Source organism: Rhinolophus hipposideros (genome assembly GCF_964194185.1).
Source record: "Rhinolophus hipposideros genome assembly, chromosome: 19".
In the NCBI taxonomy this organism is placed as follows: Eukaryota; Metazoa; Chordata; class Mammalia; order Chiroptera; family Rhinolophidae; genus Rhinolophus; species Rhinolophus hipposideros.
In genome coordinates, this window is record NC_138065.1 from 22948312 (window position 1) to 23020400 (window position 72089).

A 72089-nucleotide genomic window follows, 5' to 3' on the forward strand; every position below is an offset into this window, starting at 1 on the left:
GGCCAGGTCTTACCTGAGTGAAGAAAAGAGGAGTAACAATTGCTGAGTACTAGTATGTGCCAGCCACTATGATTACCTCATTTGCTTTCACAACTGTTGCCACGGAGCAGCCTACACGTCTGTCCCCTCGTACCTACCACTAAAGAAAGGAGAGTCTGTGAGACTAATCCTTTCAGGGACTTTGCTTCACCTTTGTGCTTACACCTTATGTCTCCCTGTTTGGCTCCGGAGGATGGCTGGTTAGCCAATGACGAGTAAGATTCCCCAAGGAGGGGTGGGGGAGGGCGGGGGGACAACTCAAGCCAGGCACAGCTGAGCAGGACCAACAGGAGAACCCATGGGGTTGATAGAGGTGGGCATAGACCCCCACCTTCCCCCGGCTAAGGAGAGCTTCTGCCTTTGTGGCTGCATTCCTTCCCAAAACCTTCTTGGGAAGAGATTCAATGGTGTAATAACATCAGTTCTCCATATATCCATTTCAGTAAGTTTCAGCATAAAGGTTTTGTCCCTTTGGGAGGTACATCCTGAAACTGACGGTTCAGCTGCTTGCAGGCAAGGGTAATTAGTTCCAATCAGTGTCTTAGTATAATGTGTGAAATTTGCAGACCGTAGAGGAAACAATGTTGCTTTCTTGTGTGTGCATCAATAAAAGCCACAAGGCAGCCCGATTTGGGGCTCTCAGTCCTTTGAGGCTGTGAGACCCTTGGCCCCTGTTTCATAACTTTCTTGATTTCTGTTTCTTACTTTCTTAACCCTTCGCTGCCCCTTCTCGTTCGCTCACTGCCTGTGTCGCGCTGGATGCGACACACAACTCCATGAATTAGGCATTGTCTCTGATTTACAGATTAGGAATTTAGAGAAACTAAGATACCTGGCCAAATCCATACATTTAGTAATCACTAAAGTTGAGATGTAAAACAAGGTTTATCTGAGGGAGTAAACCCATGCTCTTCCCCTCAGTAGGTTACCTCCTAAGAAAGGAAGTAGGTTTACTTGGGATTCACCTGACTTGCTTAATACTTAGAGAGACTTCAGACTTATTTAATCCATTTGACAGTTCTTCACAGAATGATGGAAACAGCCTATGCTCAGACCATTTGTTTGTATAACCTGGATGTGAAACTGGTATTTATTTCATCAATGTTAGACATGTTTTAGACTTCAAATCTGATGGTGCTTGTTTAGGCCTTGTTTGTTAGTGTTCTGTGACAAGAGTTAAGAGTGTAGGACCTGGAACCAGATAAACCTGGATTTGTATCTATTCTCCATTCACAGGGCTCTATTACTCTAAATCAGGGGTGTCCAAACTGTGGCCCGCAATCCATTTTTAATTGGCCCGCAGCAAATTCCAAAAATATATTTAGTTTACTTAAATAAACCAGGTGAGGCAATACGTACTTCACCTTGAGTGAGTGGCCCGGCTCTTTGTGTATTTTACCGCATATGGCCCTTGGTGAAAAACGTTGAAAAAAGTTTGGACTCTCCTGCTCTAAATATATCTGAGTTCCGTAACCTGTAAAATGAAATAAAATAATGAATGCATAGTACACATAGCAGATGCTTAATAAAACGTGGAAATGAAAAATAGGAGAAAATGCCTCTATAACGCTACCCAAACAAAAAAGAGAAAATATGAGCCTTTTAAACCTCACAATTAGGTTTTTCTTACCTGTATTTATAGACTAGAAACAACTTTAGCAGGTTACCTGCAGTGATCTGGGAACCACAAAAGGATAGCTGAGAAACTCAAATCTATCCATCAGCAAAACAGAATAAACTGTTGCTTAAGGACGCCATCATCTCCTCTTGCTAATCATTTCCTTAATTTAAACTCTCAAATTCAACTACACTTCACATTTTCCAGTTGCACTTTGAGGTGCATAGTTATAACATGGCTTTTTAATTGGTAAAACAAAAGAATATGAGTTTTCGTATTTTTATGCCTATCAACAAATCTTACTACCGTTCACATATTATTGCATGATCTAACTTGACCTGTCAACATATGAGCAACCCCTACACAGATAGGGAAGAGAGTGAGAAATAATAACTTTGTTAATTCATCTGAGAGGGATGGGAACACTTGTCCTCTGTTTGGACCTCTGTTTCCGATGATGACTGTCAACCTGCACAAGGGACTCTTTATTTCCCTCAGCCTTGACAACTGAGAGTGTCCATCATATGGAAATCCCTGGGAAGTTACAGGCAAGAAAAGGATGCGAAAGGACTTATGGGACTCCTTTCCACTTTTTGCTCACCAGTTTTCACCCTGCTGCAGCAAGCTGTCTATCAGAAGCAAATGACCTTTCATTTTCTCCACACAGCCCTTGTTTAAGAGGCCCATGTTTCTCACTCACTCTCTGGCCTTTTGGCCTAATAACAAAGATACTCTTCTGGGTGAATGACTCTGAGGCTTGAACAAACACACAACCATAGTTAAAGAGATCGTGCGTGCGTGTGTGCATGCATGTGTGTGTGTGAACACAGCAGGGCTGGTACTGAATGGTGAAGGGGTCTCCTTCAACCCACATTAGAATACTCTCTTTGTCATGAAACAAAGAAAAATAAATCTTTTTTTTTTAAAATTCCAGGAAAATCTATTAGTTATTCCTTCCCAGTTTCTTTAACTTTGAAACAAGTAACTGCAGAGAAAGAAGATCTGGAACTACGGGCTATGTGTGATCTGTTCGCTGAGCAGAGTGCAGGAAATAGGCCATGGGGGATCTGGGACTTAAGTGTAGGGAACTCCAGAGAGCCGTAGCAAAGAATCACAGTGCCCACGAGCCAGCTATGCAGAGAACCAAAAACAGGTCATTGGCTTCTGCCCTGCAATTCACAGTAACTGCCAGTGATATTTCTACATAGGTGAACACGCTTTACATGACAGCTCACTTTGCAGGAAATCTCCATCCTGGAGAGTTGAAATTGCACTAAGATTACTTCTCTGCAAGCACACTGACACCAGTATGCAATATGTGGTATGAGAAACCAAAAAGCCATTAATCTAAAGCAGGAATTTAAACAATTGTGTCTAACTCTGGGAGAATTGCATTGAATTAGAATGCCTTTCAACTGAAACTGTTTTAACTGAATGCAACGTTGCAAATAAAGATATAATTTAGCAAAACAATCAGGTTTAAATGTAAATGACCCACTTCCCCCTTTATTCCAACTTTTTAATTAAAATATTTGAAATTGAATAAATAACAGGGGTGTTATTTGTGTACAAAAAATGTACACAAGTGGACATTTTGGTCAACATTGCTCAAGCAGTAGTTCGCCGTAATCAAAAGTGTCTGAATGCTGATGGTAACCACTCTGAGCACCTCTTGTAATTGCAGAAGTCAAACATGGCTTGTATTCATCTTTTGCTATCGGTATATAATGCATATTACAATTTTAATAGTTTTTCTTAAAATGTATATACATTTTTTTTGCACCCTCTGTATATTCATGAAGTCATTCATCCATTCATTGAGTATTTATTGAGTACCATTCAGGGCCATGCATTGTGCTTGCGATTAGGGTTACAAATGTGAACAAATTACGATCCCAAAGTCTAAGGCATGTACAATCCAGTGGTACTAGATGCGGTATCAGATCACTGTAACACAGTTTAAGGCTTGAACAAAGGCATTGGAAGTGTCGGGGAGAAGGAAAGAATACCCCCACTCTACCCTTCTTTAGTTCTTCTGGCTGGGCTAGTGATAAAATAATAAAATTGACACAAGACTGGATTAACAGGAGGAAAAAAAAATTTAACACGTGTGCCTGGGAGGATCACAATATGATGCTCAGATCATAAAATAAGGCTCAAAGAAGTGATTGAACTAGGCACCTTTTTATACTTTTTAGACAAAGCAACCACAAATTTGTGAGAAATTGACAGGACAAAGAAAGTGCTCATTAGAAAGGAACCCAAGCAAGGCTTGGATATTTATTGGTCAGAAATCTAAACAAAGTTGGGCTTGGGTAGTAAATTAGTACAAGGGTTATAAGCTTATTGACTCTGGATTCTTTTAACTCTTGTGATAAGGTTGTCTCTCAGTCCTTCAGAATAATCAGCATGCCATTGTGGGATATCTTGGGGCAGCCTGCCCTGGGCCCCAACCATTGTAAAAAGACACTAGTTCACTTGGGTTCCTGGTTTATTGAATTTTGATTTTGTGCAGATAGTGTCTTTAAGTGAGAGTGCCTACCTCAAATTGATCGACAATCTAGATTCAGAAAGAACAGGAAAGTGTCAAACAAATATTGTGCCATCTTTCCTAGAAAGAGATGTGCTTTTAGGAATATTTCAACTGGACTTGACCTAGAATTTCTCATTACATTAATCACCAGCTCTGGGATAGATGTCACACTTCAGCTCCGTCCCACCTTCCATGAGAAAGCGACTTGCTCGTGACTTTACATTCATAAATACACTCACAATGCCAAGGGATGTTTTTTTTCTCCCATCAATTCATTAGATCTGCTCACATGAATTATTTATGTGCAGTGCTAAAAATGATTTTGAAACATTACAAGAATTCAATATCAGTTTTCACAGTGGGATTTCATCATCTTAGCGTTGCAGCACTGGTAACCTAATGCAATACTAATAGGATATGGTGCTAATAGGGTACAACAAGAATTCTCTCTAATGTGCAAACATTTCCATGTTGTCTTATTATTTCTTTTAAGTTAATATGCTATGGTGATAATATGATGAAATGAATTAGCTTCATATCATTGTCTGCATGAGTTGTGCATATTAACGGCATCTTTCTTCCCCCACCCCTTTGAATTCACTTGGAATGAGCTTGAAAACTTACCCTGTAGTTATGCTTATGTTAATGAGGCTGTTTAGTAGGAAACATCCCTGCCATTGCTTAGCCAGCTGGAGAAACAATAGATGCGTATCCTCTCTCTTTGGAAAGGAATGTTTTCTGGCCTCCCTTCAAAGGGTCTCTCTCCATCAGGCTGCTTTAGTATTCTCTACTTGTTCACAATATCAATCCACCCATGTGTTAGACATTTTACTAGCAACGTTTAACCAGATTGTATATTTCTATTAGATATGAAGCAAATCTTTTCCAAGAGAAATTGGATGCATGGCCAACTGGCCCAATGTTTTAGAATATTTAAACACACACACACACACACACACACACACACACACAAACCTACATGCGTATATACATAAAATGCATACAAATATATGCATATTTGTGCATGGAGGCTATGTATAGACATGTTTACATATGTATACAGACATATACAGATGTACTTCTTTGTTTTTGTGTGTAAATGATTTAAACGTTTATGGAATCCATGCCATAACCAGCATTTCTTTTCTGGCTGTTAAATCCTGGGTGGCCTAGGTCCAGTGAGTATGAATCCTCCAAATTTCAGTGTTTATTCATTTTCAGATATATAACCAAAAGCCAGATGCTTTTCCAAATCTTAGCTGACATTTGCAAATCATGAATTTCTCACCCAAACCTGTGTGACCTTTCCTTTTGAGTTGCTATCAGGTTCAACTAATTTAGCTTCAGAAATCCCAGATGTCAATGCTCTCAGGAGACTCCTAAAGGCCCCCTCTTATCCTTTCAGTCTAGATGCCCTCTGGTGCCTGGATGCAAGTTAGGAAAAGGTGCCTGTTTGGAGCATCACAGCCCCTCAGAAAACAGTGGGAGAGTGGCACCGAGCTAGTTTTCTGCTCTCTCTTGTTCACTGAGACACGTTCTCTTGTGCTGTAACTTGGATGATGTTTTGTTCTCTGTTAGGAATAGCTCCAAGTGGGAAAGCGTCCATTTTAATGGCAACTTTGGTTACACAATAGGCAATCCAAGTTCTGACATTGACTATTTGTGTGGCTTAAAACAAGACTCTGAACCTGTCAGTGGCTCAGTTTCTTCATTTGCAAAATGAGAGAATAGATGATCTCTGGTGACCTCCAACTTGGCATACTATGATTGGTGACTGAACAATGAGACATCTCCTCACCATTTTAATGGGAGAAATGACTAATGAGTTTCTGTATTTGTTTGGGGTGAGGACAGCATGAGAGAAATAAAGTTATAGACCCAAAAGGAAAGAAATGTGGTCGATTTAAATATTAGGGTTTGGATTCTAGGCATTCAATAGGATTATGTGTTTTTAACAAAGGAAGTTACTGAGAAGAATGCAGGTTTTATTCCAAGCTTGAAAGACGCAAATACTGGCAATATCAGTGGGTTTATTATTAAGTCTAATATGCAACATTTGAAAGATTTTAGTAAAATGTATATTTTAGGAACTTGTAATATAGTCCATGGTTATTGGAATTAGATATTGCGATTAGACTGATAAGAGGACTGAAATGAATCCTTTTAGTGAAAGCACTCTGATAATAAGAAATATAGTGCCACATCTCTCTTACTCAGATCAGATGTAAACATGTATTTGGGCCACTTTTATCTACATTCACCCAAGAAAGAAGGAGATTTATTCTGAGGTCCTATGAAAGAAAGACTTCCTATTTGTATATCACATTTGAAAATGGAGACTAAAGGAATAATATTTGGAGAAAGTACAACCACATTTAAATCAATTCAGTTTCTTTAGCAGACCATTATTTCCTTGAAAGTTGGAGTTACTTCCTTATAATTTTATACTTCTTTCTTTCCTTACTAAGAGCTGCTGAAAGCAGATGGCCTTTTTGCAGCTCTGTAGCCAGGGTTTTGGCTTGTCTGGTGTAATTGTGCAGCTTTGCCTTTTTTTCACAGTTCTCTCTTAAGTAGCTAGATTTAATTGGGGTTATGTGCAACAGTACTTAAAAATGGTATTTTACTGTAGCATTGATAAAAACTTTCTAAGCTTAAAAATGTCATCAACAAAGAGTCTGGTGCTTCTTTAATTATCTGATTTCCAAAGCTAGAGTACATAATTCCTTGTATACTCAGAGCTTAAATTCTGAAAAAAAATCATATGGGTGACATTTCCTTTCAATTTTGAATAGGGATTATTGTAAGAGGATACAGAATTTAGAAATATTTCAGTGAAGCTGATATTTAAAGCATATTTAGTGGCATTTATGTTTTAATCTGCTTATTGACTAGACATTAAAGAGAGCTGTTAGTATTTTTGCAGTGATTAAAAGGACCAGAAATTATTTGATAAAATAACCAAGGCAATATTTCCAGAATGTGGTGCTAATATATTTGTTTTTAAATAGAAAATGACGTAGCCTTTTCCCAGTGAAGCATTACGATCTGAAGGATTTTCTTTATTTGGATTTTTCTTTGCGACTGGGACAAGGGATTCCATTGAGAGACAAATTATCCCAAATTACGTAAACATATAAAGATTTGATGGATTCCATTGCCGTGCTACCTTCCTATTTCACATATCATCATCATCATCGTCATCATCATCATCATATCAGCAAGTGTGGGGACAGAACCAGGAGTGCAATTTCCAGGCTCTCGGCCTCACGTAGAAAGGTACTGGCTCAGGTAATAAATGGCCATCAACTGTGATTGGATGGTCATCGGCTGTGGCTAATTGGCCGTCAGCTGTAACCAGTGAGCCATTGGCCACTAATGTAACTGCTGTGGCTATCCTAGCAGAAAAATGGGGGCTAGCAAGAAGATGGTGGCTGAGCTAGCAAGAGCGGATTGCAGTAAGCACGGTGGATTGCAGCTAGCAAGTAAGGTTGGTTGGCAGAGAGAAGTGGTTGTAGATAGTGTGGCTCCTGCCTCCTGTGTCTCCAACCCAGCCGCCAGTGAAACTATAGTGGTATGCCTCTCCTACCTATGGCTCCGTGGGTGTTCCTTTTTTGGCCTCATCACATCCTGCGTTCTTATGTGGTGAGCGGGACCAGAGACCCCTCAGGCTGTCCTGCACGTAATTATGAAAATTATTCCCCAGCAAGTAATTATGAAAGCAATAATAACAAATCTTTATTTACTGCCAATATGAGCATAAGGTACCAGAGGTACTAAGGTGGAAAACACAGTTTCTTTTCTCAAGGAACTTGCATACCAAATTGTCACATTGCACACAATGCCTGGAGTACCTAGGCACTCAACAGTGTTTTAAATAAATGAATGAGTGAATGATTTGGCCCCAGTCATCAGGGCATTCTATTAAAAACTAGTCTACATCCCATAAGAATTTCTTGTTAAATGATTACGAACTTGACAATCAGCTATTACAAACTATTCCATTTGGTATGTTTGCATAATGAAAAAATGCCCATCAGATGAGTCATATTAAAGAAAAAAATAGTCAAACTGTTTTTTCATAATTTTTATATAAAATAATAGATCATTTAATGGGCTGGTTTATTTTTCAAATTGTTTTGTTGCAACATTTAAAAAATACAGACAAGAACAAACAGAAGTCATCAAAAGCAAAGAGCAGGGATTTATCATGAAAAACAATAGCTTTGATGTGTGGATACAGGTCAGTGCCAGCTTTGTTTATGCAAACAAAGCTCCTTTTCTTAATTTTTTGTCAATACTGTTGACGCTAGGCAGTAAGGTAAGTTTCTGAAAATTACATACATTTAAATTTGGCCAGTTTTTCACCTATGACCATTTGATTCAGTTTCACATCAAATCCTTAGTGTTACTAAAGTAGATTTCATTTAATTCTCTTAGATATTTTTTATTTTTTTTCAAATGTTTTCGTGGAGAAAATTTATTCCTTAGTATGTGAATCAATTTCTCTTAAATACAGAAAGCATCCCCTGGCTAGTTCTTTTCCAAAGAACATCAGCAAAATCTAAAATGAACACTTACAGGTAATTTGGATATGAATCTAAAGGAACAATAGCTGTAATATTCTTTCTGTGAATATCATTCTAAAGTAAAATTAAGTAAATTGATGTAAGATGTGAATGAGACAACATAGAATAAGTCAAATGGGCATGGTGTGCGAATCAACATCTCTACCAAGAGACTACTTCTTTCATCTGACTCAGTTCCTATCCTACATGTAGTGAGGAAATCCCCCTCCCCCCCACCCCCATGACCACAAACAAGGAAACTATCTAGGCACCAAGAGGTCTCTAGACCAGAAGGGGAACTGCAAGACTGAGGGGCTGGGACATAATGTTACATAGAGGCAGGTTGGGTTAAGCTTGAAAGCTCTTTTTCTTTGTTCTTCTATTTCTTCTTTCCGCCATGAAAAATTGTCAACAAATAATTAGAATTCATATGAGCTTTTAAAGTAATGGAAGGTATTAAAGATGGAAAACAACTGAGATATATCTGCATTTTTTTTCCCCATAAACTGTGAGCACTCTTGAGAAATCCTTTTTTGCTTGGTCTAGGGTTACTCATAGGTGTTGTCTAGGAAGTTGTACTTTAATATTTACCTTTTTCTTCTTTGGATATTTAATTTTTAAAAAAATCAGTTACTTGTGTCCATGGAAGAGAATTCTTGAGGTTGGACTTGACTCTTCATATAGAATAATTTATACCTGGCTCATCTCAGAAAAGAAGCACTTATTAACATTTCAAGTACCTGAAGATTTAAAAAAATCTCACAAATAGCTTCCATTTATTCAGTACTTACTAAATTCTGGACACTTTGTAAAAAGCTTTTTACACTTTAAAGTGTAAATTTCTTTTAACAACTTTTAAGGTAGTTTTTATTCCCATTTTCTATTTGAAAACAAATCAGAACTCTGAGATGCTAAGTAATATGTACAAGGTGATGGCACTGAGAATCCAATTCAGATCTGTGTGACCCCACAGCCAGTACTTTTAAAAATGGTGCTGTTAAATACACTAGTGAATGCAACTGTACCATAATACATAATTCATCATGGACCATCAGTTTTCTGTTCATGAGATTTAATTGTCTATATTTAAGGAGACGGTCTCTTTCAAAATAGAATTAAATCTATTTTTTACCTATTGCAGTGGTTTGGTTTCAAAGTGTTAACTGAGTACTTTTTGAATAATAGATATACATAAATCCTACGATAAGAATTCACTCCTCCTTCCTCCACTTTTGAAAATTATGTAGGTATTGAGAGAACAAAGTAGTTAACAGTATGAACTAATTTTTGCCTGAAATTTTCAGTACTTTTTCAAGAGTGTACTGAAGTTAGTAAATGTGTTTTAGATTTTTAGGGCACATGGTGGTCACTCCATATATATTGCAAAAACAAAGCTTTCAGACCTTTGGAGTTTTAGGGTTAATCCAAAAGATCTTTGTGGAACAAACAGAAACACTATCATCTTAACTCCATTAGTAATGGGCTTAGATTTGCTCAGCTGAATATAATGGTAGTTTATAATCTTACTTTTATGAAATAAGGAAACAGAGCAAACAAGTTGACTTGTTTGTGATGAATTGCAATGCAGCTGTCCCGTTCATTACTCCTAAACGCACATAAAATAAGAATAGAAATCTAAGATTGTTCCATTTACCAAAACTACAAAGCATATTAGATGCAATTTAATCCAGCCCTTTTAGGGACTGTGCCTATGTAAAGGAACAATTAACTATTGGATTAATTTTATTGGTCAATTCTATTTAAATAACCACAAACAAAAATATATACCAGACCGTGCCAAGTAAACTATCATAACCATTATCCCTTATTCAGAGCACTAAACTGTGGTATGAAAGCGAGACCATCCCATCCTAAATCTGGAATCCCTAGAAACTGATGCAATGTCCAGAGGGAGGCCATTTCCTCCTCATTATCAGAGCTAATACACTTTTTTAAAAATTCATTTCAGATATACAATAGAACATAGTGATTAGACTAAAGGGACAACCCCAATAAGTCTATTACCCATCTGACACTGTATATAGTCATTACAATATTATTGACTATATTCTATATGCTGTATTTTATATCCTTGACTATTTTTTTAATTATAGTTGACATTGAATGTTATTTTATATTAGTTTCAGATGTACAGTGTAGTGGTTAGACATTTATATAATTTATGAAGTGATTCCCCCCAATAAGTTTAGTCCCGTCCCATCTGACACTATACGTAGTTTTTGCAATATTATTGACTATAATCCCCATATGGTACTTGACAGCCCTGTACCTACAAATTTGTACTTAATCCCTACAGCTTTCTCACCCAGTACCCCAACCTCTTGTTTGTGCTAGTAACCATCAATTTGTTCTCGGTATCTATTTTTCTCTGTATGCTTTGTCTATTTCTGTTTTGTTTGTTGGTTTATTCTGTTCTTTAGATTCCACATGAAAGTGAGATCATATGGTATTTGTCTTTCTCTGACTTATTTCACTTAGCATAATGCCCTTTAGGTCCATCCGTGTTGTTGCAAATGAAAATATTTCATAATTTTTTATGGCAGAGTAATACTCCATTGTATAAATGTACCATAATTTCTTTATCCAATTATCTACAAGGTACGACAATTAAGCTTGCAAACTTGCCATTGTGTGCTTATGTTGGCAGCACTGTACAAACAGGTCGGTAAGATTTCATAACCTTAGTATATCAGTGTCTCACAGCTGTGTTCATGTTGATGTGTGGCGGTGTCTTGCTGAGTGGCGTTCATTATTGTTGTTGTGTGTTTTTATGTGCCGTCGCAAGAATGTCTGAGCTTGAATTAGAGCAATGAACAAACATTAAATTTCTTGTTAAACATGGCAGGCGTGGAAGTGAAATCAGGGACATGTTAGTCCAAGTTTATGGGGATAATGCCATGAAGAAAACGGCAGTTTACAAGTGAATTAAACATTTTCCTGAGGTGGAGAGACTCGTCACTGATGAAGAGAGGTCAGAGCGGCCAGTAAAGAGCAAAACTGATGAAACACTGCAAACATTTGTCAAATTGTGTGTCAAAATTGTCAACTGACTATAAGAAGCATATCAGACCAAGCAAACCTCAATAGAGAAACAGTTAGGAAAATCTTAACTGAATATCTTGGCATGAGAAAGGTGTGTGCAAAAATGGTCCTGAAGGAGCTCACCCATGAACAAAAGCAAAGAAGAGTTGAAGTTTGCAAAGACCTTTTGGAGAGGCGAGACAATGTTTTGGGTCATGTTGTCACTGGTGATAAAATGTGGGTGTACCAATACGACCCTGAAACAAAGCGTCAAAGAGCACAATGGAACTCAGCCAATTCTCCACAATCAAAAAAGCTCCGTCAGTCCAAATCAAGAGTCAAAATGATGTTGCTAAACTTTTTTGATATCAGAGGGTTATTCATTATGAATTTGTACCAACTGGACAAACAGTTAACCAAGTTTACTATTTGGAAGTGCTAAAAAGGCTGTGTGAAAAAGTGAGACGAAAACAACCAGAACTTTTCACCAACAATTCATGGCTCTCACATCAAGTCAATGCACCAGCTCACCTGGCACTGTCTGTGAGGGAGTTTTCAGCCAGTAAATAAATAACTGTATTGGAACACCCTCCCTACTCGCCTGATCAGGCCCCCAATGACTTCTTTCTTTACCTAAAAATAAAGGAAATATTAAAAGGAAGATATTTTGATGACATTCAGAACATCAAAAGTAATACGAGAACAACTCTGATGGCCATTCCAGAAAAAGAGTTACAAAATTGCTTTCAAGGGTGGACTAGGTGCTGGTATTGGTGCATAGCTTCCCAAGAGGAGAACTTCAAAGGTAATCATAGTGATATTCAGCAAATGAGGTATGTAGCACCTTTTCTAGGATGAGTTCGCAAATGTAATTGTCAAACCTTGTATTGATGGGCATTTTGGATGTTTCCATGTCTTGACTATTGTAAATAGTGCTGCAGTAAACATAGGGGTACATATATCTTTTCAAATTAGTGTTTTCAATTTCTTTGGATAAATAGGTGTGGAATTGCTGGGTAATAAGGTAGTTCTATTTTCAGTTTTTTGAGGAACCCCCATACTGTTTTCCATAGTGGCTGCACAAATTTGCAATGTCACAAACAGGGCACAAGTGTTCCCTTTTGTCCACATCCTCTCCAACACTTATTGTTTGTTTATTAATGATGGCCATTTTGACAAGTGTGAGGTGATATGTCATTGTGGTTTTAATTTACATTTACATTTACATTTCTCGGATGATTTGTGACATTGAGCATATTTTCATATATCTATTGGCCATCTGTATGTCCTCTTCGGAGAAATGTCCATTCAAGTCCTCTGTGCATTTTTAAATGAGAGTGTTTGTTTTTTTGTTGTTTAGTTGTATGAGTTTTTAAAATAGATTTTGGATATTAGCCCCTTATCAGATGTATCATTGGCAAATATCTTCTATCAGTAGGCTGTCTTTTTGTTTTGTTGGTAGTTTTATTTGCTGTGCAAAACCTTTTTAGTTTGAAGTAATTCCTTTTATTTATTTTTTCTTTTGTTTCCCTTTCCTGAGGAGATATATCATTAAAAATATTACTACGGGTAATTTCTGAGAGTTTACTTCCTATCTTTTCATCTAGGAGTTTTATGGTTTTGGGTCTTACATTTAAGTACTGAATCCATTTTGTACATTGAGAAAGAAGGTGTTCCAGTTTCATTTTTTTGTATGTATCTGCCCAGTTTCTCCAATGCCATTTATTGAATAGACTGTCTTTACCCCAGTGTAAATTCTTGCTTTCTTTTTCATGGATTAAATGACTTTATAAGCTTGGATTTATTTCTGGACTCTATTCAGTTACATTGATCTTTGTGTCTATTTTTATGCCAATACCATGCTGTTTTGATTCCTATGGCTTGGTTATATCATTTGATATCAGGTAGTATGATACTGCCAACTTTGTTCTTTCTCACAATTTCCATGGCTATTTGGGAGCTTTAGTATAAATTTTAGGATTATCTTTATGGGACTTCCATACAAATTTTAGGTTTATTTGTTGTAGTTCTGTGAAAATTGCCATTGGTATTTTACTAGGTATTGCATTGAATCTATAGATTGCTTTGGGTGTATGGACATTTTAATTATATTAATTCTTCCTATCCATGAGCATAGCATTGTATATGTTTTAATTGATTTGTATCTACTTTATTTTCTCTCTTTGATGTCTTATGATTTTCTGAGTACAGGTCTTTTACTTCCTGGGTTAAATTTCTTCCTAAGAATTTTTCTTTTTAATGCAATTGTAAATGGGACTGTTTTCTTAATTTTTTATCCTGGTAGTTCATTATTGGTCTATGAAAATATAACTGATTTTTAAATATTAATTTTGTATCCTGCTACTTTATTAAATTATCAGTTCAAATAGTTTTTTGGTGGAATCTTTAGGGTTCTTTTTATATAGTCTCATGTCATCTGCAAATAGTGACAGTTTTACTTCTTTCTTTCCCATTTGGATGCCTTCTACTTTTTATTTTCTCTCTCTTTCTCTCCCTTTCTCTCTCTCTCTCTCTCTCTCTCTCTCTCTCTCTCTCTCTCTCTCTCTCCTTCCCTCCCTTCCTCCCTCCCTCCTTCCCTCCCTCCCTCCCTCCTTCCCTCCCTCCCTCCCTCTTTTCCTTCTTTCCTTGTCTGATTGCTGTGGCTAGGACTTCCAGTACTATATTGAATAAAAGTGGTGAAAGTGGACATCCTTGTTTTATTCCTTATCTTAAGGAAAATGCTTTTATCTTTTTCCATTGAGTATAATATAATATTAGTTGTGGGTTTGTCATACATAGCCTTTATTATGTTGAGGTATATTCCCTCTTTAGTGAGAGTTTTTGTCATAAATGAAAGCTGGATTTTGTCAAATGCTTTGTTTTTTGTATCTATTGATATGATCATAAAATTTTTACTTTTCATTTTGTTTATGTGGTATATCACATTAATTGATTTGCAGATATTGAACCAACCTTGCATACCAGGATGAATCCCACTTGATTGTGAATGAATCCCACTTGATTGTGGTGTATGATCTTTCAAATGTATTGCTCAATTCAGTTTGTTAATATTTTGTTGAGGATTTTTGCATCAGTGTTAATTAGGGATATCAGCCTATAGTTGTCTTTTTTTGTAATGTCTTTGTCTGATTTTGGAATAGGGTAACAGTGGCCTTATAAAATGAGTTTGGGAGCCTTCTCTCTTCTTGAATTTTTGTAATAGTTTGAGAAGAATAGGTGTTAATTCCTTTTTGACTAGTTGGTAAAATTAACCTGTGAAGTCATCTGGTCCAGGATTTTTACTTGTTACGAGCTTGTTGATTGCTGATTCAATTTCATTAGTAGTAATTGGTCACTTCACACTTTCTGTTTCTTCTTGATTCAGCCATGGAATATTATATGCTTCTAGGAATTTATCCATTTCTTCTAGATTGTCTCATTTGTTAGCATGTAATTGCTTGTAGTATTTTCCTAAAGTTTTTTTGTATTTCTGTGGTGTCCATTGTCTCTCCTCTTCTTTCATTTCTAATTTATTTATTGGATCTTCTTGTTTTTTTTCCTTGAAGAATCTGGTTAATGGTTTGTCAATTTTGTTTATCTTTTCAAAGAAACAGGTTTCATTGATCGTTTATTTTTTTAGTCTCTATTTTATTTATTTCTGCTCTGATCTTTATAATTTCCTTCCTTGTACTCATTTTGGGCTTTGTTTGCTGTCCTTTTTCCAGTTCCCATAGGCATACAGTTAGACTGCTTATTTGAGATTTTTCTTGTCTTTTTAGATAGGCCTGTATTGCTATGAATTGCCTTCTTAGGACTGCTTTCACTGTGTCCAAAAGATTTTGCATCATTTTGTTTTCATTTTCGTTTCTCTCAAAGTATTTTTTTATGCTTTCCCCAGTCTCATTGTTGATCCATTCATTATTTAGTAGCATGTTATTTAACCTCCATGTGAGTGTTTGTTTTTCCTGTTTTTTCTTGTAATTGATTTCTAGTTTCATACCATTGTAATCAGGGAAGACGCTTGATATGATATCAGTTTTCTTAAATTTTTTGAGACTTGTTTTGTGGCCTAACATGTGGTCTATCTTGAAAAAAGTTCCATTTGCACTTGAAAAGAATGTATATTATGTTGCTTTGGGGTGAAATGCTCTAAAAATATCAATTAAGTCAATCTGGTTTAGTGTATCATTTAAAGCCGCTGTTTCTGTGTTGAATTTCTGTCTAGAAGATCTAGGTCTCGCCATTGGTGTCAGTGGGGATGTTAAAGTCCCCTACTCTTATTGTGTTACTGTTGATCTCTGCCTTTATGACTGTTAATATTTGCTTTATATATTTAGGGTCTACTATGTTGGTTCCATAGATGTTTACTAGGGTGATGTCCTCTTGTTGGATTAATCTCTTTATCGTTATATAATATCCTTTATCTCTTATTATAGCCTTCATTTTAAAATTTATTTTGTCTGGTATAAGTATTTCTACCTCAGATTTTTTCTCATTTCCATTTATGTGAAGTACTTTTTTCTATCCCTTTACTTTCAGTCTATGTGTGTCTTTCGATCAGAGGTGGGTCTCTTGTAGACACCACAGGCATGGGTCTTGTTTTCTTATCTATTCAGCTACCCTATGTCTTTTGATTGGAGCTGTTAACCTATTTACATTTAAAGTGATTATTGATAGGTACATAGTTATTGCCATTTTATCATTCATATTTTTGACCTGTGTTTGTTTCCCCCCTTTTTCTTCTTAAAGAAGTTCTTTTAACATTTCTTGTAACACTGGCTTGGTGGTAATGAATACCTTTAGCTTTTTCTTGTCTATGAAGCTCTTTATCTCCCTTAATTTTAAATGATAGCCTTGCTGGGTAGAGTAGTCTTGGTTATAGACCCTTGCTTTTCATCACTTTGAATATTTCCTGCCACTCCCTTCAGGACTGCAAAGTTTCTGTTGAGAAATCAGCTGACGGTGTTATGGGAGATCCCTTATAATACCTGGTTGGCTTTCTCTTGCTGACTTTAGGATTATCTCTTTGTCTTTAACCTTTGCCATTTTAATTATCTTGTGTCTTGGTGTGGGCCTGTTTGGGTTCATCTTGTTTGGGCCTCTCTGCACTTCTTGGGCTTTTACGTTTATTTCCTTTACCAAGTTAGGGAAATTTTCAGTCATTATTTCTTCAAATAGGTTCTCAGTTCCTTGCTCCCTCTCTTCTCCTTCTACTACTCCTATGATGTGAATGTTGTTACTCTTGATTTTGTCCCCAAATCCCCTAAACTATCTTCATTTTTAATTATTCTTTTTCTTTTTGTTGTTTCAATTGGGCATTTTCTGCTACCTTGTCTTCTAGATCACTGATTCAATCCTCTGCTTCATCTAGATTAGAAGTAATTATTCATCTAGATTCCTTCTAGTGTATTCTTCATTTCAGTTATTGTATTCTTTATTTCTGACTGGTTCTTTTTAATGGTTTCTATGTCCTTATTTATGGGTAGTAGGGGTGGATTTTATTATCTCTTTGTTGATGTTCTCACTCAGTTCTTCAAGCATTTTTATAACCAATGTTTTAAATTCTGTCTCTGGTAGATTGGTTCCTCCATTTCATTTAGTTCTTTTTCTAGAGGTTTCTCATATGTTTTTATTTGGAATATGTTTCTTTTTTTCCTCATCTGGCTGTCTCGTTGTGTTTGCTTTTATGTATTAGGTTGATATCCTATGTCACTCAGTCTTGCTGGATTGCCTTATTTAGTATGTGTTCTGTGTGGTTCAGTGGTGCAGTCTCCCTGATCACCTGTGTGTGTATTCCAGGAGTATCCCTTGTGTGTGTTGCATGTGTGTTCTCCTGTTGTAGTTGAGCCTGATTGCTTTTGGTGCATCAGTAGGTGGGGTTGACTCTTAAGCTGACTGGCTGTCCACCCACAGTGTATGAGCCACTGTGTGGAGACTGACCCCTCAGAGTAGTATTTGTCCCAGTGGGCTCTGGTGACTGTTGAGATGATCCTTGGGTTTGCTGCTTGTGGGGCTAGTTGGATAGTGCTCTGGTGTAGCCTGAAGCTGGTCTCTGGGTATGTTGTTCCTGGTGTCTCTTGGAAGGCGCTCCCATGCAGAACAATTTCAGCCTTGCCTGTGACTGACCCAGAGCTACCTGGTGGGAGCTACAACGCTATATGTGGCTGGTTGCTGCCTGTGCTTGCCCTAGAGGTGTGGGGGTATGGCCTTGTTGTAAGCTGAGGCCAGCTGCCACCAGTATTAGGCTTGGGTCAGCTTAGTAAATGGTCCAGGGCCCCCTAGGCCTGTTGCCACCTGTTGGCTGCCCATAAGGCTCACTTGTTGAAAGAGCCTCCTTAGGGTGTGGGTCAGTCTTGTTGGCCCGGTGTTGAAAGTACCGTTGGCAGTGCAACACTAGCTGGGTGGGGCAGATATTCAGGACATCACTGGGTGTGCCCAGTGATTTTTACAGGATTAATGTAGCTTCAGCTCTTGCACCAGTGCCAGACCTGCGACCACTTCGCAAAATGCCCTAAGAGCACTGTAGCCAACCACTGCTCACTTTAGGCCTACAGATCCCCTAGAGCTCCCCAAGAGAGGCTGCAGCATGAGCTTTGGCTGACAGCCCCTCACTGAATATTGCCCAGGCTGCCATGGGCCTTCTGCTGCTCTAAAAGTCTTCACAGCTTATGGGGCAGGGCTGGCTGCCCAGAAGCCAAGAGTGCCTCTGGGAATGCAATACTAGCTGCGCAGGGCAAGGTCCCAGGGAGTCAAGAGGTGTGGGTGGTGGTTTTTACAAAGTTAATGCAGATTCAGTTCTTGCGCTGGTGCCAAGCCTGTGATCATCCTGCAAAAAAGTCCTGAGAACATTGCAGCCAGCCAATGCTTGCCTCGGGTCTGCAGATATTCCAGGGCTGCCTAGCTGTGGCTTACTGTTCACCACAGAAAGTTTTCCAGGCTGTAAAAGCCTTTCACAGCTTGTCGTACAGAGTCTGCTGTCGAGTAGTTAGTTGAGAATATCTTGGGTGATGCAGCACTAGCTGGGCAGGGAAGGGTCCCTGGTGGTGTGCACAAGAAGATTTTACCAGACCTGTGTGGTCTCAGATTTGGCCCTTTGAGGGAGGGTTCAACACAGGAAAGATGGCACCCACCTGTAGGTTACACATGAGGCAGGCTCCACACAGGGACAATGGCAGCTATTCCTCCAGCCCTTGCCTCAAAACCATGAAACTCAGTCTTTCTCCGTATGTCTCTAGAGCCTCTCAATTGCTGCCCCTCCATTGGAGATGAGGAGAGTATTTCCAAATGAGTTTGTGTGTGAGCCCTTTAAGAGGACATCTGGGTTTCCAGCTGCCTTCCATCTCACCAGGACCGACAGACTGAGTCCTAGATGATTTTCACTGCCAGATGTTGTGGGAATTCCTTTTCCCAGCACAGGACCCACAGGCTGCGGGGATAGGACTCCTCTCTCTTCCAGGATTCCTTCTGGCACCTATGTGTCCCTCCCAGTGCTTAGCTATTACCTGTGGGTTTGAGGTCAGCCTGTTTTGCATCTCTACCCCTCCTACCTATCTCAATTGGCTTATTCTTTAAATCCTTGTAGGGGTTCTGTTTAGCTAGTCTTCAGATGATTTTTGAGGTTGATTGTTCTATAAGTTAGTTATAATTTTAATGTGATCCTGGGAGGCAGCAAGTAGAAGCATTCGTCACATCTTCTTTCAATCACTGCTCCAAAAGATACTACCATCCTGATTTCCATCACTGTGTATTAGATTAGTATTACCTACTTTTTGAACTTTATATGAGGAAATAATGCAATGTTCTCTTTTGTATCTGGCTTTTTTCCTGAGTATTATGTTTCTGAAATTTATTTATCTATTTTCATTGCTTTCTAGTATTCTATTTTATGAATATGACATGTTTTATCCATTCTACTGTCAATGGATATTTCAGTGTTTGTAGGTTCTGACTAGTATAAATTGTGCTGCTAGAGCTTGTATATGTCTTTTCATCTTCATGTCCATGTACGTTTTATGGGTAAATCTCTAAGAATAGAATCACTGAATTACAAGGTATATGTACGATCAACTTTAGTTCATGTTGTCAATTTCCAAAATGGTTGTGCAAATAAACACACCAACCAGCAATTTAGCAGAATTCCAGTCATCCAAATTCTTGACAAATCAGCCCTTCATATTTCAGCTATTCTAGCGAGGATAGATATATAGATATAGACATAGACATAGATATAGATACAGATAGATATAGATAGATAGATGATAGATAGATAGATTGATAGATAGATATCACTGTGGTTTTTATTTACATGTCCTTGATAACTATAAAAGCTGAACATCTTTTCACATATTTATTGCCACTTGCATATCCATTTTGTAATGTCTTGCCCATTTTTATATCATTTTGTCTATATTTTCTTAATTGATAAGTAGCAGTTCTTTATATATTCCAGGTATGAGTTTTTTGATGGATACATGTTTTGGAAGTATTTTCTCCTACTTGGTGACTTGAATTTTCATGCTATTAATGGTATATTTGATAAATGGAAGTTCTTAATTTAAATGTAGTTCAATATATTAATCTTTTCTTTTTTGGTTAGTACTTTTTATGTTCTGTTTAAGAAATCTGTGCCTATCCCAATGTCATAAAAATGTTATCTTATATTTTCTAAAAGTGTTTGTATTCTAACCTTCCATTTATGTCTACAATCACCTGCTATTGACCTTTATGTTTGGTATAAGGAAGAGATTAAGATGAATATTTTCCTGACATAAATATCCAATTGACCTAGCAAAATTTATTATGAAGACTATTCTTTATCCACTGGATTGTAGTATCACCTTCATCAAATTTCAAGGGACTGTATATGTGTAATCTGTTTCTGGGCTCAATTCTGTTTTATTAGACTAATTGATTGTATTTGTCTATATACTGCCTTATCTTAATTGTAACTTTATAATCTTTTTGCTTTAAGATTGTCTTGATTCTCTTTATCCTTTGAATTTCCATATAAATTTTTAGAATTTTTGTGCAATTTTCCCCACATTCAAACAAAAACATGCTGGATATTTGATAGGATTGCATTGAATCAATTTGGGGAGAATGGACATCTCTACAACATACAAACTTCTGATCCAGAAACATGGTATATCCCTCCATTTATTTAGGTCTTCTTTAATTTCTCTCAATGTTTTATAATTTTCTGTGTAGAGGTCTTACATAATTTTGTTAGATTTATTTCTAAAAATATGGTGTTTTGATGCTATTTTTAATAACAGTATCATTAAAATTGTTCTTTTGGGGAGCTAGTGTGAAGAAATACAATTAGTGTTTATATATTGACTCTACTAATTTTACTTAACAACTTTATTTATGAAGGTTATTTTTTAATTTCTAAGTTCACCATTATGTGATTTATTAATAATGTCAGTTTTGTTATTATGTACTTTTTAATTCTTATGTCTTTTCTTTTTTCTTTTGTATTGCACTGACAAAGTAATTTTTTTGGAAGAATTTGTGTTATTTCTTCTTTAACTGTCTAGAAATATTCACCAATAAAGCTATCTTGACTTAAAGATTTCTGTGTGGGAAGATCTTCCAATACAAAATCAATTTCTTTAACAGAATCAGACTATGCATATTTTCTATTTCTCCTTGTATCAGTTTTGTAAGTTGTGTTTTTTAAGTAATTTATTCACTTCACTTAAATTATCCAATTTATTGGACGACACTTTGATTTTTTTAATGTCTATAGAAAATTTTTAGTTCTGTACCCTTTTTAATTACTAATAATGAGTGTTTGTGTCTTCTGTCACTTTCCATTGGTCAGTCCTCTCAATGTTTACCAATTTATTTAGTTGTTTCACAGATCTTGCTTTTGACTTTGACTTTGTCTAGGCTTACATGACTAATTAGATTTCTAATGTTTTCTTGGTCTTAATATGCTCCCTCTGAAATTATATTTCCTAAAAACAGATTTAGTCACACCATTCTGTTAAAAATAACCTCATACGCTCATCATTAACTATAGAATAAAGTCCAAATCCATTTGGAGATTTTATTAAACTGTATTGGTTTTGTAAGAACTTTATTATTTTACCGTCTCTGAGCTTTCTAGTCTCATCCTTAGATATTCCTCCTTTTGAACCTTATGCTGTTTAAATTCCCTTTTGAACCTTATGCTGTTTAAATTCAGTACTAAAAATACTGTCCTTTATTTTGTGTAACAAACTATTCACAATTCTTGTACATTCCAGTTATTTTTTTTTTATACTGCTCTCTTTGTCTTTGATACTGCTCTTCTTCTGTCTGGAATCTTATCCTTTATTTGATCCACCTGACAGTCTCCCTCCAGATTTGCCTTCATGGTTACCCTCTCTGTCATTTCATTTAAAACTACTTTTACTACTAAAAAAAATTAATTTCACTCTTTGTTATACCTATAGCAATCTGTCTCCCACATTGGACTATGCCACACCTGAAGGAAGGAACCTAGGTTCCTAACAAATTGCCCCAAAACCCATAAAGATAAAAAAGTGATGCATTTAATAGAACTCAGTTATCCTTATTTCTATTCTATTTCTTTTTCCTTGACCTCTCTTTTTAAGGAAGTGTATCTGAAACATCAAATAGAAGAAATGTATTAAGAACTTATTAAAAGTTTTTAAAGTTTTATACCATAATACCAACCACAATTAGCAAAATTACAGGAAAGATAAAAAGAATTCCTACTTTGTCAGTATCTATAAAATTCCTGTTGTTATTCAGCATAACTGGACAATTATATTGGACAATAACAATAAGCCAAGGAACACTGAGTCCACCCAGCCACATTCTATGCATTGTATAGTATTGATTAATTACTCATTCAGTGAATTTCCAAATTCTTTATAACTAAGAATCCTATGAGTCCAATAGTCTTTTAGAATACAAGGGGATGGACATGGGTAGGAGTACATGATGTTATAAATAAATCCAAGCTGTGTCAATTTTGCTAACCAGTAATAATCAAATAGCCAGTTTACACTCAAGTTATGATTATGATAATTTGAGGAAGGTTTAATAAGGACTATTTACAAAGTTTGGCAGGGTGTAGGGCAACGAGAAGAAATAACATAGCATTTTGGGCAAATATGATAACAGTGCTCTGTTACCAACCTTGGAAATAAGTGATAAAAGGAGAGACTAATTATCAAAGTCCATGGACAGGGTGACTGTTTACAGAAGGCTGTTTATAGGCGCTAACACATTTAATTTAGGGATTGGATACAGCCTCTCAAGATAATTTTGCAGGAAAAACATCCTGAGGTAAAACAGAGGGTAGGAAGAGATCCTATGTTTCATGTCTTTTGGTTTTGCTTTCTCAAGTCGAACCTTGTTTTTTCTGCCTGTCCTTTAGGTACTCTCATATGAAAATCAAAGTTTAGTGTGACTATTAACATTGCCCCAGTTACATGCAGAAAATAGTTCTAACCACAAGGAAATAATTATAAACAAAGCCCAGTTAATTATACAAGACATTTTTGGCTGCCCTAATTAAGGCACAGTTCAATACTACTAGCTGGGTGTGTTTTTTATTTTATTTTATTTTTTAATTGTGAATAGATTTAGTAGGAGCTAGTCCTAGAGATTCAGCTCAGTGTCTTAGAAAGAATCTAATTAAAATAAAAATTATTCACCAATCATTTGTTTTTGGCTGCTTTATAGAACTCGTTCTCCTTATGGCACAGATACAGAATAATGTGAGTTTACTCTCCAAAGAGCCTGCAGCTCTCCTCCATTCCTCATACCCTTCCCACTTGATAAAATAAACATCCCCTAGTTTCCTCAAGTGGGAAGGGTATGAGGAATGGAGGATGATCCCCACTGGGACATGTATGTGTATAATTGGTGCTTATGGTGGCTTTTATGACTAGCTGTTTTCTCAGAGAAGTTTATGTGTTTCATAGGATCAGCTCCCATATAGACACGTGGCTATCCATAACCTATTATTTTGTTTGTTTGATCACATATGCACACTTGACTACAGAGTAGTAAAAAACATAGTTTTGTAGACCTTTTAAAAAATAGTTTGGATATGTAGGCTGTAATAGTATAATATTGGTGGGCATTGAAGTCAGATGAAGGTTCAAATCCTGGCAAAAAAATACCTTTTCAGTATAACTTCAGATAGTAGTTTAACTTCACTGAGATCCTGTTCTTTAAAATAGGAACTATATGTTCCTCATGTTGTATGGTACGTATATAAATCATGGGGTATTTTATTTTGAAAATTAAATGACAGAACTTGTGAAGAATATCTCCAGTGTGTGGCACACAGTAGCTGCATAATCACTCCTGGTTTTATCCCAAAGTCACTTCCACTCTAATCACCCATGTATGTCTTATTTTCTAAGTGCTCTCATTGTTTAGGATACCCTGTGGATGACACCTTCTTTCTTTCTTTCTTTCTTCCTTCCTTCCTTCCTTCCTTCCTTCCTTCCTTCCTTCCTTCCTTCCTTCCTTCCTTCCTTCCTTCCTTCCTTTCTTTTTTTTTTATAGTTTTATTTTATTTTATTTTACATCCCTCACACCGTGAACCCCCCTCCCCCCATCCACCACCACCCCGACCTCACACCGAGCCATCACATTATACACATAAAATTATAGTTGGCATTCATTAATGTCCAGCCTCTGGTGTACAATGCCATGACCAGGAATCCACAGCATCCCTGAGGTGGTCTCCCAAACAGGACACATGTCCATCGGACACCCAACAAAATCCTCAAACACTATTGAATAAGTTCCCCAAAGTAATTCTCAAAAAACCCTGAGGCCATCCTGTGGTCACCAGCTGCCCCCACTCACTTCACCCTTCCCCCCATCCCCAACCCCCTCCCCCCCGCCCATCTAACAACTCTCGGTTTTTTGTGTCCCCAAAACTGTTTCTGATTAGTTCATACACATATTCTTTTCTTTAGATTCCGCATATATGCGGAAGTGAGATCATATGGTACTTGTCTTTCTCTTTCTGACTTATTTCACTTAACATAATGTTCTCTAGATCCATCCATGTTGTTGCAAATGATAAGATTTCTTTTTTCTTTATGGCTGCGTAGTACTCCATTATATAAATGTACCACAGCTTTTTAATCCAGTCATCGACCGATGGGCATTTCGGTTGTTTCCATATCTTGGCTATTGTGTAAAGTGCTGCAATAAACATAGGAGTGCATACAGATTTTTGAATTGGAGTTTTGGATTTCTCCGGGTAGATGCCTAGGAGTGGAATTACTGGATCATAGGGTAGTTCTATCTTCAGATTCCTGAGATACCTCCATACTGTTTTCCATAGTGGCTGCACTAATCTGCAATCCCACCAACAGTGCACTAGCATTCCCTTTTCTCCACATCCCCGCCAGCATTTGTTGTTTGTTGATTTATTGATGATAGCCATTTTGACTGCGGTGAGGTGGTATCTCATTGTGGTTTTTATTTTCATTTCTCTGATGGTTAGTGAGGTTGAGCATTTCTTCATATGTCTTCTTGCCTTCTGTATGTCCTTTTTAGAAAAATGTCTCCTCAAGTCCTCCGCCCATTTTTCAATTGGGTTGTTTGTTTTTTTGGAGTTGAGTTGAGTAAGTTTTTTATAGATTTGTGATATTAATCCTTTATCAGATATATCATTGGCAAATATCTTTTCCCATTCAGTAGGATCCCTTTTTGTTTTATTGATGGTTTCCTTTGCTGTGAAAAAAGTTTTTAGTTTGATGTAATCCCGCATGTTTATTTTTTCTCTTACTTCCCTCGCGCGAGGGGATATATCAGTGAAAATCTTACTCCGGGTAATGTCCATGAAGTTTCTTCCTATATTTTCTTCAAGATATTTTATGGTTTCAGATCTTACATTTAAGTCTTTAAGCCATTTTGAATTTATTTTTGTATATGGTGTGAGGAGGTGGTCCAGCTTCATTTTCTTGCATGTGTCTCTCCAGGTTTCCCAACAGCACTTATTGAACAGACTGTCTTTACCCCATCGTACATTCTTGCTTCCATTGTCGTAGATTAGATGGGCATATAGGCATGGACTTACTTCTGGACTCTCTATTCTGTTCCATTGATCTATGTGTCTATTTTTATGCCAGTACCATGCTGTTTTGATTACTGTAGCCTTGTAGTATAGTTTGAAATCAGGTATCGTTATACCTCCCACTTTGTTCTTATTTCTCAAGATTGCTGAGGCTATCCGGGGTCTTTTATGATCCCATATAAATATCAGGATTATATGTTCTATTTCTGTGAAAAACGTCGTTGGTAGTTTGATAGGAATTGCATTGAATATGTATATTGCCTTAGGCCGTATGGACATTTTAACTATATTAATTCTTCCTATCCATGAACATGGAATGTGTTTTCATCTATTTATGTCTTCTTTCATTTCTTTCTTCAGTGTCGGATAATTTTCTGAGTACAGATCTTTTACATCTTTGGTTAGATTTATTCCCAGATATTTTATAGTCTTTGGAGCAATTGTAAATGGAATTGTTTTTTTAATTTCTCCTTCTGATATTTTATCATTGGTATATACAAATGCAACTGATTTCCGAATATTAATTTTATATCCTGCTACTTTACTAAATTCATCTATCAGTTCTAATAGTTTCTTGGTGGAGTCTTTAGGGTTCTCTATATATAGTATCATATCATCTGCATATAGTGATAATTTTACTTCCTCCTTACCAATTTGGATGCCTTTTATTTCTTTCTCTTGTCTGATTGCTGTGGCTAGAACTTCCAGCACTATGTTGAATAGAAGTGGAGAAAGTGGGCAACCTTGTCTTGTTCCTGATCTTAGGGGGAATGGTTTTAGCTTTTCCCCATTGAGTATGATGTTAAATGTGGGTTTGTCATATATGGCCTTTATTATGTTAAGATATGATCCTCTATTCCCACTTTCTTAAGGGTTTTTATCATAAAAGGTTGCTGTATTTTATCAAATGCTTTTTCTGCATCTATTGATATGATCTTGTGACTTTTATTTTTCATTTTGTTAATGCGGTGTATCACATTAATTGATTTGCGGATGTTGAACCACCCCTGCATACCAGGGATGAATCCCACTTGATCATGGTGTGTGATCTTTTTGATGTATTGCTGAATTCTGTTTGCTAATATTTTGTTGAGAATTTTTGCATCTATGTTCATTAGAGATATCGGCCTGTAGTTTTCTTTTTTTGTGGTGTCTTTGTCTGCTTTTGGGATCAGGGTGATAGTGGCTCCGTAAAAAGTGTTTGGGAGTCTTCCTTCCTTCTGGATTTTTTGGAAGAGCTTGAGGAGAATAGGTGATAATTCTTTTTTGAATGTTTTAAAAAATTCACCTGTAAAGACATCTGGTCAAGGGCTTTTGTTTGTTGGAAGATTATTGATTGCTGATTCAATTTCCCTGGTGGTAATCAGACTGTTCAGGCTTTCTGTTTCTTCTTGAGTTAGTCTTGGAAGGTTGTGCACCTCTAGGAAATTGTCCATTTCTTCCAGATTGTCAAATTTGTTGGCATATAGTTGCTCATAGTAATTTCTTAAAATTGTTTGTATTTCTGTGGTGTTTGTTGTCACTTCTCCTCTTTCATTTCTGATTTTATTAATTTGGGTCCTCTCTCTCCTTTTTTTAATGAGTCTGGCTAAAGGTTTGTCAATTTTGTTTATCTTCTCGAAGAACCAGCTCTTGGATTCATTGATCTTTTGTATTGTTTTTCTGGTTTTTATTTCATTTATTTCTGCTCTGATCCTTATTATCTCCTTTCTTGTGCTCCCTTTGGGCTTATTTTACTGTTCTTTTTCCAGATCCCTTAAGTGTGAAGATAAACTGTCAATTAGTGGTGTTTCTTGTTTCTTTAGGTAGGCCTGCAGTGCTATGAACTTCCCTCTTAGGACTGCTTTCGCAGCATCCCATAGATTTTGGGTCGTCGTGTTCTCATTCTCATTTGTCTCGAGATATCTTTTGATTTCTTCTTTGATCTGCTGCTTGACCCATTCATTATTTAGTAACATGTTATTCAGCTTCCATGAATTGGTGTGTCTTCCTGGTTTTTTTTCCCTGTAGTTCATTTCTAATTTCATAGCACTGTGGTCAGAGAAGACAATTGGTATGATTTCAATTTTCTTAAATTTATCAAGTCTTGTTTTGTGTCCTAACATATGATCTATCTTGGAAAATGTTCCATGTGCACTTGAGAAGAACATGTATTCTGCAGCATTGGGGTGAAATGCTCTGAAAATATCAATCAAATCCAACTGCTCCAAAGTATCATTTAAGGCTGTTGTTTCCATATTGATTTTCTGTCTGGAGGACCTGTCCCTTGTTGTCAGAGGTGTGTTGAAGTCCCCTACTATGATAGTGTTGCTGTTGATCTCTGTCTTTATGTCCATCAGTACCTGTTTTATATATTTAGGTGCGCCTATGTTAGGTGCATCGATGTTTACTAGGGTTATGTCCTCTTGTCGGATTGATCCCTTTATTATTATATAGTGCCCATCGTTGTCTTTTAATACATTCTTCATTTTAAAGTCTATTTTGTCAGATATAAGTATTGCAACTCCAGCTTTTTTCTCACTTCCATTTGCATGAAATATCTTACTCCAACCTTTCACTTTCAGCCTGTGTGTGTCTTTTGATCTGAGGTGAGTCTCTTGTATACAGCATATACAAGGGTCTAACTTCCTTATCCACTCAGCCACCCTATGTCTCTTGATTGGATCATTTATCCATTTACATTTAAAGTGATTATTGATAGGTACATAGTTATTGCTGTTCTTAAATTTGTAGTAAATTGTTTTCATCTTTCTTCTATTTACAGAAGTCCTTTTAGTATTTCTTGCAATGCTGGCTTGGTTGTAATAAATTCTTTCAGTTTGTTCTTTTCTGGGAAGCTCTTTATCTCTCCATTAACATTAAATGATAGCCTTGATGGATAAAGCAATCTAGGTTGTAGGCCTTTATGTTCCATCACTTTGAGTATCCCCTGCCACTCCCTCCTGGCCTTCAATGTTTCTGTAGAAAAGTCATTTGATAGCCTTATGGGAATACCCTTGTACGTAACCTTCTGCCTTTCTCTTGCTGCTTTTAAGATTCTCTCTTTGTCTTTAAGTTTTGCCATTTTAACTATAATGTGTCTTGGTGTGGGCCTGTTTGTTTTTATCCTGGTTGGAACTCTCTACACTTTTTGGGCTTGTATGTTGGTTTCCTTCATCAGGTTAGGGAAGTTTTCAGACATTATTACCTCAAATATGTTCTCAATCCCTTGCTTCCACTCTTCGCCTTCTGGTATTCCTATGATGCGCATGTTGTTGCGCTTGATGTTATTCCAGAGGTCTCTTAACTCATCTTCATTGTTTTTTATTCTTTTTTCTTTCTGTTGTTCATGTTGAGTGATCTCTGCTGACTCGTCTTCTAAGTCGCTGATTCGATCCTCTGCTTCATGTAACCTGCTGGTCATTCCTTCAAGTGAGTTCTTAATTTCGGTAATTGTGTTCTTTAGTTCTAGCTGGTTGTTTGTTAAGATTTCTACATCCTTTTTTAGTTCTAACTGGTTGTTCTTTATGATTTCTATATCCTTCTTTATGTCTTCTCTAAGCTCCTTAAACATTCTTATCACCAGTGTTCTGAACTCTGTCTCTGATAGGTTGGTTACCTCTGCTTCATTTGGTTCCAGTTGTGGAGGTTTCTTCTGTTCTTTTATTTGGGACATGTTTCTTTGTCTCCCCATTCTGACTGACTCTCTGTGTTTGCTTTGATGTATTAGGAAGATCCCCTAGAGCTCTTAGTTCTTGCTGGGTTATCTTATGTAGTATGTGTCCTTTATATTTGACTTGGACTACTTCGTTCTTCTCCTCTGCATGTGCTCCACAGGTGGTTCGTGTGTTTAGTATATTGTCCTGTTCAAAAAGAATTTTAATTGCTTTTTGCTTGTGAGTAGGTGGGTTTAACTCCTAGGTTGTCTAGTTGTGAAACTTGGCTCTGCCCACCGCAGGGTGTTCTGCTGGGTGAGGGTTGGCCACTTAAATGAGGTTTGGCCTCTATGAGCTCTTGTGCCTTCATCGGATTCCCTCTGGGTGTGTGACTTGTTGGTCAAACCGGGTAGTACTCTGGTTTGGTCCAGAGTTGGCTTCTGGATATGTTGAATCTTGTGCCTCTTAAGCTGGGCCCTGTTAAGGCAGTTTCAGCACAAATCAAGTTACCAAGCACAACAACAACAACAACAACAAAGAAAACAAATCAAGTACATTCACATGTAAAATACAACCGACAATCCCCACTCAACATAGTCAAAGATATCAAAGAAGAAAAGGCAGAACAAAGCAAATCACAACAAGCAGAAAAAAAAAACACCAAGCAAAGCAAAACAGAAAGCAGCACCAGTCTTGGCTTAAGCCCACCAAGTAATCTCCAGGTTGTCCTCCGCTGTGCCAAAGAGTTCCCTGCTTATTGCGCAGGCAGCGCTGGTCACCTGGTTCCCCGAGTGAATTTGGGAGTGTAGATTTAAATGCAAGGGGCTGAGGGGTCTGGATGACATTTTTCAGAGAGACTGTGCAGTTTCTGTTCTTTCCTGCACAAATGCACGCTGAGAGTAGCTCCACCAGCCCTGTGCCCAGTACTCCTGGGTCTTAGGGCCCTACTTCCGTGGGTGTGTGGGAGGGGGCAGGCGGGAGATCTCTAAGCTGCTGAAAGCTGGGAGCTGTGTCTGCCGCTTACTGCTGAACTCAGGGAGTGCTTCCGTGGTTGACCTTGCCCCGCCCCAGGCCAGCCAGAGAGGGTGGGGGCTGGGAATGGAGAGGTCTTCTCTCTCCCAGGCCAGCCATATCACACTCCTCCCGCAGGCCCGAAAAGGCGGTGGCTGGGGGTGTGGGAGTCTCCTGTCTCCTCCTCCAGTGAAAATCCCCTCCTCCTAGCCTCTTCCGAAGGTCAGAGCTGGCTGCCAATCTTCCCAGCGCCTGAGCACAGACGCCCCTCTGTAATCTGACACTACTCCTCAGTTCAGGGGTCAGTTTCAGTCTCTGGAAGGGCGGGGGGAGGATTCGAAAAGCGTGGTGAGGGGCCCAGGTGTGGCGTCTGAGTTCTTTGTCTGCCCTAAGGCCCACGAGCTGCCCGCACTGGCGGGAGCGATCAGCTGTGGGACGCAGGGAAAGAGCACACCTCCTGGACCCTGCGCTCTCCGCTGCACCCTGGGCTCCCGTGGGACTCTAGAGCCCTGGGTGCTGCCTTCCACTGCTGCTGTGGGCATGCTGCAGGGCCGCAGCTGTACCCTGGGGGATGGGGAGAGCGCGGCGCGTTTCCTCTTGCCCTCATTGCTCCTCCCCTACTTGCCCAACTAGCGCACCCCAAAGCAAACCTTCCACGAGTCTCCGCTCTGTCCTGAGATTCACGCAGAGGTCGCCGTCTGGCCTGGGCTCTTCCAGGAGTCTGCGCTCCGTCCTGGGCGCCGCAGCGGCGGTCGCCAGCGGGCCGTGGGGGGGGGGGCGTGCTTCCACTTCGCTGTCCTGCCTCCTCCCCTGCTCGCTATCAGCGCTCACCTTCAGGTAATTCCTCCAGGAGTGTCCCCGCTGTCCTGCCTCCTCCCCTGCTCACAATCAGCGCTCACCTTTAGGTAATTCCTCCGCGAGTCTCCCCGCTGTTCTGCGTGATGAGCAAAGGACTCCTCGGTGTTCTATATCTCCCTGTGTCTTTAGAGCTGCGGTTTACCGCCGCTGCCGCAGCCGCCGCCGGCCTGATTCTACCACGAGACCGCGCGTTTCCACTCCGCTCCTTTCCTTCTTCCTCTGCTCACCCAATTTGCGCACCTTCAAGTAATCCTTCCACGAGTCTCTTAGGAGTCTCTTAGCTGTTCTGCGTGATGAGCAAAGAGTTGTTTGATGGGTTATATGTCCCGTTTGTAATAAGATTCGGAGGAGAACTCAGAAAATGTGCCCCGCTGCCGCCATTCCTATGACGTCACTAATCTCTTTCTTTCTTTCTTTCTTTCTTTCTTTCTTTCTTTCTTTCTTTCTTTCTTTCTTTCTTTCTTTCTTTCTTTCCTCTCTCTCTCTCTCTCTCTCTCTCTCTCTCTCTCTTCTCTCTCTTTTTCTTTCTTTTTTAATGTTACTTGGATGAGATATGTGTGGAAAGAATGGTAATGAGAATTAAAATATACTATACGTAGAGCGTTCCTCATATTATGTTCTCTTAGAAGGAAATTTTGGTTAATTTTGAATATCCTATTTTTAAGCTGTCTTGCATGTTCTGTAAGTAAACAAATAAATACGTTGCCATTATGCAGTGAGTATGGTTTATGGTAAATTTAGAAAATTACTAATTTAGTACTTGAGAGTTTAATGTGCAGGTCCAATCCAGAGAAGATAAAGTGACATAAAGGATATTTTTATACATTTACTTTACTCACGAAGGCAAATGTATCCAATTTATATCTTTTGCTATAGGCATTTCCAGTAAGATTCCTATCAATTATCAGCCCAATCAGTTTCCAATTCTTTTGAGTTCTATCTCTGAATATTACTCATACCCATCTCTTCCTTTCCATCCACATTACAAGGGTGGAAGACAGCAGAATTTGTGTTTTAGAGAAACCACTCCTTTATGGAAGATGGATACATAGAAATGAGATTGGAAACACTGAGTGCCCAAATCATAATAGATAACATTATGGCACCCTTAGCCTATGCCGGACTGTCTTAAGGTCTCTTTATACCTAATATTTTGCATTGCTTATAACAGCTCCCTTTGGAAAGTGTTATTAGTATTACCTGTCTCACAGATGGGAAGATGTGAGATTAAAGCAATTAGCTAACTCCCTTATTTCACACAGCGATTGCAAAGTTCAGACTTGAACACAGATCTGCCAGGTTCCCAAATTCCTGTGACTAACCATTGTGTTCCGGAGTGGCCTGGGTAAAAAGCAATGGGACAAACAGAATAGTGCTATTGAGGGTGAGAAGGACAGAATGGATTCACAAATTATTTCATAGGTAAATTTTGCTGGACTTGGTAATATCTTGACTATGGAAAATGAGATAAAACGAGGAGTCTGGGATGTTGTTTTCTGAAAGAATGACAGTGCCATTCACCAAGATAGAGAATGCGACCCGGCGGAGCCCGCAGCGAGGGACCCAGGGTGGAACGGAGATCACAAAAGCCAGGAGAACAGCTGAGAGACTCGTGGAAGGTTTGCTTAGGGGTACGCTAATTGGGCGAGCGAGGGAGGAGGGTGAGAGGAAGCGCTAGCGCTCCCCACTCCCCACGGTAGAGCCGCAGCCCCCAGCGTGCCCACAGCAGCAGCGGCAGGCAGCACCCGGGGCTCTAGAGACCCACAGGAGCCCAGGGTGCAGCAGAGAGTGCAGGGTCCAGGAGGTGGGCTCTTTCCCGGCGCCCCACAGCTGATCTCTCCCGCCGGGGCGGGCAGCTCGTGGGCCCTAGGGCAGACAAAGAACTCAGACGCCACACCTGGGCCCCTCACCCCGCTCTTCCATTCCTACCCCCACCCTTCCAGAGACTTAAAATGACCCCTGAATTGAGGAGTAGTGTCAGATTACAGAGGAGCATCTGTGCTTAGGCGCTGGGAAGATTGGCAGCCAGCTCTGACCCACGAAAGAGGCTGGAAGGAGGGGATTTTTGTTGGACGAGGAGAGAGGAGACTACTACACCCCCAGCCACCACCTTTTCCGGCCTGCAGGAGGAGTGTGACGTGGCTGGCCTGGGAGAGAGAAGACCTCTCCATTCCCAGCCCCCACCCTTTCTGGCTGGCCTTGGGCGGAGCAAGGGCAACCACGGAAGCACTCCCTGAGTTCAGCAGTAAGCGGCAGACACAGCTCCCGGCTTTCAGCAGCTTAGAAATCTCCTGCCCGCCCCCACCCACACACCCACGGAAGAAGTGTCCTAAGACTCAGGAGTACTGGGACAGGGCTGGTGGAACTACTCTAAGCGTGCATTTGTGCAGGAAAGGACAGAAACTGCACTGACTCTAAAAACTGTCATTCAGACCCCTCAGCCCCTCGCATTTAAATCTACACTCCCAAATTCACTCTGGGCACCAGGTGACCGGCGCTGCCTGCGCAATAAGTAGGGAACTCTTTGGCACAGCAGAGGACAACCTGGAGATTACTTGGTGGGCTTAAACCAAGACTGGTGCTGCTTCCTGTTTTGCTTTGCTTGTTTTTATTTTTTCTTGTTTTTTTTTTCTTTTTCCTTTCTTTCTTTTTCCTTTTTTGTTTTGTTTCTCCTTTTTTTTTCTTTCGTTTGGTTTGTTTGTTTTTTGCTTGGTTTTTGTTTGTTTTTTTGTTGGTTTGTTTTGTTTTGCTTTGTTCTGTCTTTATTTCTTTGATATCTTTGCCTGTGTTGAGTGGGGGTTGTCAGCTGTTTTTTACATGTGAATGTACTTGATTTGTTTTCTTTGTTGTTGTTGTTGTTGTACTTGGTAATTTGATTTGTGCTGAAACTGCCCTACCAGGGCCCAGCATAAGAGGCACAAGATTCAACATATCCAGAAGCCAACTCTAGACCAAACCAGAGTACTACCAGGTTTGACCTACAAGTCACACACCCAGAGGGAATTCTCTGAAGGCACAGGAGCCCATAGAGGCCAAACCTCATTTAAGTGGTCAACCCTCACCGGGCAGAACACCCTGCAGTGGGCAGAGCCAAGTCTCACAACTAGTCAACCTAGGAGTTAAACCCACCTACTCACAAGAAAACAGCAATTAAAGTTGTTCTTGAACAGGACAATATACACAACACAAGAGTCACCTTTAGAGTACAGCACAGGAGAAGAACGAAGTAGTCCAAATCAAATATAAAAGACACATACTATATAAGATAACCCAGCAAGAACTAAGAACTCTAGGGGATCTTCCTAATACATCAAAGCAAACATAGAGAGTCAGTCAGAATGGGGAGACAAAGAAACATGTCCCAAATAAAAGAACAGAAGAAACCTCCACAACTGGAACCAAATGAAGCAGAGGTAACCAACCTATCAGAGACAGAGTTCAGAACACTGGTGATAAGAATGTTTAAGGAGCTTAGAGAAGACATAAAGAAGGATATAGAAATCATAAAGAACACCCAGTTAGAACTAAAAAAGGATGTAAAAATCATAACGAACAACCAGTTAGAACTAAAGAACTCAATTACCGAACACAATTACACAATTAAGAACTCACTTGAAGGAATTACAAGCAGGTTAGATGAAGTAGAGGATCGAATCAGTGACTTAGAAGAAAAGTTAGCAGAGATCACCCAAACTGAACAACAGAAAAAAAAAAAGAATAAAGAACAATGAAGATGGTTTAAGAGACCTCTGGGATAACATCAAGCGCAACAACATGCGCATCATAATAGGATTACCAGAAGGTGAAGAGAGAAAGCAAGGGATTGAGAACATATTTGAGGTAATAATGTCCGGAAACTTCCCTAACCTGATGAAGGAAACCAACATACAAGCCCAGGAAGTGCAGAGAGTTCCAACCAGGATAAACCCAAACTGGTCCACACCAAGACACATTATAGTTAAAATGGCAAAGCTTAAAGACTAAGAAAGAATCCTAAAAGCAGCAAGAGAAAAACAGAGGGTTACATACAAGGGAACTCCCATAAGACTATCAAATGACTTTTCTACAGAAACATTGAAGGCCAGGAGGGAGTGGCAGGAGATACTCAAAGTGATGGAACACAAAGGCCTACAACCTTATCCAGCAAGGCTATCATTTAAAGTTGATGGAGAGATAAAGAGCTTCCCAGAAAAGAACAAACTGAAGGAATTTCTTACCACCAAGCCAGCATTGCAAGAAATACTAAAAGGTCTTCTGTAAATAGAAGAATGATGAAAACAATCTACTACAAATTTTAAAAATGGCCTGTGCCTATCAATAATCACTTTGAATGTAAATGGATTAAATTCTCTAATCAAGAGACATAGGGTGGCTGAGTGGATAAGGAAGCAAGACCCTTGTATAGCATTGTATACAAGAGACTCACCTCAGATCAAAGGACACACACAGGCTGAAAGTGAAAGGTTGGAGTAAGATATTTCATGCAAATGAAAGTGAGAAAAAAGCTGGAGTGGCAATACTTATATCTGACAAAATAGACTTAATATGAAGAACATATTAAAAGACAAAGATGGGCAGTATATAATAATAAAGGGATCAATCCAACAAGAGGACATAACCCTAGTAAACATCTATGCACCTAACACAGGAGCACCTAAATATATAAAACAGGTACTGATGGACATAAAGACAGAGATCAACAGTAACATCAATATAGTAGGGGACTTCAACACACCTCTGACAAGAAGGGACAAGTCCTCCAGACAGAAAATCAATATGGAAACAACAGCCTTAAATGATACTTTGGACCACTAAGATTTATTCAATATTTTCAGAGCATTTCACCCCAATGCTGTAGAATACACATTCTTCTCAAGTACACATTGAACATTTTCCAAGATAGATCATATGTTAGGCCACAAAACAAGCCTTGATAAACTTAAGAAAATTGAAATCATACCAATTGTCTTCTCTGACCACAGTGCTATGAAATTAGAAACGAACTGCAGGGAAAAAACTGGAAGACAGAACAATTCATGGAGGCTAAATAACATGTTACTAAATAATGAATGGGTCAAGCAGGAGATCACGGAAGAAATCAAAAGATATCTCGAGACAAATGAGAACGAGAACACGACGACCCAAAATCTATGGGATGCTGTGAAAGTAGTCCTAAGAGGGAAATTCATAGCACTGCAGGCCTACCTAAAGAAACAAGAAACACCACTAATTGACAGTTTATCTTCACACTTAAGGAATCTGGAAAAAAAACAGCAAAACAAGCCCAAAGGAAGCACAAGGAAGGAGATACTAAGGATCAGAGCAGAAATAAATGAAATAGAAACCAGAACAACAGTACAACAGATCAATGAATCCAAGAGTTGGTTCTTAGAGAAGATAAACAAAATTGACAAACCGTTAGCCAGACTCATTAAAAAAAGGAGAGAGAGGACCCAAATTAATAAAATCAGAAATGAAAGAGGAGAAGTGACAACAGACACCACAGAAATACAAAAAAATTTAAGAAACTACCATGAGCAACTATATGCCAACAAATTTGACAATCTGGAAGAAATGGACAATCTTCTAGAGGCGTACAACTTTCCAAGGCTAACTCAAGAAGAAACAGAAAACCTGAATAGACTGATTACCTCCAGGAAAATTGAATCAGTAATCAACAATCTCCCAACAAATAGAAGCCCTGGACCAGATGGCTTTACAGGTGAATTTTTCAAAACATTCAATAAAGAATTATCACCTATCCTCCTCAAGCTCTTCCAAAAAATCCAGAAGGAGACTCCCAAACACTTTTTACGAAGCCACTATCACCCTGATCCCAAAAGCAGACAAAGACACCATAAAAAAAGAAAACTACAGGCCGATATCTCTAATGAACATAGTTGCAAAAATTCTCAACAAAACATTAGTGAACAGAATTCAGCAATACATTAAAAAGATCATACACCATGATCAAGTGGGATTCATCCCTAGTATGCAAGGATGGTTCAACATCCACTAATCAATTAATGTGATACACCACATTAACAAAATGAAAAATAAAAATCACATGATCATATCAATAGATGCAGAAAAAAACATTTGATGAAATACAGCAACGATTTATGATAAAAACTCTTAGGAAAGTGGAAATAGAGTAATCATATCTCAACATAATAAAGGCCATATATGACAAACCCTCAGCTAACATCATACTCAATGAGGAAAAGCTAAAACCATTCCCCCAAAGATCAGGAACAAGGCAAGGTTGCCCACTATCTCCACTTCTATTCAACATAGTGCTAGAAGTTCTAGCAACAGCAATCAGACAAGAAATAGAAATAAAAGGCATCCAAATTGGTAAGGAGGAAGTAAAATTATCATTGTATGCAGATGGTATGATACTATATATAGAGAATACTAAGGACTCCACCAAGAAACTATGAGAACTGATAGATGAATTAGTAAAGTAGCAGGATACAAAATTAATATTCAGAAATCAGTTGCACTTGTATATACCAATGATAAAATATCAGAAGAACAAATTAAAAAAAAACAATTCCATTTACAATTGCTCCAAAGACTATAAAATACTTGGGAACAAATCTAACCAAAGATGTAAAAGATCTGTACTCAGAAAATTATAAGACACTGAAGAAAGAAATGAAAGAAGACGTAAACAGATGGAAACACATTCCATGTTCATGGATAGGAAGAATTAATATAGTTAAAATGTCCATACTGCCTAAGCCAATATACATATTCAACGTAATTCCTATGAAACTACCAACCATGTTTTTCACAGAAATAGAACATAGAATCCTAAAATTGATACGTGAGCATAAAAGACCCTGGATAGCCTCAGCAATATTGAGAAATAAGAACAAAGTGGGAGGTATAACGATGCCTGACTTCAAATTACACTACAAGGCTACAGTAATCAAAACAGCATGGTACTGGCATAAAAATAGACACATAGATTAATGGAACAGAATAGAGAATCCAGAAATAAATCCATGCCTATATGCCCACCTAATCTACAACAATGGAAGCAAGAATGTACGATGGGGTAAACACAGTCTGTTCAATAAATGGTGCTAGGAAACCTGGACAGACACATGCAAGAAAATGAAGCTGGACCACCTCCTCACACCATATACAAAAATAAATTCAAAATGGCTTAAAGACTTAAATGTAAGATCTGAATCCATAAAATATCTAGAAGAAAATATAGGAAGAAACTTCATAGACATTAACCGGAGTAATATTTTCACTGATATATCCCCTGGTACGAGGGAAGTAAGAGATAAAATAAACATGTGGGATTACATCAAACTAAAAAGTTTTTTCACAGCAAAGGAAACCATCAATAAAACAAAAAGGGATCCTCCTGAATGGGAAAAGATATTTGCCAATGATATATCTGATAAAGGATTAATATCACAAATCTATAAAAAACTTACTCAACTCAACTCCAAAAAAACAAACAACCCAATTAAAAAATGGGCAGAGGACTTGAGGACATTTTTCTAAAAAGGACATACAGAAGGCAAGAAGACGTATGAGAATGCTCAATCTCGCTAATCATCAGAGAAATGCAAATAAAAACCACAATGAGATATCACCTCACCCCAGTCAAAATAGCTTTGATCAATAAACCAACAAACAACAAATGCTGGTGCGGATGTGGAGAAAAGGGAACGCTGGTGCACTGTTGGTGGGATTGCAGATTGGTGCAGCCACTATAGAAAACAGTATGGAGGTATCTCAGGAATCTGAAAATGGAACTACCCTATGATCCAGTAATTCCACTCTTAGGCATCTATCCAGAGAAATCCAAAACTCCAATTCAAAAATCTGTATGCACTCCTATGTTTATTGCAGCACTATACACAATAGCCAAGACATGGAAACAACCGAAATGCCCATCGGTAGATGACTGGATTAAGAAGCTGTGGTACATTTATACAATGGAGTATTATGCAGCCATAAAGAAGAAAGAAATCTTACCATTTGGAACAACATGGATGGATCTAGAGAACATTATGTTAAGTAAAATAAGTCAGAAAGAGAAAGACAAGTACCATATGATCTCACTTATATGCGGAATCTAAAGAAAAGAATAAGTGAATGAACTAATCAGAAAAAGTTTTGGGGACAAAAAGGAAAAACTGAGAGTTGTTAGATGGGCGGGGGGGCTGGGGATAAGGGGTAAGGTGAAGGGATTAGGAAACAGTTGGTAACCACAAGATGGCCTCAGGTTTTTTGAAAATTAATTTGGGGAACGTAATCAATAATGTTGTGAAGATTTTGTTGGTATCTGATGGACACATGTCCCATTTGGGAGACCACCTCAGGGATACTGTAGATGCCTGATCATGGCACTATACACCAGAAGCTAAACATTAATGAATGCCAACTATAATTTTATATATATAATGTGATGGCTCAGTGTGAGGTCAGAGGGATAGTGGATGGGGGGAGGGGGGTTCACAGTGTGAGGGATATAAATGATGAACGTCTAAGAATTACCTTGTCTTTTACACCTGAAACTAAAAAAAAAAAAAAAAAAAAAAAAAAAAGATAGAGAATACCGTGGGGGGTGCACTTGGGGTAGGTTAAGAGAGGAAGAAAAATGCTGATTTCCATTTTGAACAAATCCAGATGTTAGTCAGACACCCAGGAAGAGAAGATCAGTTGGCATTTGAATATGCCAGGCTAACAATTAGACAAGAGGTAAAATTTGGAAATTAACAATATGCCTTAAAGCTATAATGGGATTGCCTGGGGGTGGAAGAACACAAGCTTTGGTCTAAGGATGCCAACTTTAAAAAAAAAAAAAAGTGGATAAAAGGATTCAGGATTGTAGGGGAATCAAAGAGAGGATGAAATCATTACAGACGATAGCAAATATCAAGGAAGACACAATCAGCAGTGTAGCAGAGAGATTCAATAAATGTATTAGGATAACAGAGTGCTATAACAAATAAATAACCAAATTTTAGTCATTTAACATAGTAAGTTATTAACCCTAATCATTCAGATTGGATCATCTTGGTTATCAGGCAACTTTCTTCCAGTTGGTGATTCAGAGATGCAGACCCTATCTGTTATATGGCTTGGCCATACCCCAGTACTTTAAAGTCCGTGGCACCCGTCTAGCAGATAGGCAAAGAGATGATGCACACTTGCTTCTTCACTACCTTGGCCCAGATGTATCACACATCATTTCCACTCACATTCCATAGGAGAAAACCAACTCTTTCACCTAGATACAAGGAAGGCTGAAATCCATTGTTTCTGACTGGACAGCCACTTCCAAGAAAAATTATTCTCTGGAAAACGGTACACATTTTTGATAGGCAACTATTTGTGCCAGAGTAAGATTTAAATTGAAGTGTCTTCAAATTGAGAAGGTGAGGACTATTGGTGACCTCTGCCACGTGTTGGGAGTAGGAACCTCTTCTATTTGATGATCTGTTATTCCAAAGCCCCTGCCTGGCCCTCGCTCAAGCCTGTCCTTTTGGCCTAGTTTGTTGGTGTCCTAACTGAGCCGACATGGTGCACATAATTCAGGTGCCCAATGCAGACTCAGCATCCCAGTTTCAGGGCCTGGTTTCAGTGTACTTCTGTTCAGTGTCAGAGTGCCCACGCACGTAAGCTTTATATAGTGGGTGGTGGAAAACTTTTTCTTGTTGTTTTTTATTTAAATGAAGTAGTGTGTGTGGGGGGTCATAGATGAGTATAGTCATCTTTTGAAGGCGATTCTGTTAATCTACCCAGAAAAATCAAGTAATCTTTCTAGTAAAGAACAAAGTGAGCTTATCACTTTGTTAAAAGTCTATTGAGAAGGCAGTATTTGTGCTGCTATTGTTGGAGGGCCCACTCGTTATTATTAGTGTTCAGTGTTATTCGTACATTTTCTTGCAAATGTATTGTTGTTTTCATTTAGTAATGCACAATTGTCTACATGTTTAATAAGTATATAATTGTAGAGATAAATCTTCAATTTATAATTTGATAAGGCTATATCATATATTTTAAAACTTAACCTGGCCATAAATGTATGTGTAAATTAGTAGTCAAAAAATAGCAGGATGAGGGGGATAAAAGGATGAGGACAACAATTCATTCAATTCAACAAGCATTTAGGAGTACACTGTACAGATGTAGTTATGAGGATCAGTTGTAGATAGAGCAGAAAAAGAATAAGATGAGATTACTGATCTCAAAGAAGTTAACATAGTTTCAGGAAGAGAAGGTATAGTCATGTAAAATGGAGGGCTTTTGCTATTAGTCAGTGCCTGATTGCATACCCAAATGTGATGTGCAGATAAGAAATTCTGCCTATTACAAAGAACGAAAGGTCCTATGAAGTGGAGGAGCTGAAAAGGCTTTTGGAGAAGATGGAAATAACATATATCAGGTGCCTACTTTGTGTCATAAATTGTTAGGCTTTTGCTTTTAGCTCATTAAAAACCTTTGTGGCAGATATTATGTCCAATTTAGAAAACTAAAGCTAAAAAAATTATTGCCAGAGGCAGGATTCAAACTCAAATCTCCTGGCACCCAATCCAGTGAGTTTTTGGTCACACTGTGCTGCATTCTGTGGACCACCTAGTTTCTTTGGGAAGAATAAGTTTCTTTGGGAAACTTATGCTACCTATTTCCTCTAGCTTTTCAGATTCAGCTGATACATTTCTTTAATGTATCATTAGCTCTGCAGAACACAGTCTATTTGATGTATTTACTGGAGCACAGTAGGAATTGGTAAAGCTCAGAGTCAAGTTTAGATTCTACTTTTGGGGAATACTTATTATAAATAATTTCAAGTTAAATATTAAGGACTTATTCACTTTGCCATGTCTTTTCAAAATTTTCTGTTTTGAGTCCCTGAAGGTGGGAAAGTTGAGTGAGTGGTCAACATGTTTACAACAATTTTCTTACATTCAATAGCCATCCTTTTCATGGCAGCTGGAAGTCTAGATAGACTGACAGCCATAACAATTAATTATTCAACTTCTCATACTTGCTTGTATATTAAACAGATGATAACGAGCACTCTGATAACTAGCAGGTTCGTGAAGAAAATGGATGCACTGGAGCTGTTAATATATGTTCACTAACTTTCTGACACAGGAAAACATAATACAGTAAAAGTTGTAACATCAAGTTTGAAAAAAAAAATCTCCCCATTGAGAACTGGTGGCTTTATCATATACTTTACCACAATCCACAGGAACATTTCCCTGGGAATTAATTACGCCTATTAGCATGATATATTGTGACAATATGTCACAGTCATAAAACAGTTGAGTTTGAAATGTTAAAGTGACAGAACAGATTTAAAGTAATTAAGATAGAGAGAGAGAAACTAATGAAACTCAAAATAGAACTAAGGCTTATCTTATCTGAGATTTTATTTGAAACTCCCAAACAGTGACCCAGACCAAATCCAACACAAAATTTTTATTTGAATGAGTTATAGCATGAATTTGTAGATATTTCTGAAACCTTAAGACTATGGCTAGAAACATACATAAACACACATAATTAGGCAGATGCAGCTAAATGATTTGGAGATGGACCCGTTCTTTTGTGGTAAAGGAGGATACATAATTCACTTTTAAACCATTATTTTGGCAAGCTACAGAAATAGCATTAAACCTACGGGAAACCTAGTTATGAATGCTGGGGTCACTTTCTCACATTCAAGGAATTACTTTGTTAAGCCCTCAAACCAACCAAGAGAATTTATCCTCCCAATGACCACGACTATTAAATCCAGATAGGAATGGAATTATACCTATGAATGGTTAATCTAGCCATTAATTCAAAGAATCATAGGCTGCCGCCAAACAGCATTAAAATTTTGATTATTTTATGGTTGTCCAAATGCCCAGTCCCCCAAGCAATTGTTGTAATTTACACACACACACACACACACACACACACCCCTCAGGGAAAAGAATATCCATCTTTTAACGTTATCCACAAGGGTCTGCCTCTGACTGCACACATAAAACAAAATAAAAGTACCTAGCTCAGGCAATTAAAATGTTCCTGTTTTCTATTAAAATAAAATGTATTCATTTGTGAATGGCTCCAAAAGGCAGGCTTAGGAACAATTTCCAGGGTTTGCTTTGATAAGAGCTGTAGATTTAATAATGATGACTCTGACAAGAAATCGATAATTTTTTTTCTTTCAATTAACTATCAAATATTCACGAAATGTAAATAATAAAAATGCAGCAATACCAGTAGGTAAAATTTGCTTTTTACTTTGTTCACAGGTGAAATATAACTGCAGAAAGTAGCAGAAATACTTGAACTGAGAAGGTCTTGGAGACCCTCATTTTCCTGGTAAGAACTGAGGCCCAAAGTGATGCTGGCTAAGATAGATAGCTAATTGCTAACAGAACCAAAATTAGCATCCATGACTTCTTATTTTCTGTCCACTGCTCTTTTCCCTATACTGGGCTGCTTTAGCACATATAAGTTTATGTCCAGATTTTGTTAGCTTTGACTTTAAGAAGCATCTTGGAAGTTCCTCCAGGGAAAGACAGAAGTGGCTGGTGATACCAAAGTGACTGTCTCAATAAATGGACTGTGTACCTTGGTTAAAGAGTCCGTATTCTGATTATTCCATGTCTACTTTCTCAACAAATTTGAAGTCTGAGAGTCACCCCTTAAATCTTAAACCCCATTTCTCCCCATCACTTCCCTTAGTACATAAACCAGTTAGAAAGTTCACTGGGTCCCAGGACCCCACCTGAAGTTTAGCTACTGATGGGAAGCTGCAGTGTGTGCTCACCTCACCCACAGTGCGCCCTCTGAAATCCATGGCTCTTTGCCATCTCCCCTTTTCTTTTTTTTTTTTTTTTTTTGATCTCTAGTTACAAAACCTTATGTGCATCCCAGCATGAGAGTTTTCTCATTCTGTTTCACCTTGATGGAGTTCTGTTCAGTATATCATTTATCTCCTGATGTGGCAAAAAATCCTACCACTGACCAATATTCAGTGTCGTGTTCTCATAATGAACAATAACAACATTCACAGTTTGAAGAAACATCTGCCTTGGAGGATACAACAAAAAAATCATGAATAAATCTTGAGAGATCTACTTTTTGTATTTTTTTATTTTTATTTATTTTCTTCAGTAGTTCACTGTGGTTGTTTCTAAACAAGGGTGAGCTTCCTGAAGGCAGGACTCACAGTTTTGGTATTCTTAGTAATTTTATTAGTAAGCACTGAATGAGATATCTACTATGCAAGAATTCTTTTTGAATAAATATTTAGGAGATGTAAGTATTAAATAATGCAATCATACATAATTCTGGGTGATGAGGCATCATTGGGAAATTAGAGTATAAATCTCACTTTCTCTTTCCCACCAGGTTTTGGGGATCCTATCTCAAGAGCCTCCGTGGTACGTCTGAACGTCTACAGCAAAACCCAGCCAGCAACAGGAATTTCTTACTGGGAGAAAAAGGTACACCTATTTTAATCTTCTGTTTGCTATCCAAAGAGTTTTAATTTTTTTTCTTTTGTTTAAATAGCAATAAGTTTCTCCAATCATAAATTATTTGACCAAATCTGATCATGAATCTTGCATCGGCTTCATACTTTGAAATGTGTCAAATTATTTAGAAAAGTTTTTGTTTTTTAAACAAATTACCCAACACATAGTAACAGAACACATGATAAACTACAGAAGCTGAGATCAGCCAAGTATGCAATTTTCAAATATCAAGTTGAAGAAATATTAAAAATAAAAAAATCCTTATGATTATTTAAACAAATCAGCAAGATTTTATCAACTTCATATTTCTTGATCTGAAATATTGAAACATTCTGTTTCTAAGTATGAAGACAGAAAAACAATGTATTTGCATGCAATGATGATGTTAACAAAACACTGTCCATGGATTTGCATTCATAGTATTATAGCGGTGATTAGGGTTTGGGGATATGCAGAAACCAATGTTAATGAGAATATAGGATTGGAGGGGAGATATTTTTTACATATAAACAATAATATATTGAGCATATTTAGTTGAGTAAAGGCAGTGACATTCAGTCTTTGGATAATGTAGGTTGGAGGTAGGCATTATCCTTTCATTTATATATATATTTGATTTCAAGGATTAACATAGTAGGAACCTCTTAAAAGAAAAAGGACAGGAACATTGTTCCTTTGTTTAATTTGAGATTATGTGGGTCCCACTAATTAATGGGAGGGAAGAGATAAAGGCGGGAAGAGATAATAGAAAGAGATAATAGAAGAGATAATAGAAAGCCCTGAGAGGGAACTCACGGTAAGCGAGGGGTGGGTTGTGAGCTCAACTGTATATCATAAATCTTTGGAAAGCAGTGTGGCTGGAATCTTCCATAAGTCAAGTCATCCTGTGAATTGGCCCGAAAGAGCTTTATTTCCCAAGAGTGATAATTCCTAGGTTGCTGTAGAAAACACTTTCTGAGTATGTTTCTGAGAGAGGGAGCACACTCTTTCATGCCTCAAGAAACAACTGGAGACCTCAGTCATTTGATTAAGGTGAGTCATGGTGGCAGGAGAAGACAAGAATAGAACCAGCAAAAGGTGGCAGCCCAGTCGTGTCCCTTCAGAACCGTAATACTGATATTAAAGCAAATGTGGCTGACCTTGTCTTTTAGTGATTGTACAGAAACAAGCATATCCATGCACCGTTCTTCAGTCACTCTCCCCTACCACAGTGACTGAGGAAGCCATGTGTTCCATAAAATACAATTAAAGGAGGAATCTCTATCAGCCTGAGTCTCCAGGAGACTATGTAGAACAGAGATTATGTAGTCCCCAAGAACCTATGTGGAACTGCTGACCTGAATAGTACTCGGAATATTCTATGTACATGTAGTATAACTAATAAGATTGTGTTAAATGGCATTTGCAGGTTACTTTGTTATTGTGGCATATCTTAACCTATCCTGACAATCACAAATAGTTCAAAACTGAATGTACTCTTTGATTAAGTTCTATGCATTTTCCAGAGTATTCTGCACATTGTCCAATCTCATGAAACACTGATATAAATTATTCTTAGATTTAGACAGCTACAGAAGAACTTATTTAGCATGACAGAAATATGCAGCATTTGAGTTATTGCATGTATTTTTACTCATATATTTGATTTGTGCTGTATTTGAATCTCTGTCAACTGTAAGTTAGATGAATCTATCTCAAGAACATTAGTTTGTAAATAATTGAATTTTATAGTGTGTGAGAAGTTAAAAGGTGTCAAGTCTATTTTATCTTAGGGAGATTTGTCAGTAATACTTAAAGTTTAAAAATACATAGTCTTCAATTCAACATACAAATGGTCAAGGGAAGAAGTTTAGAAATGTCTAAATTTTTTTTCGTTCTAGCAAAAACATTCAAGATGACCTAAATGCCCTTCAATAGAGCAATGGTTTAGTAAACTGTACATCCATTTAGCAGCCCATATGAATATACTGAAATGGAAGATTGCTTGTGATACACATTTGTGATGGTTAATTTTCTGTATCAGCTTGACTGGGACACTGAGTGGCCAGATAAACATTATTTCTGATGTGATTCTGAAGGTATTTCCAGATGAGATTAGTATTTGAATTGGTACACTGAGTAGAGCATCTTGCCTTGCCCAGTGTGGGTGAGCATCACTCAATTAGATGAGAGCCTAAATAGAACAAAAACACCAGGGAAGGTTAAGTCCCCCTCTCTGCCTGATTGCTCAACTAGAACATCGGTCTTTTCCCGTCCTTGAACTGGGACTTACATCATTGGTGCTCCTGGTTCACAGGCCTTTGGACTGACTTAAATTTATACCACTGACTTTCCTAGGTCTCCAGCTTGCAGATTGCAGAACGTGGGGACTTCTCAGCCTCCATAATTACATGAGTCAATTCCTTACAATAAATCTCATTGTATAAATATGTTTTGTCTCTGGAGAACACTGATTAATACTATGTTGTATAAATAAAGCATGTAAGTTTTAGGACAACATATGTAGTATAATCTCATTTTTTGGTTAAGAATTACAAATAGTTTTTGAACATGGATAAAAAAGGTTTGAAGGATACACATCAACCTTAAAAGTGCTTCCAGTTGGTGAGTGGGATAAGGAGTTGATAGGGAGACTGAAATAACACTTGAGGGGTGACTGCAATAAAACATTCTTTATCATACAAACTCCAATCTAGATGTAAAAGACATCATTTTCAGGAGAAAACTAGGCTATTCTTTAAAATAAGAAACAATATCATGAGGTCATTAAGAACTTCAAGGAGATTGCAGAAGTTGGAGTTATATGTCTCCAAATATTCACCAAGGGGTGACAATAACTGCAAAGTTTATATTGCTGTGATAGCTAGTGTTCTCTGTCTAATACATCTTTCTAAGGCATTTCTCTAAGATTTCAGGCCAACATAGCAAATAGGAGACAGGAATTAAGAGCTTCTAGCAAATGTTTGCCAATTACTACTTCTCTAAACTTAACCACATATACAAATGCCATTCTTTGTATGTAAAGTACTAGTTTGGAAAATAAGGGGAAGTTATAGGTGAAATAGATTTAGAATTATAGTTCTAAATAAAATAATATTATAGGACGTAGTTTCATAAGTATGGCTAGTTACATTGTGATGGGAAATAAAATTCTTAATATAACTACAATCTTTGATACCATCAACTAACCAACATATCTACCAGCATAGGCCTCCTATAATCTTCTTTGGGGGGTGGGAGCAGAATCATTTAATTTGTATGGCCACATAGCTATCTAGTTTTGTCATATAATCACCAAAGCTTTATTTTATTCTGAGCTATTTACATGTGGCCAATGAATGAAAACTGCACTATTCTTTGCAAAACTGAGATTTTCATGGACACCTTGCTCTTCATAATTTCAAGGAACAGATAGATATTCTCCATGAGCTCTTTTCAAAATATAGTAAAAAGGAAAAAAAGACTTGATATCACAATGAAGTGAGCCCATTCTAAAATTTTATTTTAGATTTTCTGGTGGCAGTGGTATAGGAAGGTATGGCTAAAATGGAGCATTTGCTTAAACCAACAGGGATTTCATAATCAAAGAAAATGCTGCCTGGTACTCAGCTGCAGGCTTGTGATACTGCAGGCCTTTTGTACATATGTGTCTCAAATTCAAAGTCATTTCTCCATACCTGTCAAATGAATTGAACCCCCTGATTGTCTCTGCCTAGGACAGTGATCCATTTGAAATGTATAAGGCTACAGTTTTTGAACTCATAAACTATAAACTGTATTAAATAAACTGCCTTCTGATTGATGAGTGCTGCTCTCATAGGCTAATTTCTCATATAAACAGTGATATGAAAATTCTTGCTAAAGGGTTGGTGACAGGACAAAACAAGGGTAATAGAAGACTTAATCAAGAATGACAAATGGGATTCATTAACCACTGGCACTCAGCAGACAATCTTCATAGACTTCTCAATGCAATCCCATTGGTCCAATCCAAAATAATATTGTGTGCTGCTTTTATTACTGAATGCAGAACAAGCCTGGTGATAAATCCTATTGATGATATTAAGTAGGATTCAAATTTGGATTGAATTTTGTGCCAAGTAGCCCATCTTTGGATGAGAGAAAGGGAGGGGGAAAAATCCTGAGTTTCATGCTGGGACCTGCTCACTGATCAGGTCTTCTGCATTGTTCATTCCACATGGGTAATTTAAACAACTAGATCAGGCCATAACTGGCAGGGATGACTTATACTAGAGGCAGCTGGTCTCTGGCTGACTTCAGAATTGGCACATGGTCAATTTTGTCCAAGCTCACTGAGCTCCACTTCCAGTAATGCTTTGTCTCATTGAGCTGTTTAGATTTGGCCTCCGTGGTAGAAAGGGCCAACTCTCTAAGAGTCATGCTCCCCTTCCATAGAGCCCTTCCATAGAGTAGTAAACTCCTTCTAAATCAGGACTATTTTCCCAAGTTCCCCTACGTTTAGGTGGGAGATAGGTGACTAAGTTCTTTTAAATGGTTTGTGGGCAAAACTATGCATGCATGTCCAGGCCTGTTCCATAACAGTCTCCCACTCAGTCTTTCACCATTTATGTTCCTGATCTATGAGCCAGAATCAGAAGATTCAGCAGATCTAAAGCACTTCTAAGATTGGAGCCATAGACAGAAGGAATATGAATCATGTTTGAGAAGAACAGTGAATTTTACACGAGGGAGAAGTATTTCTTGCTTGCATGAAGCCATTGAGAATTGGGATTTATTGGTGACATCATCTAGTTTCATTTTGATACAGGCTGCTAGTTTTATGACTGCCCTCTGGCCTGTTACCTTTAGTGGACTTATTTCTTTTATTTTAATTATTTTTATTTATTTGTTTTTTTTATTAGTTTCAGGTGCACAAAACAACGTAATAGTTAGACATTTATCATTTATATCCCTCACAGTGACAACCCACCTCCCCCTTCCACTATCCCTCTGATATTGCACACAGCCATTACTTTTCCACTGTTTCTATTCCTAATGCTGTACCCAGCTTCTTGTAACTACATGTATATATATAAAATTGTAGTTGACATTCGTTATTGTTCAGCTTCAGCTTCAGGTGTACAGTGCAGTGATCAGGCATCTACATTTTCCCTGAGGAGGTCTCCCTGAGACAAGTGACCATCGGATACCCTACAAAATCTTTACTACATTATTGATTACATTCCCCAAATTGACTTTCCTAATCCCATGGCAATCTTGTGGTTACTGACTGTGCTTTCTAATCCCCTCACCTTCCCCCTTATCCCCACCTCCCCATCTAGCAACCCTCAGGTTTTCCTCTATGTCTCTGAGACTGTTTCTGGTTAGTTCACTTAATTATTCTTTTTTTTGATTCCATACATAAGTGAGATCATATGGTATTTGTCTTTCTCTGTCTGACTTATTTCACTTAATATAATGTTCTCTAGGTCCATCCATATTGTTGCAAATGGTAAGATTTCTTTCTTCTTTATGGCTGCGTAACACTCCACTGTATAAATGTACCAGAGTTTCTTAATCCAGTCATCTACCGATGGGCATTTCGGTTGTTTTTATGTCTTGGCTATTGTTTATAGTGCTGCAATAATCATAGGAGTGCACAAATTTTTTTGAATTAGAGTTTTGGATTTCTCCAGATAGATACCTAGGAGTGGAATGTCTGAATCACAAGGTAGTTCCATTTTCAGATTTTTGAGATACCTCCATACTGTTTTCCATAGTGGTTTTTATTTGCATTTCTCTAATGGTTAGTGAGGTTGAGCATTTTTTTCATATGTCTGTTTGCCATCTGTATGTCCTTTTTAGAAAAATATCTCTTCATGTCTTCTGCCCATTTTTTAATTATGTTTATGTTTTTTTTTGACGTTGAGTTGAGTGAGTTTTTTATAAACTTGGGATATTAACCCCTGATCAGATATATCATTGGCAAATATCTTTTCCCATTCAGTAGTATCTCTTTTTGTTTTATTGATGGTTTCCTTTGCTCTGAAAAAAATCTTTACTTTGATGTAATCCCACATGTTTATTTTTTCTCTTACTCCCCTTGCACAAGGGGATATATCAGTAAAAATCTTACTCTGGTTAGTGTCTGTAAAGTTTTTTCTTATATTTTCTTCTAGGAATGCTATGGTTTCAGATCTTACATTTAAGTCTTTAAGCCATTTTGAATTTATTCTTGTATATGGTGTAAGGAGGTGACCCAGCTTCATTTTTTTGCATGTGTCTATCCAGGTTTCCCAGCACCATTTATTGAATAGACTGTCTTTACCCGACCGTAAATTCTTGCTTCCATTGTCATAGATTAAATAACCATATTGGCATGGATTTATTTCTGGGCTCTCTATTCTGTTCTATTAATGTATGTGTCTGTTTTTATGCCAGTACCATGCTGTTTTGATTACTGTAGACTTGTAGTATAATTTGATGTCAGGTATCATTATACCTCCCACTTTGTTCTTATTTCTCAAGATTGCCGAGGCTGTCCATGGTCTTTTATAGTTCCATATAAATTTTAGGATTAAATATGTTCTATTTCTGTGAAAAATGTCCTTGGATTTATTTCTGGGCTCTCTATTCTTTTCCATTGATCTATGTGTCTATTTTTATGCCAGTACCATGCTGTTTTGATTACTGTAGCCTTGTAGTATAATTTGATGTCAGGTATCGTTATACCTCCCACTTTGTTCTTATTTCTCAAGATTGCTGAGGCTATCCAGGGTCTTTTATGGTCCCACATGAATTTTAGGAATATATGTTTTATTTCTGTGAAAAACATGGTTGGTAGTTTGATAGGAATTACGTTGAATATGTATACTGCCTTAGGCAGTATGGACATTTTAACTATGTTAATTCTTCCTATCCATGAACAAGGAATGTGTTTCCATCTATTTAAGTCTTCTTTCATTTCTTTCTTCAGTGTCGTATAATTTTCTAAGTACAGATCTTTTACTTCTTTGGTTAGATTTATTCCCAAGTATTTTATAATCTTAGGAGCAATTGTAAATGGAATTGTTTTTTTAATTTTTCCTTCTGATATTTTATCATTGGTATTTACAAATGCAACTGATTTCTGAACATTAATTTTGTATCCTTATACTTTTCTAAATTCATCTATCAGTTCTAATAGTTTCTTGGTGGAGTCTTTAGGGTTCTCTCTATATAGTATCACATCATCTGCATATAGTGATAATTTTACTTCCTCCTTACCAATTTGGATGCCTTTTATTTCTTTTTCTTGTCTGATTGCTGTGGCTAGAACTTCAAGCACTATGTTGAATAGAAGTGGAGATAGTGGGCAACCTGGCCTTGTTCCTGATCTTAGGGGGAATGGTTTCAGCTTTTCCCCATTGAATATGTTAGCTGTAGGTTTGTCATATATGGTCTTTATTATGTTGAGATACAATTTCTCTATTCCCACTTTCTTAAGGGTTTTTACCATAAATCGTTGCTGGATTTTATCAAATGCTTTTTGTGCATCTATTGATATAATATGCGATTTTTATTTTTCATTTTGTTAATGTGGTGTATCACATTGATTGATTTGCGGATGTTGAATCACCCCTGCAAACCAGGGATGAATCCCACTTGATCATGGTGTATGATCTTTTTAATGTATTGTCGAATTCTGTTCGATGAAATTTTGTTGAGGATTTTTGCATCTATGTTCATTAGAGATATCGGCTTCTAGTTGTCTTTTTTTGTGGTGTCTTTGTCTGATTTTGGGATCCGGGTGATAGTGGTTTCGTAAAAAGTGTTTGGGAGTCTTCCCTCTTTCTGGATATTTTGGAAGAGCTTGAGGAGAATAGGTGATAATTCTTTATTGAATGTTTTGAAAAATTCACCTGTAAAGCCATCTGGTCCAGGGCATCTGTTTGTTGGGAGACTGTTGATTACTGATTCAATTTCCCTGGTGGTAATCAGTCTATTCAGGTTTTCTGTTTCTTCTTGAGTTAGCCTTGGAAGGTTGTTCGCCTCTAGAAGATTGTCCATTTCTTCCAGATTGTCAAATTTGTTGGCATATAATTGCTCATAGTAATTTCTTAAAATTTTTTGTATTTCTGTGATGTCTGTTGTCACTTCTCCTCTTTCATTTCTGATTTTATTAATTTGGGTCCTCTCTCTCCTTTTTTTAATGAGTCTGGCTAAAGGTTTGTCAATTTTGTTTATCTTCACTAAGAACCAACTCTTGGACTCATTGACCTTTTGTATTGTTTTTCTGGTTTCTATTTCATTTATTTCTGCTCTGATCCTTATTATCTCCTTCCCTGTGCTCCCTTTGGGCTTATTTTGCTGATCTTTTTCCAGATCCCTTAAGTGTGAAGATAAACTGTCAATTAGTGATGTTTCTTGTTTCTTTAGGTAGGCCTGAAGTGCTATGAACTTCCCTCTTAGGACTGCTTTCGCAGCATCCCATAGATTTTGGGTCGTCGTGTTCTCATTCTCATTTGTCTTGCGATTTCTTTTCATTTCTTCCTTGATCTCCTGCTTGACCCATTCATTATTTAGTAACATGTTATTCAGCCTCCATGAATTGTTGTGTCTTCCAGTTTTTTCCCTGCAGTTTGTTTCTAATTTCATAGCACTGTGGTCAGAGAAGACAATTGGTATGATTTCAATTTTCTTAAATTTATCGATACATGTTTTGTGGCCTAACATATGATCTATCTTGGAAAATGTTCCATGTGTACTTGACAAGAACGTGCATTCTGCAGCATCGGGGTGAAATGCTCTGAAAATATCGATTAAATCCAAGTGGTCCAAAGTATCACTTAAGGCTGTTGTTTCCATATTGATTTTCTGTCTGGAGGACCTGTCCCTTGTTTCAGAGGTGTGTTGAAGTCCCCTACTATGATGTTTTTTTGTTGATCTCTGTCTTTATGTTCGTCATACCTGTTTTATATATTTAGGCGCTCCTATGTTACGTGTATAGATGTTTACTAGGGTTATGTCCTCTTGTGGGATTGATCCTTTAATTATTATATAGTGCCCATATTTGTCTTTTAATATGTTCTTCATTTTAAAGTTCTTCATTTTAATGTGTTCTTCATTTTATATTTGCAGATATAAGTATTGCAACTCCAAATTTTTTCTTGCTTCCATTTGGGTGAAATATCTTACTCCAACCCTTCACTTTCAGCCTGTGTGTGTCTTTTGATCTGAGGTGAGTCTCTTGTATACAGCATATACAAGGGTTTGCCACCCTATGTCTCTCTTTGTTTTAAATTTATTTTTAATTTTTTAAAATTTATTAGTTTCTGATGTACAAAACAAGGTAATACTTAGACGTTCATCATTTATATCCCTCACACTGTGAACCCCCCTTGCCCCATCCACTATCCCTCCGACCTCGCACCGAGCCATCACATTATATGTATAAAATTATAGTTGGCATTCATTAATGTTTAGCTTGGTGTACAATGCCATGATCAGGCATCCACAGTATCCCTGAGGTGGTCTCCGAAGTAGGACACATGTCCATCGGATACCCAACAAAATCTTTACAACATTATGGATTACGTTCCCCAAATTAATTTTCAAAAAACCCTGAGGGCCATCTTGTGGTTACCATCTGCTTTTTAATTCCTTCACGTTTCCCCTTACCCCGAACCCCCCCCACACTTCCCATCTAACAACTCTCGGTTTTTTCTTTGTGTCCCCAAAACTGTTTCTGATTAGTTCATTCACATATTCTTTTCTTTAGATTCCGCATATAAGTGAGATCACATGGTACTTGTCTTTCTCTTTCTGACTTATTTCACTTAACATAATGTTCTTAGATCCATCCATGTTTTTGCAAATGATAAGATTTCTTTTTTCTTTATGGCTGCGTAATACTCCATTGTATAAATGTACCACAGCTTCTTAATCCAGTCACCTACTGATGGGCATTTCGGTTGTTTCCATATCTTGGCTATTGTGTAAAGTGCTGTAATAAACATAGGAGTGCATACTGATTTTTGAATTGGAGTTTTGGATTTCTCCGGGTAGATGTCTAGGAGTGGAATTACTGGATCATAGGATGGTTCCATTTTCAGATCCCTGAGATACCTCCATACTGTTTTCCATAGTGGCTGCACCAATCTGCAATTCCACCAACAGTGCACTAGCGTTCCCTTTTCTCCACATCCGTGCCAGCATTTGTTGTTTGTTGATTTATTGATGATAGCCATTTTGACTGGAGTGAGGTGGTATCTCTTTGTGGTTTTTATTTGCATTTCTCTGATGGTTAATGAGGTTGAGCATTTTTTCATATGTCTTCTTGCCTTCTGTATGTCCTTTTTAGAAAAATGTCTCCTCAATTCCTCTGCCCATTTTTTAATTGGGTTGTTTGTTTTTTTGGAGTTGAGTTGAGTAAGTTTTTTATAGATTTGTGACATTAATCCCTTATCAGATATATCATTGGCAAATATCATTTCCCATTCAGTAGGATCCCTTTTTGTTTTATTGATGGTTTCCTTTGCTGTCAAAAAACTTTTTAGTTTGATGTAATCCCACATGTTTATTTTTTCTCTTACTTCCCTCGCGTGAGGGAATATATCAGTGAAAATCTTACTCCGGGTAATGTCCATGAAGTTTCTTCCTATATTTTCTTCTAGATATTTTATGGTTTCAGAACTTACATTTAAGTCTTTAAGCCATTTTGAATTTATTTTTATATATGGTGTAAGGAGGTGGTCCAGCTTCATTTTCTTGCATGTGTCTGTCCAGGTTTCCCAACACCACTTATTGAACAGACTGTCTTTACCCCATCGTACATTCTTACTTCCATTGTCGTAGATTAGATGGGTATATAGGAATGCATTTACTTCTGGACTCTCTATTCTTTTCCATTGATCTATGTGTCTATTTTTAAGCCAGTACCATGCTGTTTTGATTACTGTAGCCTTGTAGTATAATTTGATGTCAAGTATCATTATACCTCCCACTTTGTTCTTATTTCTCAAGATTGCCGAGGCTATCCAGGCTCTTTTATGATTCCATATAAATTTTAGGACTATATATTCTATTTCTGTGAAAAACATCGTTGGTAGTTTGATAGGAATTGCGTTGAATATGTATATTGCCTTAGGCAGTATGGACATTTTAACTATATTAATTCTTTCTATCCATGAACATGGAATGTGTTTCCATCTATTTATGTCTTCTTTCATTTCTTTCTTCAGTGTCTTTTACATCTTTGGTTAAATTTATTCCCAAATATTTTATAGTCTTTGGAGCAATTGTAAATGGAATTGTTTTTTTAATTTCTCCTTCTGATATTTTATCATTGGTATGTACAGATGCAACTGATTTCCGAATATTAATTTTATATCCTGCTACTTTACTAAATTTATCTATCAGTTCTAATAGTTTCTTGGTAGAGTCTTTAGGGTTCTCTATATGTAGTATCATATCATCTGTGTATAATGATAATTTTACTTCCTCCTTACCAATTTGGATGCCTTTTATTTCTTTCTCTTTTCTGATTGCTGTGGCTAGAACTTCCAGCACTATGTTGAATAGAAGTGGAGAAAGTGGGCAACCTTGTCTTGTTCCTCATCTTAGGGGGAATGTTTTAGCTTTTCCTCATTGAGTATGATGTTAGCTTTGGGTTTGTCATATATGGCCTTTATTATGTTACGATATGATCCTCTATTCCCACTTTCTTAAGGGTTTTTATCATAAAAGTTTGCTGTATTTTATCAAATGCTTTTTCTGCATCTATTGATATGATCATGTGATTTTTATTTTTCATTTTGTTAATGTGGTGTATCACATTGATTGATTTGCAGATGTTGAACACCCCTGCATACCAGGGATGAATCCCACTTGATCATGATATATGATCTTTTTAATGTATTGCTGAATTCTGTTCGCTAATATTTTGTTGAGAATTTTTGCATCTGTGTTCATTAGAGATATTGGCCTGTAGTTTTTTTTTGTTTGTTTGTTTCTGTTTGTTTTTTTTTTGTGGTCTTTGTCTGCTTTTGGGATCAGGGTGATAGTGAGTTCGTAAAAAGTGTTTGGGAGTCTTCTCTCCTCCTGGATGTTTTGGAAGATCTTGAGGATAATAGGTGATAATTCTTTTTTGGACATTTTGAAAAATTCACCTGTAAAGCCATCTGGTCCAGGGCTTCTGTTTGTTGAGAGATTGTTGATTACTGATTCAATTTCCCTGGTGGTAATCAGACTGTTCAGGCTTTCTGTTTCTTCTTGAGTTAGCCTTGGAAGGTTGTGCACCTCTAGAAAACTGTCCATTTCTTCCAGATTTTCAAATTTGTTGGCATATAGTTGCTCATAGTAATTTCTTAAAATTTTTTATATTTCTGTGGTGTCTGTTGTCACTTCTCCTCTTTCATTTCTGATTTTATTAATTTGGGTCCTCTCTCTCCTTTTTTTAATGAGTCTGGCTAAAGGTTTGTCAATTTTGTTTATCTTCTCTAAGCACCAACTCTTGGATTCATTGATCTTTTGTACTGTTTTTTCTGGTTTCTATTTCATTTATTTCTGCTCTGATCTTTATTATCTCCTTCCTTGTGCTCCCTTTGGGCTTATTTTGCTGTTCTTTTTCCAGATCCCTTAAGTGTGAAGATAAACTGTCAATTAGTGATGTTTCTTGTTTCTTTAGGTAGACCTGTAGTGCTATGAACTTCCCTCTTAGGACTGCTTTCGCAGCATCCCATACATTTTGGGTGGTCGTGTTCTCATTCTCATTTGTCTCGAGATATCTTTTGATTTCTTCTTTGATCTGCTGCTTGACCCATTCATTATTTTGTAACATGTTATTCAGCCTCCATGAATTGTTGTGCCTTCCTGGTTTTTTTTTTTTCTGTAGTTTACTTCTAATTTCATAGCACTGTGGTCAAAGAAGACAATTGGTACGATTTCAATTTTCTTAAATTTATCAAGCTTGTTTTGTGTCCTAACATATGATCTATCTTGGAAAATATTCCATGTGCACTGGAGAAGAACGTGTATTCTGTAGCATCGGGGTGAAATGCTCTGAAAATATCGATTAAATCCAAGTGGTCCAAAGTATCATTTAAGGCTGTTGTTTCCATATTGATTTTCTGTCCGGAGGACCTGTCCCTTGTTCTCAGAGGTGTGTTGAAGTCCCCTACTACTATAGTGTTGCTGTTGATCTCTGTCTTTATGTCCATCAATACCTTTTTTATATATTTAGGTGCTCCTGTGTTAGGCGCGTAGATGTTTACTAGAGTTTTGTCCTCTTGTCGGATTGATCCCTTTATTAATAAATAGTGTGCATCTTTGTCTTTAATATGTTCTTCATTTTAAAATCTATTTTGTCAGATATAAGTATTGCAACTCCAGCTTTTTTCTCCCTTCCATTTGCATGAAATATCTTACTCCAACCTTTCACTTTCAGCCTGTGTGTGTCTTTTGATCTGAGGTGAGTCTCTTGTATACAGCATATACAAGGGTCTTGCATTCTTATCCACTCAGCCTCCCTATGTCTCTTTATTGGAGCATTTAATCCGTTTACATTCAAAGTGATTATTGATAGGTACATAGTTGTTGCCATTTTTAAATTTGTAGTAAATTGTTTTCATCTTTCTTCTATTTACAGAAGTCCTTTTAGTATTTCTTGCAATGCTGGCTTGGTTGTAATAAATTCATTCAGTTTGTTCTTTTCTGGGAAGCTCTTTATCTCTCCATCAACTTTAAATGATAGCCTGGCTGGATAAAGCAATCTAGGTTGTAGGTCTTTGTGTTCCATCACTCTGAGTATCTCCTGCCACTCCCTCCTGGCCTTCAATGTTTCTGTGGAAAAGTCATTTGATAGTCTTATGGGAGTTCCATTATATGTAACCTTCTGCCTTTCTCTTGCTGCTTTTAAGAATTTCTCTTTGTCTTTAAGCTTTGCCATTTTAACTATAATGTGTCTTGGTGTGGGCCTGTTTAGGTTTATCCTGGTTGGAACTCTCTGCACTTTTTGGGCTTGTATGTTGGTTTCCTTCATCAGGTTAGGGAAGTTTTCGGACATTATTACCTCAAATATGTTCTCAATCCCTTGCTTCCTCTCTTCGCCTTCTGGTATTCCTATGATGCGCATGTTGTTGCGCTTGATGTTATTCCAGAGGTCTCTTAAGCCATCTTCATTGTTTTTTATTCATTTTTCTTTCTGTTGTTCAGTTTGAGTGATCTCTGCAAACTTGTCTTCTAAGTAGCTGATTCAATCCTCTGCTTCATGTAACCTGCTGGTCATTCCTTCAAGTGAGTTCTTAATTTCGGTAATTGTGTTCTTTAGTTCTAGCTGGTTGTTCGTTAAGATTCCTACTTCCTTTTTTAGTTCTAACTGGTTGTTCTTTATGATTTCTATATCCTTCTTTATGTCTTCTCTAAGCTCCTTAAACATTCTTATCACCAGTGTTCTGAACTCTGTCTCTGAAAGGTTGGTTACCTCTGCTTCATTTGGTTCCAGTTGTGGAGGTTTCTTCTGTTCTTTTATTTGGGACCTGTTTCTTTGTCTCCCCATTCTGACTGACTGTCTGTGTTTGCTTTGATGTATTAAGAAGATTCCCTAGAGCTCTTAGTTCTTGCTGGGTTATCTTATATAGCATGTATCCTTTATATTTGACTTAGACTACTTCGTTCTTCTCCTCTGCATGTGCTCCACAGGTGGCTCGTGTGTTTAGTATATTGTCCTGTTCAAGAACTTTAATTGCTTTTTGCTTGTGAGTAGGTGGGTTTAACTCCTTGGCCATCCAGTTCTGAGACTTGGCTCTGCCCACCGCAGGTTGTTCTTCTGGATGAGGGTTGGCCACTTAAATAAGGTTTGGCCTCTATGGGCTCTTGTGCCTTCAGAGAATTCCCTCTGGGTGTGTGACTTGTAGGTCAAACTTGGTAGTAGTCTGGTTTGGTCCAGAGTTGGCTTCTGGATATGTTAAATCTTGTGCCTCTTAAGATGGGCCATGTTAGGGCAGTTTTAGCACCAATCAAGTTACCAAGTACAACAACAACAACAACAACAAAGAAAACAAATGAAGTACATTCACATGTAAAATACAACCAACAATCCCCACTCAACATAGGCAAAGATATCAAAGAAATAAAGACAGAACAAAGCAAATCACAACAATCAGAAAAAAAAAAACACCAAGCAAAGCAAAATAGGAAGCAGCACTAGTCTTGGCTTAAGCCCACCAAGTAATCTCCAGGTTGTCCTCCGCTGTACCCAAGAGTTCCCTGCCTATTGCGCAGACAGCGCTGGTCACCTGGTGCCCAGAGTGAATTTGGGACTGTAGATTTAAATGTGAGGGGCTGAGGGGTCTAGATGACATTTTTCAGAGAGACCGTGCAGTTTCTGTCCTTTCCTACACAAATGCACGCTGAGAGTCGCTCCACCAGCCCTGTTCCCAGTACTCCTGAGTCTTAGGGCCCTCCTCCTTCCGTGGGTGTGTGAGAGGTGGCGGGCGGGAGATTTCTAAGCTGCTGAAAGCTGGGAGCTGCATATGCCGCTTACTGCTGAACTCAGGGAGTGCTTCCGAGGTTGCCCTTTCTCCGCCCCAGGCCAGCCAGAAAGGGTGGGGGCTGGGGATGGAGGGGTCTTCTCTCTCCCAGGCCAGCCACGTCACATTCCTCCGGCAGGCCCGAAAAGGTGGTGGCTGGGGGTATGGAAGTCTCCTCTCTCCTGTTCAGCGAAAATCCCCTCCTCCCAGCCTCTTCCAAAGGTCAGAGCTGGCTGCCAGTCTTCCCAGCGCCTGAGCACAGACGCCACTCTGTAATCTAACACTACTTTTCAGTTCAGGGGTCAGTTTAAGTCTGTGGAAGGGTGGGGGGAGGATTCGAAAAGTGGGGTAAGGGGCCCAGGTGTGGCGTCTGAGTTCTTTGTCTGCCCTAGGGCCCATGAACTACCCGCCCCGGTGAGAGCGATCAACTGTGGGACGCAGGGAAAGAGCCCACCTCCTGGACCTTGCGTTCTCTGCTGCACCCTGGGCTCCCATGGGACTCTAGAGCCCCGGGTGCTGCCTGCTGCTGCTGCTGTGGGCACATTGCAGGGCCGCGGCTGTACCGTGGGGGTTGGGAGAGCCCGGTGCGTTTTCTCTTGCCCTCTTCGCTTCTCCCCCGCTCGCCCAACTAGCGCACCCCAAAGCAAACCTTTTACGAGTCTCCGCTCTGTCCTGGGAGCCGCGCAGCGTAGCGGTTGTTGTCCGGCCTGGGCTGCGCCGTGGGGGGGGGTGTGTTTCCACTTCGCGCCCCTCCCTCCTCCCCTGCTTGCCCAACTAGCGCACTCCAAAGCAAACCTTCCGTGAATCTCCCCTCTGTCCTGGGAGTCGCGCAGCGGTCGCCGTCAGGCCTTGGCTCTGCCTTGGGGCAGTGGGGGGTGCGCGCTTCCACTTCGCTGTCCTGCCTCCTCCCCTGCTCGCAATCAGCTCGCACCTTCAGGTAATTCCTCCACGAGTCTCCCTGCTGTTCTGCGTGATGAGCAAAGGACTCCTGATGTTCTATATGTCCCGATTGCCAGAAAATCTCAGGGAGGATTCAAAAAGAGCGTCCTGCTGCCGCCATTCCCATGACGTCACTTCCCCTATGTCTCTTGATTGGAGCATTTAATCCGTTTACATTCAAAGTGATTATTGATAGGTACATAGTTATTGCCATTGTTTTTTTAAATTTGTAGTAGATTGTTTTCATCTTTCTTCTATTTACAGAAGTCATTTTAGTATTTCTTGCAATGCTGGCTTGGTGGTAAGAAATTCCTTCAGTTTGTTCTTTTCTGGGAAGCTCTTTATCTCTCCATCAACTTTAAATGATAGTCTTGCTGGATAAAGCAATCTAGGTTGTAGGCCTTTGTGTTCCATCACTCTGAGTATCTCCTGCCACTCCCTCCTGGCCTTCAATGTTTCTGTGGAAAAGTCATTTGATAGTCTTATGGGAGTTCCCTTGTATGTAACCCTCTGTCTTTCTTTTGCTGCTTTTAGGATTCTCTCTTTGTGTTTAAACTTTGCCATTTTAACTATAATGTGTCTTGGTGTGGGCCAGTTTGGGTTTATCCTGGTTGGAACTCTCTGCACTTCCTGGGCTTGTATGTTGGTTTCCTTCATCAGGTTAGGGAAGTTTTTGGACATTATTACCTCAAATATGTTCTCAATCCCTTGCTTCCTCTCTTCGCCTTCTGATATTCTTATGATGTGCATGTTGTTGTGCTTGATGTTATCCCAGAGTTCTTTTAAACCATCTTCAGTGTTTTTTATTCTTTTTTCTTTCTGTTGTTCTGTTTGGGTGATCTCTGCTAACTTGTCTTCTAAGTCGCTGATTCGATCCTCTGCTTCATCTAACCTGCTGGTAACTGCTTCAAGTGTGTTCTTAATTTCGGTAATTGTGTTCTTTAGTTCTAGCTGGTTATTCCTTATGATTTCTACATCCTTCTTTACATTCTTTACATTCTTAAACATTCTTAAACATTGTCATCATCAGTGTTCTGAACTGTGTTTCTGATAGGTTGGTTACCTCTATTTCATTTGATTCCAATTCTGGAGGTTTCTTTTGTTCTTTTATTTGGGATATGTTTCTGTGTTTCCCCATCTGGCTGACTCTCTGTGTTTGTGTTCATGAATTCAGTAGATCCCCTAGGGTTCTTAGTTTTTGGTGGGTTACCTTATATAGTATGTGTCCTTTATATTTGACTTGCACCACTTCCTTCTTCTCCTGTGCGTGTGCTACAATGGTGACTCTTGTGTTGTGTATATTATCCTGTTAAAGCTGATCTTTAATTGCTTTTGGCTTGTGAGTAGGTGGGATTGAGTTCTATGCTGACTAGTTGTTAGCCTTGGCTCTGCCCACAGTGGATGGTCTGCTGTATGAGGGTTGACCTCTTAAATGAGGGTTGGCCTCTATGGGTTCTTATGCCTCTAGGGAATTCCCTCTTGTTGGTTCACTTGTATGTCAAATCCAGCAATACTCTGGTTTGGTCTGGAGTTGGTCTCTGTTTGTGTTGAATGTTGTACATCTTGAGCTGGGCCCTACTGTAGGGCAATTTCAGAACAAAGCAAATCACCAAGCACAACAACAGCAACAAAGTAAAAAACAAATACTTTCACATGTAAAAACAACTGATAAACCACATTCAACACAGGCAAAAATATTAAAAAGCAAAAACAAAACAAAACAAAAAGGCTGTGCCAGTCTTGGCTTAAGCCTGCCAAGTGATCTCCAGGTTGTCCTCTGCTGTACCAAAGAGTCCTTTGTGCATTGTACAGACAGAACCAGTAACCTGGTGCCCAGAGTGACCTTGGGACTTCAGTTTTAGATGAGTGGGGCTATGGGGTCTGGATGATAGTTTTTACAAAGTCAGTGTAGTTTCTGCTCTTGCCTGCACATATGCGCACTGCGAGCAACACAACCAGCCCTGTGCCCAGGTCTCCTGAGTCTTATGGCACTTCTTCCGTGTGTGTGTGCGTGTGTGTGTGTGTGTGTGTGTGTGTGTGTGTGGAGGGCAGGAGATTTCTGCGCTGCTGAAAGCCCAGAGCTGTGTCTGCTGCCTACTGCTGATCTTTGGGAGTGTCTCCCCAGTTGTAATTGCCCTGCCCTAGGCAGGCCAGAAAGGGTGGGGGCTATGGATGGAGGCATCTTCTCTCTCCCAGCCCAGCAGTGTTACTCTTTTCCCAGCGTCTTCCCTGGGTCAGAGCTGTAAACTGGGTCTTCCCAGAATCTGAGCCTTAGGACTCCTCTGTAATCTGACACTACTCCTCAGTTCAGGGGCCAGCTTAAGTCTCTGGAAGGACGGGGATAAGATTGGGAGAGTGGGGGGAGGGACCCAAGTATGGAGTTTATGTCCTTTGTCCACCTAGGGCCCAGCAGGAGGTCTCAGCTGAGGTTACTGCCTCAAATGCTGGGTATGCTGCTCTCTCGGCAGCAGAGATCAGCTGTGGGATGCAGGGAGAGAGCCCACCTCCTGGCTTTTGTGTTCTTTGTTCCATCCTGGGACCCCCTGAATCTCCACAGCTGTGGATGCTGGCTGCATCTCCATTCAGCTCCCTTCCCTCTTCCCCTGCTCGCCCAATTTGCCCACCTTCAAGTAATCCTCGTAGGAGTCTCTTAGCTGTTCAGTGTGATGAGCAGAGAGTCCTTTGATGGGTTATAGATGTTACATTTGTGGTAAGTTTGGGAAGACAACACAAGAAGTCCGCCTCACTGCCGCCATTGCTATGACCCTAGTGACCTTACTTTTTAACTGATCTCCTTAACTTTTGACTTTGTATGTAATTGGGTTTTAAAGCAAGTACCCTTCTGTCTTGGGTTTGTGAGAGCTAAATCCCATTTCTGGACAGATAAGGCTACTGGCCTATTTCTGTCCCCTCCTGCAGCCCCATTCTCAAGTACCAGGTACAATGTATGCCCCTCCACCCAAGCTTCCAGTGAGGAAATGAGATCAAAGCCAACTGACATCTTCTTTTCAGGTTGTCTCATCTTTAGAATCAAGATTTTATATAGGAATTCTCTGGGGATAGCTTTGGTCCTAAGTTACCTTAGTCTTCAGATTGAGGGAAAGTATAGATTGTACCCAGAAGTTTAAGTGCTGCTTAATCTTCTGTCCTCTGGTCTCTACTTCTGGAGGTGTTGGGCTGCCAGCAGCTGGGCCAATCTGGGACACTGCCTATGACAAATGTTGCGGCCCCATCCACACTCCCATGTCTCTTACTGTTCCATTATGTGTCAATGGTGTCTACTTTAAGCTCTTGCTGCTCTCCTCCTGAGGGTTTTATTTTTGCAGGCCTGAAGTTCCTAGGGGCAGACTTCAGCCCATGAGAGATGGTACTTGGAGGAAAAAGAACCCAGCCTCCTTACCCCGCCCCCACCTCTAGCAGGGGATAACCCCGGGCATTCACTACGTTATTTCCCACAGTTTCGACTGGGATGGAGCCTCAATTGCCACCCAGGTATAATGTACACTTTGTGGTCTTCTGTTCCTTCTATTTTACTTCCCCATTATCCTACTGGGGCTTCCTAGGATTAACAGCCAAATTAGCTACTTACATTCAAATCTGCTTTTGGAGCTTCTAACCTAAGACACTGATATGCTACATTTTAGAGATTCTGATGTCAGCTGTTTTTGAACATTAGTAAGTCAGTTAATGGGTAGTAGCTGCTGATCTCTGATGCAGTGAATTACATTCTGCTATGCAGGAGAAGTGAAACAACATTTAACTACAGTAAAACCAATTAATTCTGAAAATTATATATCCAATATTTTTTCAAATATTAAAACACTGCAAAAGTTGTTATCACAGATATATTTCATCCAGTTGAAACAACTTCAAAAATGTGGTGAGTCCATCTCTCTCCTCTGCTCTCTTTCTTTTTTTGAGATTTCGACTATAGTGCTCCAGATATGCCACCACGGGGGCGTTATGGTCACTCTACAAATTTCCATTCAAAATTACCTGCACCTAATTCAAGTTACCTGCATCTGGCAGTGCAATGACCTGGCAGCTGCCTGTGGCAGGGGGTTTATCCTTCCCACAATCTCTATCACCCCAAATAAACACAATTTTAGTAACAATTGTGTGCTTGGTAAGATAATACATCTTCAAGCCATTTGATGTAAACACAAAATAAATACAAAAATTAAGTAAAAACATTAGCCTTGCTATGCACTGAAGTTTCAGCGCACAAGTTCTCCTCTCCAGCCACTTTTTACCAGATTGCTGCCACAATGCCCTTCCTAATTGGAAATTTTGGGCTTGCCTCAGCTCTAGGTACAAAAGAATTACAGCATTAGTGAATAGCACGAATATCTCTCACCTTGACTTCGAGCCCTCTTCAAGTTTTCTTTGCTTTCAATATTCTCTTCCTGCTTACTTGGGCTGCCTTACTCGGAGGCTTTATGCCCTCACTCAGAGACTATATTTCCCATGCCTTTCCTCATCACTAGACAATTGTCAGAGTGTAACATTGGCCCTATATGATTCTATCCAGGAAAATAACTTAATTTTTTAAATTTTCGGCAAAGCAGGTGATAACAGATCTTTGTCCTTCAGAAGCTTAAGGCAAGATTAGCTCTCACCCCTCAACTTGCCTTCCCTAGAACCCATAATAATAAGTTGAGTGGAGATCACAACTTTTAGTGTCAAGAGCTGAACATACATCAGTATCTACTGATGCTTGTATCGTATTATTGCCCTGAAGTATTTCCTCAGGTTTTGAACATGATATGAGAGGGCCCTGCTTCATTGACTCTGGCCACTGAGTCATGGGAAAGGACACTTCTCAGTAAGGCACATTTCATTCCCTATAACTCAGGCTTAGCAGATCTTTCCTGATGTAAGTCAATAAACAAAGACTTGAAAAGTCACCTAAAGCTGTAGAAAGGTGCTAATTGAAGCAGGAGAACCTGTGTTTCTAGCAAAGTTCTTAAAAATAAAAAAATAAAAAACTCAGAATTTCTGTTCAAAATTACAGAAATTTCACTAGCTGCCACAGCAGAAAAATGTGTACATATATATAATATATATAATGTATTATATTATTTTATTTCAATAAATGGTGGCACATTATACATTTATGAATTCTGTTTAAACATTTCATGCTACATCTTGATGGTTGTTCCCTATGTCTTGTATAGAAAAGCCTTGTTCTACATAATATATTTATAAATATGGTTATTAATGTTACATAAAAGGTTACATCAGGTACTGGATTTGCAGTATAATCTCTGCAATATAATTATTGTTCTTATAGTTAATCATAATGCAACTTCAAGCCAACCTAATAACTTTCAAGTATACCTATTTTCTAAAGCACCGCAAAACTTGACTATAAAAGTTTTAATGGTTAGACTATAATGTAAGATTGATGAAATATAGTGAATGTGGCAAGAAGATGTTTAGGATTAAAATTCCCTGGACTTTAATAATATGGTTTAAGAAACATTTAGAATTGGCTAATAGTAAGAAATCACAAATAATTAAAGGGAGATAGCAAGATTAAGTAGATTTTCTGTAGTTTATTAATAAACCTTTGTATTTGTTTAATGTGACCAAGGGATTTACATTAGAAATTGATATTATTTACTTGAAAAGACAAATGTAAACTATGACAATGAATTTGTATTACTTTTCCCCCTTGACATTTTTTTTTTTCTATTCGTTATACATCTTGCTGAGTAGAATAAGTATTAAAAGTTCTGGAGAGATTAGGAAAAAATGGCGGCGTGAGGTGAGCCTCTGTAAAGCTCTCCTGGAATTTACAACTAATTGGACAACAATAACTCCACAAAACACTCCCTGCACAGCAGACAGGCAAGACGAAGAGGTCCACTACTGAATTCACCTCCAGGTGGGTGAATCGCGCGAGCGGGGGAGGAGGGAAGGGAGAAGTGCGGGACGGAGCCCCGCGGGCGCAGGACAAAGACCTAGCTCAGTGCTCGGAGCCCGCTGCTCCCGGAACTACCGCAGCTGCGGGAGAGGGAAGGACTTGGACTGCTAGGGCTCCGCTTACGGCCCACAGGGCTGAGGGGGCAGCATATAGCACAGCTGAACCCAACGTTCACGGCAGACCTCGGAGAAAAGACTGAGGGAAGAAGGCTGAAAACTGTGGTTAAGCCCTCACTGCCGAGCGGAGAACGGAAGCCTTAGGCACTGAGACTAGCCGCCCCTCCCTACCCTCCCAGAGCTCGCCCCACTTCCACCTGCCCGTTGCTAGAAGCGATAAACTAGCAGTGTCAGATCACAAGGACAGGATCTTTGCTGTTCTGAGAACTGTGGACTGCAGAAACAGATTCGCAGCCCAACTAGTTACAGCAAAGGGGAGGGAGCTGTGGAAGCAGGACCGGCTGTGGTGGTGGTCGCCGCCATTGCTCTGGGCCACCTCTCACAACTCACCCCGCCCCTGGCCCCACCTATCTGGGCGGATCCCTGCAGGAGTAAACAGAACTGCTGAAACATACGGGCTCTGAATCGGGTGCAGAAAGAGTTTTGGAACTTCAAAAGCTCTCCGCACCCCCACAGGGACGTGACGCCCTATGACCCAGGTGAACTGTTAACAGAGGAGAGGCCCGTCTCCCAGGGAATCCCCCCATTGTGTGAGAAGCTGGAAAGTGCAGAGAAAATATAGCACTACTGTGTCAGAGAGACCTCTTCCTATCAACCTGTTGAATAAGCCACTCCTGTAGATGTCTAGGAAGAGAAATAATAAATCAGTAATTGCCATGAATAACCAAGGCACCAAGACAGCTCAGAAAGAAAGTGAAAAGTCTCCAGAAAAGGAACTTAAAGATATGGAAATATGTGACTTACATGACAGAGAATTCAAGATTGCAGTTCTGAAAAACCTCAAAGAGATGCAAGAAAACACAGAAAGGCAATTTAATGAACTCAGAAACGCAATCAAAGAACAACATGAGCATTTTACGAAAGAGATTGAAATTTTAAAAAAGAACCAAATGGAATTTCTGGAGATTAAGAACTCAATAGAAGAAATTAAGAATGAAATAACCAGCTTAGGTAGTAGAGTTGACCAGATGGAAGAAAGAATCAGTGACATCGAAGATAGAAACCTGGAAATTACATAGATGGAAGAAGAAAGAGACTTGAGACTTAAAAGAAACGAAAGAACTCTACGAGAACTTTCTGACTCCATCAGAAAGAGCAATATAAGAATAATGGGCATACCAGAAGGAGAAGAAAGAGAGAAGGGAACAGAGAATATACTCAAAGACATTGTCAATGAGAACTTCCCAAATTCGTGGACAGAACTGGATCCTCGAATCCAAGAAGCAAATAGAACACCTAATTACCTCAATCCCAACAGGCCTTCTCCAAGACACATTGTATTCAAGCTGTCTAAAATTAACTGCAAAGAAAGAATCCTCAAGGCAGCCAGGGAAAAGAAGACGGTAACCTACAAAGGAAAGCCCATTAGATTATCATCAGATTTTTCAGCAGAAACTCTACAAGCCAGGAGGGAGTGGAACCAAATATTCAAACTATTGAAAGAGAGAAATCATGAGCCAAGAATAATATATCCAGCGAAGATGTCCTTTAGATATGAAGGAGGAATAAAGACCTTTCCAGACATACAGAAGCTGAGGGAATTTTCTAATACACGACCTGCACTACAAGAAATACTAAAAAAGGCTATTAGACCACCATCAACAGGGACAATTTGTGGCAACCGAAACATAAAAAGGGGGAGCGTAAAGGCCTGAACCGGAATATGGGAATGGAGAAAGTAAGCGTGCTGAAGAAAATGGAATACTCTAAATATCAAACTTACTTTTACATAATCTTAAGGGTAACCACTCAAAAAAAAATCCAGAACTGAAATATATACTGTAATAAAAGAAGAAACAGAGGGAAACATCATAGAATACCACCACACAGAAATAATAGACAACAACAAAAAGGCAAAGAAACAATGGAGACACAGCCTTACCAGAAAACTAAAGATAGAATGACAGGAAATCCTCACGTATCAATAATCACCCTAAATGTAAATGGACTGAACTCACCAATAAAAAGGCACAGAGTAGCAGATTGGATCAAAAAACTAAACCCAACCATATGCTGTCTCCAAGAGACACATCTCAGCTACAAGGACAAGCATAGACTCAAAGTGAAAGGGTGGAAATTGGCACTCCAAGCAAATGGTACCCAGAGAAAATCAGGTGTAGCCATAATGATATCAGATGAAACAGACTTCAGGGTGAAAAAGATAACAAGAGACAAAGATGGACATTTCATAATGGTAAAGGGGACTATACAACAAGAAGACATAACAGTCATCAATATTTATGCCCCCAATCAGGGAGCACCAAAATATACCAAGCAACTACTAACAGAACTAAAGGGAGAAATTGACCAAAACACAATTATACTAGGGGACTTAAATACATCATTGACAGCTATGGATAGATCATCCAAACAGAAAATAAATAACGAAATTGCAGCCCTAAATGACACATTAAATGAAATGGACATCATTGACATATATAGAGCACTTCATCCTAAAACATCAGATTATACATTCTTTTCGAGTGTACATGGAACATTCTCAAGGATAGACCATATATTGGGACATAAAAGCATCCTCAGCAAATTTAAGAAGATTGAAATCATACCAAGCATATTCTCTGATCACAAGGCTTTGAAATTGGATATCAACTGCGAAAAGAAAGCAAAAAGAAACACAAATACATGGAGATTAAACAACATACTTTTAAAGAACGACTGGGTCAAAGAAGAAATTAGAGGAGAGATCAAAAGATATATAGAAACAAATGACAATGAAAATACATCCTACCAAAATTTTTGGGATGCGGCGAAAGCAGTTATAAGAGGGAAATTTATATCATTACAGGCCTATCTCAAGAAACAAGAAAAATCCCAAATAAACAACCTCATGTTACACCTCAAAGAACTAGAAAAAGAAGAACAAGTGAAACCCAAAGTCAGCAGAAGAAAGGAAATAACAAAAATCAGAGCAGAGCTAAATGAAATAGAGAACAAAAAGACAATAGAAAAAATTAATGTGACAAAGAGCTGGTTCTTTGAAAAAATTAATAAAATCGACAAACCCTTGGCTAGACTCACTAAGATAAAAAGAGAGAAGACACTAATTAACAAAATCAGAAATGAGAAAGGGGAAGTTATCACGGACACCACAGAAATACAAAGGATCATCCAAGAATACTATGAAGGACTATATGCCACCAAATTTAATAACCTAGAAGAAATGGACAAGTTCTTAGAAACATATAGCCTTCCAAGGCTGAACCATGAAGAACTGGAAAACCTAAACAGACCGATCACCAGTAAAGACATTGAATCAGTCATCCAAAACCTTCCCAAAAGCAAAAGTCCGGGACCAGATGGCTTCACTAGTGAATTCTACCAAACATTGAAACAGGATCTAATACCAATCCTGCTCAAACTCTTCCAAAAAATTGAAGAAGAGTCAGTACTCCCTAACTCATTTTATGAGGCCAACATTACCCTGATACCAAAACCTGGTAAGGACAACACAAAAAAAGAAAACTACAGACCTATATCTCTGATGAATACTAATGCAAAAATCCTAAACAAAATTTTAGCAAATCGAATACAACAATGCATTAAAAAGATTATTCATCATGACCAAGTGGGGTTCATCCCCGGGGCACAAGGATGGTTCAACATCCGCAAATCCATCAATGTGATACATCACATAAACAAAATAAAGGACAAAAATCATATGATTATATCAATTGATGCAGAAAAAGCATTTGACAAGATACAACATCCATTTATGATTAAAACACTTAATAAAATAGGTATAGAAGGAAAATACCTCAACATAATAAAGGCCATCTATGACAAGCCCTCAGCTAATCTCATAATTAATGGTGAAAAACTGAAGCCCTTTGCTCTACGTTCAGGAACACGACAGGGCTGTCCCCTATCACCTCTGCTTTTCAACATAGTGTTGGAAGTCCTTGCCAGAGCCATCAGGCAAGAGAAAGAAATAAAAGGCATCCAAATTGGGAATGAAGAAGTTAAAATATCACTCTTTGCAGATGATATGATGCTATATATAGAAAACCCTAAAGACTCCACCAAAAAGCTGTTAGAAACAATCAATGAATACAGTAAAGTTGCTGGCTACAAAATCAACGTACAAAAGTCCATTGCATTCCTATATACTAACAATGAAATCTCAGAAAAAGAAATACAAAAAACAATTCCCTTTGCAATTGCAGCAAAAAGAATAAAATACCTAGGAATAAATTTAACCAAGGATGTGAAGGATTTATATGCTGAAAACTATAAGACATTTTTGAAAGAAATTGAAGATGACACAAAGAAATGGAAGGACATTCTGTGCTCATGGCTTGGAAGAATCAACATAGTTAAAATGGCCATATTACCCAAAGCAATATACAGATTTAATGCAATCCCTATCAAAATCCCAATGGCATTTTTTAAAGAAATAGAACAAAAAATCATCAGATTTGTTTGGAACCACGAAAGACCCCGAATAGCCAAAGCAATCTTAAGAAAAAAGAACAGTGCTGGAGGTGTCACACTGCCTGACTTTAGCTTGTACTACAAGGCTACAATAATCAAAACAGCATGGTATTGGCGGAAAAACAGACACGTAGACCAATGGAACAGAATTGAGAACCCAGAAATAAAACCACATAAATATGGACAGATAATTTTTGACAAAGAAGCTAAAAACATACAATGGAGGAATGACAGCCT